The following is a 72,089-nucleotide window of genomic DNA, read 5'->3' on the forward strand; positions in this document are numbered from 1 at the left end:
GAAGCAGAGACCCCGAAAAGGAGACCAGACCAGGAGCATTCATCCTCAAACCTCAGTATGGGGTACATTGAATTGCTTATGAGCTTTGCAGGTACCCAAGCCTTGCCCCTGTGGTTCAGATTCATTGTCAAAACCACCCTAGGAGCTCATACATAGATGGTTGAGGCCCATCTTTGGGGAATCACTGACTAAAATGAGCTCAGAGGATGAGGACACACCACAACTTGGGAGTCCTGGGTTGTAGGAAGAAAGTCTGGAGGGATTTCTTGGTGTGGTACCCAAGCCAAGTGAATCCTAAAGAACGAGGAGGAGGAGAGGGTGATGGAAGTGGAGAACGGGCAGGATGTTCCAGGCTAAGTGCCACAGGAGCGAGGGAACTGTGGTGTAAACACCCCATGGGGCAGGGCTTGCCTCATGGGCAGGTGACCCGAACATAGTAAGTCCCCGACACTCAAAGGAGTTTTTTTTCTGAGAACACGTTTGTAAGTACAGTATGTTCGTAAGTCCAACAACATTAGCCTAGGTACCCAACTAACATAATCGGCTGTATATAGTATACTGTATATGTACTATAGCACAATATTGTAATAGATTTATAGTACTTTTCACACGAAGACACTGTACCAGTCTACCCTACACAGTACTGTACAGTGAAGTACACAAAAGCATGACCGCTTGTAAAGGCTGCACTCCCATGGCAATGTAAGTCAGACACGTGAACTAACGTATGCGATTGGACGTGCGAACACTTGTTCGCATCTTTGAAAGTTCACAACTTCAAGGTTCGTAGATGATTTACTGTGGTCACACAGGCCCTGTGCTTGGAGTTTAAGGCCCTGCTGACAGCATTTTAAAAATCCTCAGTTTTAAAAAATGGCTTATTTCTGTATTTATTTTTGGCTGCGCTGGGTCTTAGTTGCTGTGCACAGGCTTTTCTCTAGCTGCGGTGAGCGGGGGCCACTCTCTGGTTGCAGTGTGTGGTTTTCTCGTTGCGGAGGCTTCTCTTGTGCACATGGGCTCTAGGCACACAGGCACGGGGAGTTGCACTGCACGGGCTTAGTTGCTCTGTGGCATATGGGATCGTCCCAGACCTGCACTGGCAGGCAGATTCTTAACCACTGGACGAGACCAGGGAAGTCCTAAAATCCTCAATTTCATCTTTGAGTTTGTGGTTTGAAGGAAGGACTCTTGCCCTGCGGGGGTCGGGAAATGGCAGGAAGCCCAGGTTTGAACTGGGAGGAGTAGAGGTGGCTAAAGAGAGAAGGCCCCCAAATGCCAGGTCAAAGAGCTCGGATTTTGACCCAGAAGGAGCAAATTTTAAGAGGGAATGAAGTAGTTAGGTTTGCATGCCGTGATGACCACTCTGGGACCTGGGTGAGTCTACCCACAGGTCCAAGGGCCTCAAGAAGGCCACCAGGACAGGGCCAGGATGCCAGTGGCAGCTGGAGAAGGGGTGGTTGGGAGAAACAATAGGTGGGGGTTTGGAATTGGAGAAGCGGGTACAAGAGAGAAAATAATTCCCAGAGGATAATTCCCAGATTTCTAGCTGAGCCACTGAATGACTTGGTTTTGTTCAGTCACTCAGTCATGCCAGACTCTTTGTGACCCCATGGACTGCAGCATGCCAGGCTTCCCTATCCTTCACCATCTCCCTGAGTTTGTTCAAACTCATGTCCATTGAGTCAGTGATGGTGTCCAACCATTACATCCTCTGACACCCCCTTCTCCTCCTGCTTGGGATGTCACTAACAGAAAGAAATGCACTGCTGTTTGCTTCCTTGTTCATTTTCTCCTCTGCAATGGTATTTATGCTAAGAAGTCAACATTGTTCACCTTTGTCAATAAGAGCTGTTTTCCAACATACAAATAACTCATCCTTAAAGAGAAAAACACAGATGAAGAAACTGTAATCTGGTCCCAAATTCACCCACTTCTAGACATCCCTAAAATTATTTGCTGGACAGAGAGCTTCAATAACAGACCTAGAATTTCATTTGTTCCCCCCCAACCCCTGTTTTCTATCCTGAATATCAGTTATTTTTTTTCTTTTGCTAGAAACCCAGCACTGACCTTGAAAATATCACTCATGTTTAAACACACTCTGGTTGTTTGACCAGACATGGAGAGCTGCTTAGATGTGACCTCAAGACACCCTTGCTCCGAAAGCAGCTGCCCAGATGGGCAAGCGTCCAGTGGATCTGAGGCTCGGGAAAAAGAAATCTAAAGTTAATGCATTTATCCAAGCCCCCTTTGATCTGGAATCAGGCTGACAATCCTGTGAGGCCAGAGTTGCCCATAAGATTTTCAGGCTTTCCTCCTATTCAGCCGTCTTCCCTCTGGTGTCTTATAACTTGAGCTTTGAATAACTTGATATATACAAATTAAAATCACACCGAACTATGAATGAAAGATTTTTAAAAGAAAAAATATTTTGTTCAAATTAGACATCCTGAAACTGAGAATCACTAGCTTCCTTTGAGCCAGTTTATTTACAGCAAGAAAATTCAGCTACAAAAAAAGCTTACGTCAACCACACTGCTCTCACAGGAGGCAGCAAGAAAACATTACTTTTAATAAATAATAATGATTCAACAGATATTTTAATAGCATTTTTCCTACTTCTGAAAGTAATACATACAGACTGTAGATATTTTGAGAATACAGAAAAATGCAGGATGAAAAACAAAATCACTCATAAACCATCACACAGAGATAATATTGTTCATGTTTCGATGTGTTTCTTCTCAGTTTTCTTCCTGTGCACACATTTATAAATTCTTTTCTAAGTCATTTTAAAACATTCTAAAGGTGGAGATCATGGATTAAATTATAACACTCATTTGAAAACCAGATTAGTTTCATAGCCGTATTTTTTTCTAATCAAAGAAATAAAGCATCATCAGAAAAGACAACTTGTAGAACAGAGAAAAATCACAAAGGAAGACAACAAAAATCACTTGGATTCCAACCGAAGACAACTATGATTAATGTTTTGCTGGGTACCTTCCAGTATTTTTTCCATGTGTGTATGTGCCTTTCTTATTTATTAAAAAATATCAAACAGTGTATCCTCTTTTACTGTTCGCATATTTCACAGAGTGACACAGAATGAATAGTTCCCATAAGAATAAATGTTTTTCTACAACGTGATGTTTAATGGCTGCCTAGATGGTGTTCCTCTTTATAGATTTATAATAATTTACCTACCCAATGTACTTTGTGGGACTAGTAAGTTGTTTGTAATTTTTATTTTTGATAGAAATGCTCTGGAATTTGATAGAAGTTGCCTCTGGAATAGTGGTACTAATTTATATTTTACTAATTCAAGCTTTTGAGAACATGAGTTTATGGTAAACATAATAATCTCTGTGTTGTCATTTGGGACAATTAAGGCAGAAACCAGTATTGTTGTGAGGGCTGCACAGAAAGTCCGTGGGCAGAATCACCTTCATCTAGATCAAGGGTATATTTTTGGATGCGCTTTATGCTTGGGCTTCCCTGGTGGCTCAGACATGAAAGAATCCGCCTGCAATGCAGGAGACCTGGGTTTGATCCCTGGGTGGGGAAGATTCCCTGGAGAAGGGAACGGCTACCCACTCCAGTGTTCTTGCCTGGAGAATTCCATGGACAGAGGAGCCTGGCGGGCTACAGTTCATGGGGTCGTAAAGAGTTGGACACAACAGAACAACTAACACTTTATGTATATTCTCACTTAATTCTCACAAAAGAGTTATTTTTAATCCTTATTTCCAGATAAAGAAAATGGGGCCCAGAAACGTCAAACCGCTGCCTTTCCCATTCATTGTATTGTGGTGTCTTCGTGACCACAGACTTCCATATCTGCACAGACAATCCAGCTGTGCTGCAGTCTGAGAATCCTAAAGTGTAACCCAGTTTTACAAATATCAAACGCATCAAACCCTTGCAGAAACCAATACTTGATTTTAAATTAGTCAATAACATAAACCCCCTCTTTTTTGATAAATGCAACACGAAAGATCCTGCCCCTGGATTTATTTTTTAGGTAAAAATAGCTCCCAGGTTATGGCCTCTTTTGGGGGGATGGCTAGGGGTAAGGGGTGTAGAGCGAGCTTGAGAAAGAGAAGAACAACGTCTTTATTTATTTATTTTTTTGAACAACGTCTTTAGACAATAAGCAAGGTGTAAGAGCTTGTCCCCTAGGTCTAGATTGGCAGACCTCCAGTCTTGACTCAGAAGGAGGGAATTTGCTTTGGTTTCCTGACTGGGTTGCCTTGTTTATCAGCCACAGGGCAAGAGACATGCCACAGCAATGAAATAAAGTTGACATGTCATACTGGGGGAAAGGGGGTTATTCAACAGGCTGAGTCACTCACTGTTGGACTGCAGGTATGGGTGAGACACCCTGCAAAGACTCAGAGCGAATGCAGACGAACTGTGAGTGAGTAACAAAGTGAAACAGGCCTGCCGATGACCTAACACTCCCAAAGTATTTTGAGATTCCTGGATTGTACAAATGAGAATGAAAAAGTTTCCAGCAGATGTATGCTCACTTTTGCTTTGTAACAACTCCTGGGCATATGTCTGGAGACTTAATAGACACAGAGGACAGACTGTGGTTGCCATGGGGATTGGGGGTGGGGGGAGGGATGGATTTGGGGTTTGGGCTTAACAGATGTAAACTATTATATACAGGATGGATAAACAATAAGGTCCTACTGTACAGCACAGGGAACTGTATTATTCAATATCTTACAATAAATCATAATGAAAAAGAATGTATATGTGTGTATATATGTAAAACTGAACCAGTTTTCTATAGAGCAGAAATTAACACAACATTCTATATCAGCTATACTTTAATAAATTTCAACATTTCCTCACTGATGTCCACATGTAGCCCATTTAATTATCACAACAGTCCTGCAAAATTAGTTTTATTATTCCCCTTTCTTGGACCACTTAGGTCTCAGGAAAGGTTGAGGCTTAGTGAGGAATTTGCGCCAATAGAACTTGCACACATGTGAAGTCAATTACCTCTTAGTGAATAAAACCATTAAATGAGATATACTTTGAAAATCAAGTTAGTAGGATATCATATTAGAATCAAGACACACTTGAAAAAGCATTTAGTCCAAACCCCTCATTTTATAGATATAGAAACTGCATTGCAAAGAGGTGAAGTAACTTGCTTGATGTTAGGCAATTGGCTGGAAAAGAGCCTGGGAACTGGCTGAAGGCAGGTAGCCTCAGATCTTCCCCAATACTCTTCCCATCATCCACTCTACCTATCCAGATCATCAGCAGATTGGCAGGTGTATAATAAGTGGCATTAGAAAATTGAGGTTAAGAGATGGATAGATGAAATACACCAGATTAACAGAAAATTTTAGATTCTACTTCAGGCCCTGGGCTAACTAGCTATATTCTCTCCAAGTGCCTGAGCCTCTGTGAATCTCAATTACATGTATAAAAGGGAGTCATAAATACCCATGGACTACTACCTGCATGTATAGAGTACAGCTGATCTCTGTATCTGCAGATGTGAGATCTGTCCTTACAGGCGGACCCACAATGGAACTTGAGCCCCCTTGATTTGGGTACCCACAAGAGGTCCTGAAGCCACTCTTTCATGGATACCAAAGGACGACTGTACTTTGTTAACTGTTATGGTTTAATGAATGTTAGGCATTCACGTCCATTCATGAAACCACACTGAAGATCGCACTGCGTTTTCATGCAGATGAGCTCCTTGAGGATGGGAAATATCACTTCCTCATTTTTGTATATCAATAGGTATTTTTAAGGTATTTTTAGGTATTTTTAAGGTAAGTGAACAAATTAATAGTATAGCTTTTATGTAAGTGCTCTTCCTTATCACCATGACCCAACTGAGCTCAGGGACTCAGTCGGTCAGTATGTTACCCACCAGGGTTCTTGGCCTTCCCCAATCAATAGAAATTGACTGCAGGCTAGACAAGAAATTCAGGCAAGGCTGTATTGGGGTCCCTGCTGCAGCAGAGGGGAGCGAGAACAAGCAACAGAATCCCTTGCTTGCTGACTCCCCGAGGAGGGACACACTTGTTCCTTATATGGGGTGAAGCTGGGGGTGTGTCCAGTGTTCAGGCAGGAGGGAAAGCTTAGGTGGTGTGCCTACGCCTTAGGTAGTGGTGTGTGCAGGGGGCATGTGCAGTACCCTGCTTTTGCTCCCAACACCCTGTTTTTGCTCCAGGCTTCTCAAAAGTGGCAGTTGGGTTTTTAGTCTCTTTGTATCTTTTGGGTTCAAAATTTGCCCCCACAGTTATTTTTAGTCCTATATAGTTTCTTTGTATTTTGTTGCTCCAGGAGAGGTGCGTCTGGTTGCGAGCTTTGCAGCAGGACAGCAAAGGGTCCCAGGTCCCAAGCCTGTCTCAAGTATAGAGGCTGAATTAAACCAAAAGGGATACATTTCAAAGGGACAGGGGAGCAGAGTAAATGCCCATGATTACCACTTGGACTGCAGGGCTTCATCTTAATAAACTCTGAGGACTAGTTGTTTCTTAACCTCCTGGAATCCAGTCCTGTTTGCTTGTTTTTTTCCTTTTTCTTAACATTCACATTTCCCATTATCTTGAAAATGTCCTCTGCTTTAGAAAAAAAAAGTAGGTATATGAAGATAAAAGACATTCGATCCTTAAGCCACACGATGCATAGAAATGAACTCTAGTTACATTTCAGATTTAATGTCAAAAGAAAACTTCAAAATTTCTGACCATAGAGCAGGGAAAGATTTTTAAAAATTAGACCAGAAAACTCTAAGTTGAAAAGATACATACACCTCAGTCTTCATAGCAGCACTATTCACAACAGCCAAGACATGGAAGGAACATATAAGTGTCTACTGAAGATAAATGGATAAGGAAGATGTAGTTGCTGCTGCTACGTCACCTCAGTCGTGTCCGACTCTGTGCGACCCCAGAGACGGCAGCCCACCAGGCTCCCCTGTCCCTGGGATTCTCCAGGCAAGAACACTGGAGTGGGTTGCCATTTCCTTCTCCAATGCATGAAGGTGAAAAGTGAAAGTGAAGTCGCTCAGTCATGTCCGACTCCTAGCGACCTCATGCACCACAAGCCCACCAGGCTCCTCCATCCATGGGATTTTCCAGGCAAGAGTACTGGAGTGGGGTGCCATTGCGTTAGTACATACATACAATGGAATAGTCCTCAGCCATAAGAAGCATTAAATAATGCCATTTGCAGCAACATGGATGGATCTAGAGATTATCACACTAACTGATACATGTCAGAAAAAGAAAGACATATACTATACAATATCACTTACATGTGGAATATTAACTATGATACAAACACAATATTTACTTTTCTACAAAACAGAAACAGACTCAGAAACACAGAAAACAAGAAGGAAAGGGCGTGGGGAAGGGCTAAATTAGGAATTTGGGATTAGCAGATATGCACTATTATATATAAAATAGATAAGCAACAAGGTCCTAGTGTATAGCACTGGGACTACATTCAATCTCCTATAATAAACCACATTAGAAAAGACAATGATACAGAAAATACATATGTATAACTGAATCATTTTGCTGTATACTAGAAACTAGATTGATAAATTAATTCATTAAACGTTCAAATTCCTGTTTATCAGAAGACCCTATTCCCCAACTCTGTTTGAATTAAGATGTTAAACATATGTTGGTGTGTGTCACACTTGGGTATCACCACCCCAGAAATGAGATGTTCAGCCAAAGTTTGCTGCCACACCCAACACGACAGTAATTCAGGAAGACATCCGCCTGGCAGGATCTTCATGTTCCCGTGAGAGCCTTATCTAGATGATTTAGGGACTGGAGGATGGAGTGTGGGAGGAGTGTGCAAATCCTTTGTTACCAATGGAAAAATAATGTAATACACATGACCAAACAGATGTCATGAACACCTTGAAGGAATGCAGCAGATCTTATATCTTCCTAGATCGAAAGACCCTGGACACTGGCACAAACACAAAGGCTCTTAATACATGGAGGTGTGGAAGACAGTATCATCCTCACTCAGATCAGATCAGATCAGATCAGTCGCTCAGTCGTGTCCGATTCTTTGCAACCCCATGAATCGCAGCACGCCAGGCCTCTCTGTCCATCACCAACTCCCGGAGTTCACTCAGACTCACGTCCATCGAGTCAGTGATGCCATCCAGCCATCTCATCCTCTGTCGTCCCCTTCTCCTCCTGCCCCCAATCCCAAAAGCTATTACTTAGATCACTATTTTCACCAGAGATTCCTCACTCTTTCATATTCATCAACCAGGGGCTGTCCTCTCCAGCCTCTATTGCCTATAACTAACATAAACAAACAAACAAACAAAAAAATCCACACACAAATAAACCCCCAAAACAACAACAAAAAAAGGTTGTCCGCAGAACAAATAAATTCCCCAGTAGTGACAACAATATTTTGTTTTGGGCTTCCCGAGTGGCACGAGTGGAATCTGCCTGCCAATGCAGGAGATGTAAGAGACGTGGGTTTGATCCCTGGATTGGGAAGATTCCTTGGAGAGGGGCATGGCAACCCACTGATATTCTTGCCTGGAGAATCCCATGGACAGAGGAGCCTGGCGGGCTACAGTCCATAGGGTCACAAACAGTTGGACACGATTGAAGCGACTTAGCATGCACACGGGCATTCTGTGTTTTACAGTTTGCAAACGACACCAAATATAATATCTCACCTGAATCTCACAACAACAAGTAAAATCAGATACTATTCATCTTGTATCATAGATGAAGAAACTGAAGGTTAGAGAGGTTGTGTGACTTTTGCAAGGCTACACAGGCAGGAGGTGGCAAAGCCAGGACTTGAAATTCCAGGTAAAGGGAACACAGTGGGAAGCCTTGGTTTGCAATTAAATGTAACTAAAGGAATAGTGTGAAATGAAGACAGTATCAACTTTCTCCCCAGAAATGTGTTTAATTTTACTCTTGGCTTTTTAATAGGGTTGGCTTGGCCATACATCTTATAGTTGAGAACACATAGAGACAAGGGGCCGTCATACAGCGTGAAGCAAGTCAGAAAGAGAAAAACAAATATCACGTATTAAGGCATATATGTGAAATACAGAAAAATGATACAGATAAACCTATTTGCAGGGCAGGAATAAAGATGCAGACATCGAGAGTAAATGCATGGATGCCAAGGAGAGAAAGGTGAGGTGGGATGAATTGGGGGGATGGTATGAACTGGGAGATTGGGATTGACGTATATACTATGTACAAAATAGCCGACTAATGAGAACCTACCGTGTAGCACAGGGAACTCTACTCAGTGCTCTGTGGTGACCTACATGGGAAGGAAGTCCAGAAAAGAGGGGATATATGTATACATATAGCTGATTCACTTTGCTGGGCAGCAGAAACGGACACAATATTGTAAAGTAACTATATTCCAAAAAGTTAATTAATAAATAAATAAAATCACTAACACCAATCTCTCCTCATAAAAAGGCAAGGGACAATACCCTCTCTTGGGTATTTGTTGAGACTTTCCATCCTTCACGAATGCATCCTTCTCACTTACATGTTTGATCCGATTTTCTTCACTCTTTGACCTCTTGCACTGGGACTCTGGCAAGCAATATTTGTCTAAGGCCTTTCTCTGAGTTTGGTGGAATTGTTAACATCAATAATGACATAAGCAGTCACCGCTAAAGAGTCCTGCTTATTACGGGCCAGCACCAAGTGCTCTGCATGCATTATCTCATTTAGCCTCCCAACAACTCAATGAGGTAAGTACTATTTTGGTCCCTATTTGACGAACACACTGAGGGGCAAAGAGATGAAGTAATGTATCCAAGGTCAAACTGCTGGTAAGTGGCAGATGAAAGACCAAGCTGTCCGACTCCAGACCCCTCACTCTTACCACTGCCTTCAACTACTTCACAGTAGTCAGGCTGGACCACTGTCTCTCTTGGGTTCAGTGACCTTGTCATCTGGTGGCCCCTCAGCTGCTGGCTTTGCACCACCTCTCAGCTTTGATGAGCTCGCAGCTCTAAGCGATAGCATTCCCTCTGCCAGCGTGTCCCCCAGGAGTCTCCAAATAGACAAGGTTAATCCCCAGGAGTAGATGCCATGGCACCCCATCCTCATTCCCCTAGCTGAAGGAAGGGCTGGCTGCGACTCCCAAGGAACTGCCCTGCCTTATGGGAGTCACTGAACAACCAGCACCCCCACCCACATCCAGTGAGTGTTGACGTGGGACACGAAGACCCAGGCGTCTAGACTCACTGGGGCCAAGTCCAAAGGGCCATCCCAGCTCCAGAGCTCCCATGGGGTTGGATGAGGCTCTGCTGCACCTGCTTCCCAGTTCAACTCCTTTCCCCAGTTCTGCTTCCTTTACTCCCCAACAGAAGATGTTCCCAAGTAGCGTGCGGTGTGTATTTAGTCGCTAAGTCACGTCCAGCTCTTTGCAACCGCAAGGACTGTAGCCTGCTAGGCTCCTCTGTCCATGGGATTTCCCAGGCAAGAATACTGAAGTGAGTTGCTATTTCCTTCTTTTTTGCCCAAGAGCATTCTTCAGTAATCGTCCTGCATGCGCACACACTGCAGCCTCAGACTTGGGTGCCCAGGAAACGCAACAAACTGACCAAACATCTCTGCCCAGGGCCTCAGCCCCCAAGTGCCAGAGCAGTCTCATGCAAGCTGAGCTCTCAAACCTGTCTGGTATTTCTGTTGTCCTGTTGCCCAGTCTTTGGCCCTGCCATGTGCATATTGACTTTTCTTCTCTTGTTCTTCAGTCCACTAGAATTTTCTGGTGTTCATTCCTTTGTTTATGAGTCCCACCTATGCCTCCAGCCAAATCAGAGCTGTGCTCTTTCTGCGACCTCTCTAACCCTTGATGATGTTGCATGTCCCAACCTGGGACCCAAGTTCGTTCTGCTGATCACGTCCACACCTTTGGGTGATAGATGTGCTTGCAATTTATGTGCATCGAACGCAAAATAAACACGTGGGCAGGAGTAGAAGGATCCTTGGGTCTTGAAGGCAGTGCAGATACCTACAAGTAGACCCAGAAATCCTTGGCTAGTGTTCTACTATTTCTCTAAGCTCAGATCCTTGCTCCTTCCAAGCCAAGATGCCATCATAATTCAGACAGGCTTCTTTATCTCCTACCTTTCAACTTTAGTCTGCTGGACACTCTGTTGTCTGATTTACTTCCTAAATGAAGCTCTCATGACTTCCCTGGCGGTCTAGTGGTTAAGACTCTGTGCTTCCAATGCAGGGGGCATGGGTCTGATCGCTGGTTGGGGAACTAGGGTCCCACATGCTGCGTGGCATGGCCAAAACAAAACTCAAAACAAAATCAAGCTAAATGAGAATCTTAATCAGTGGACCCTCCCCACTTAAAACCCTCGTGTTCCCTGATGCCCATGTGTCTCATCCAAACCACCCAACAAGGCTGAGATCAGAGTGCCCCATTCATCCTGTCCCAAGCAGCCAGCCTCTCCAGGCCTTGGTGAAGCCATTCTTTCTTTTGTTTTAAAACACTCAGAAAGAGTGATCCATATGAAGAACTGATCCATATGAAGAACTGAAGACAGTTTATCCTGTTCTTCTCTTAGAACTTAACCTGGGGCTCCCGTGATTTACAGTCATTCATATACTGGGTTCCTCTTTCTTCCTAGATGACAACCAACTCAGGAGACTATGGGCCACCAGAGCAGTATGAGACACTTGATGGCCTCTCAGGAGAGATTTGTGGAAGTGATTTGCTGTCTCCCAGCATGACCATAGATTTATTCTCCTCCACTTCTCCTTGACCCACCCCCAATATTCCTGAAATAAATATAAATATAAACGCTACCCTAAACACATCTCAGAAGAAGGATGATTTAAAACCTAAGGTAGAATGGAGGGAAAATAAGGTCACTGCTTTAATTTAGCAAGAAGAGTTAAAATCTTGAAATGATGTTTTTGGGGGCTGCACACGGTTTATGGGCTTTTCTCTAGCTTTGGGGCTGCTCTCTAGCTGTGGTGCGAGGGCTTCTTATTGTGGTGGCTTCTCTTGTTGCAGAGCACGGGCTCTAGAGTGCACGGGCTCAGCAGCTGTGGCGCACGGGCTTTGCTGCCCTGCAGCCTGTGGAATCTTCCCAGACCAGGGATCGAACCCGTGTCTCCTATATTAGCAGGCAGATTCTTAACCACTGGACAACCAGGGAAGTGCCTGAAATGATATTATATTTAAACAATGGACTAAACCCAGGGTAGAGAGGGGCCTTCTAAAACTCTAGTGTAGGCTAATTAGAAATCAAAGGTAAGCAGGTGATAAGTGTATAAACTACTTCTAAAGAAAAAGGTGAATATTTTACAGAAAGATTTTAAAGCCGAGCATGTTAGCTTTTGCTCTTTCCTAGACAAGTGGACAGCTGGCCCCTTTTCCTGGGGGTGGGTTGGGCTCAGGGCCTGGCTCTGTGGTTTTGCCCACCTTTGCCGGTCAGTTCAGCTTTCGATACTAGCCTGCCTGAGAGCCCAGAGTCCCAGCTCTGCAAACAGTGATATTATCATATCACAGCTGAGCTACAAAAATAACTGCTTCACATTCAAACACACTTCTGTCTTATTTCCTTAAAGTCATGTTCCCCCAATAAATGGCTGGAAGCTTCTGGTAGGAAGTAAAGCTCAACTGAGTTTCAGAGATAATGGAAAAAGGCATAAGATTCAAAGAGATTCTTAATGCACACAGCAGTGACTCTGAGTGGCATTTGGATCAGCTTTGGACCCTCTTTGTGTCCTGGGGCCTTCTCTCCAGATGGGCAGCTATGTTTCAGGGCAGGTTGTCCAATTCTGGAATTGGTCCTGATGGTGGGAAACAAGGGGCCTTCTCTCATCTGCTTTCTCTAACAAGCTGATGTCCAAACGGACACAGTCCAGTCTTTGAAAGTCAAGCCATCCAGGGTGGGTAAGGCATTGAGAGATTCTCTAGAATAGATTCAACGGCAACAAGGGAAGTGATGTGGATAATGGTATTTGCAAGAAGGATTTGCATACTGCAGAAAATTTATCCCAGTAAATGTTTGGCTGTAACATTGCTTTTATTTTTTATTTTTATTGCTGGTTTGCCTTTATAGATGGTCAAGAGAGGCTCTGACCCAGCCCCACAGTTTCAAGGGCTCCTCAGATATAGACACACACACACACACAAACACACACACACACACACTGAAATACACATGGTAGCCAATCCCTTGAAGTCCAGTGCTCAGGGCAGGCAGAACAACCTGTAATCCTAAACATCCACTCTGGTGACCAGCACTGCTCAAATCTACAGTTTTATATCTCTGGTAAATAAACGGCCCTGAATCTGAGTACCCAAAAGATGTGTATGCACCACTGCTGACTTCAAAAATGACCATTATTAGGAGTGTAGACAGGATTCGAGCGGCAGAAGTGCTGAGATAAGAGAAAAGACAAATTCATTACCTTGTTAAGTTCTTCCTCTCGTAGAGCAAGGATGTAATAAATTCTTGCATAATGAAGAATTATTTCCCAATAGTGCCAGGAGTCCATTTTCTTGTTTCCTTTCCCATTCCAACTCAGGGTTCTGGGTGGTGCTAAAACAAGTACATACAATGTGTGTAACAGTTGTGCATATATATTGGCCAACATTTTGCAATATTACATAACTTCTATTTTCCTTACTTTTGTATATAAATATAGTTCTAATTCTAGAACTTGGGCAAATGCCAGGAGACAGTGAGGGACAGGGAGGCCTGACATGCTGCAGTCCGTGGGGTCACAAAAAGTTGGACATGACCTAGAAGCTGAACAACAATAGCATAGTTCTAGATAGAACATATGTGACATATAAAATAAAAATGGATTTTTCTAGAGTTGCATGTAGTTTTATTTTTATACAAAAATGCATAAAAGGTAATTAAATCTTTAAAAATTGTAAACATCTCCAGAATTATTTAAATAATTTTAAATTTTGATATTTACTAATTAAAATATATTTTTGCATTTTGGTTAAAATGGGTAATTTTGAATATTTTGGAAGAAAAATAACTTTTCTGGAAACATCTAAAATAATTAAATTGGTATCTTCCTATATTAACATTAATTTACATATTGATTAAAATATATTCAGATTTTGTCTATTTTAATACAATTACATTTATTTTTAATCTGTTAGATTACTGCTATTAATGAAACACAGACTTTGGAAAATCTTGATTATGAAAATATAATTAATGATTGTGCTGAAATAAAGGCAAGAAAATGAGTGCTATTAAATAAATATATCATAGTTTATGAATTTATATGTTTTTATTCTTACTACTCATCCAAATAACATCCCAGACAGCCTTACACATGATCAGGTTCCCTTTTATTTTATTTTTAAAATATTTTGGCTTCGCTGGGTCTTCACTGAAGCGTGCAGACTTAGTAGCTCTGAGGCATGTGGGATTTTAGTTTCCCAACCAGGGATGGAACTCTTGTCTTGGGTATTGAAAGGTAGATTCTTAACCACTAAACCACTAGGGAAGTCCCTCCCCTCTCTTAAATACTTTACTCACTTTTAGTCATAGAAATACCATATAGTTCTCTATTTTTTGTGAGTGAAGGTTATTAAGATGTAAGGATAAAACTTTTCTTTGACAATCTGTTAACTTGATTCATAGCTTCAAATACTTAGACACATGGCAAATGAGCCCCAGGCCTAGCAAGTGATAGGAGTGGGCAGCTCCCCAACCTCTTAGATTGCTGATACCATAGTCTTTTCTAAATTTTATTGCATGCTCACACTGAGACAAGCACCCTACTAAGTGCTTTTGTGTATTTCATTCATCCCTCACCATAGTTTTCCAAGATAGGCATAATTTCAGATTTATTTATTTTTTAAATATTTATTTATTTATTTGGCTATTTTGGTCTTAGTTGTGGCACAATGGCTCTCTAGTTGTGGCATATGGGCTCCGTAGGTGTGGTGCGCGGGCTCAGTAGCTGTGGTGTGCCGGCTCAGTAGCTGTGCTGCACGGGCTCAGTAGCTGTGGCGCATGGGCTCAGTAGGTGTGGGATTTTAGTTTCTTGACCAGGTATCAAACCTGAGTCCCCTGCATCACAAGGCAGATTTTTAACCACTAGCCCACCAGGGAAAACCCAGCATTCCCAGATTTAGATGAGGAGGCAGGGATGCAAGGCACTCGCTGGTGGTCAAAGGACCATGACCAGGGGAGTGGTCTCCCATCCTGGCCTCCAGAGCTCCAACTCCCTCTGTGACCAGCCCCGTTGCTTCCCCCAGAAGCTCTTCCACGGCAGAGGCTGACAGGCCAAGCCTGTTCCTTGTTTGCTTCCTAGAGACTCTTCGTTGGATGATTTTTTTGTGGTCGCACCCCTCCACTCCCATTACATACCTCTTTAAAAATCCTGGATCGATACATCTATAAAGGATTTCAAGCTCACTAGATAATCTAGATACAATATATGCCAGGTGCCAATAGACATTTGCTAAACTATTCATGTGTTTTCAGTCCTATTATATTTCTAAAACTTTCAAAACAACGGAAATGCCTAGTACATTTAATTGCACTAATAACCGACTGACTGACTGGTAAAGAATCTGCCTAACAATGCAGGAGACAAGAGACACAGATTTGATCCCTGAGTTGGGAAAATCCTCTGGAGAAGGAAATGGCAACACACTCCAGTATTCTTGCCTGGAAAATTCCATGGACAGAGAAGCCTAGTGGGTTACAGTGCATGGGGTCGAAAAAAGTCAGACACGACCGAGTGCGCATAAGCATATGAAGAGTATATATATCATCAGTTATAGCTATTCAAGGAAATGTCATGCAGGTGGTGATGAAAGCTACAATAACATGGAAAATATTTAGATACAATGTTACATTTTAAAAGTTCCATATAAAATTACATATATGTCAGAATAATATAAAAATTACCATAGTTATGAAAATGGACACATTCACAGGAAAAAAAATAGAAAACACAACTAAATGCTAATAATAGTTATGTTTAACACAGTGAATATTAATTTATTAGAGTATTAGATATTATTAGTATTAGATAACATTAACGTGTTCAGTTCAGTTCAGTTCAGTTGCTCAGTCCTGTCTGACTCTTTGCGACCCCATGAGTCGCAGCACGCCAGGCCTCCCTGTCCATCACCAACTCCCAGAGTTTACCCAAACTCATGTCCATCAAGTCGGTGATGCCATCCGGCCATCTCATCCTCTGTCATCCCCTTCTCCTCCTGCCCCCAATCCCTCCCAGCATCAGAGTCTTTTCCAATGAGTCAACTCTTCGCATCAGGTGGCCAAAGTACTGGAGTTTCAGCTTTAGCATCATTCCTTCCAAAGAACACCCAGGACTGATCTCCTTTAGAATGGACTGGTTGGATCTCCTTGCAGTCCAAGGGACTCTCAAGACTCTTCTCCAACACCACAGTTCAAAAGCATCCATTCTTCGGCACTCAGCCTTCTTCACAGTCCAACTCTCACATCCATACATGACCACTGGAAAAACCATAGCCTTGACTAGACAGACCTTTGTTGGCAAAGTAACATCTCTGCTTTTCAATATGCCGTCTAGGTTGGTCATAACTTTTCTTCCAAGGAGTAAGCGAATTTTAATTTCACGGCTGCAATCACCATCTGCAGTGATTTTGGACCCCCCAAAAATAAAGTCTGTCACTGTTTCCACTGTTTCCCCATCTATTTGCCATAGAGTGATGGGACTGGATGCCATGATCTTAGTTTTCTGAATGTTGAGCTTTAAGCCAATTCTTTCACTCTCCTCTTTCACTTTCATCAATAGACTCTTTAGCTCTTCTTCACTTTCTGCCATAAGGGTGGTGTCATCTGCATATCTGAGGTTATTGATATAATACATAATATTAATGTATTAGAGTGATTTTTTCTTTTTCTTTTTTTCTATGTTTTGTTTGATTTTTATATTTTTAACTTTATTTTTATTGAAGTATAGTTGAATTACAATGTTGTGTTAATTTTTGCTGTACAGCAAAGTGATTCAGTTATATACATATATAATTATATGTATATATAATATATATAATTATAATATTATGAGTATAACAATATATAATATATATGTATATATACATTCTTTCTTTAGTATTCTTTTCCATTATGGTTTATCATAGGATATTGAATATAGTTCCCCTATACAGTAGGACCTTGTTTTTTATCCATTCTATGTATATGTTTACATCTGCTAACTCCAACCTCCCACTTATTGAAGGATTAGGTTAATTTCATATTTTAAAATGCTGACTTAGAATGCATTTTGTCTAAAAACGATAATGAATTGGTGAACAAGGCCACCACCTCGTTACCAGCAGGGCATGCCTGTCTCCCTGGCGCTGTACCCTCTTTAAGATGAAAGCTGCCACAGCTGCAGAGGCTTGCTGTTGGCAAGATGCATTTTAGAGATCCAGCACTTTAGGCTTTGTCTTATACATGAGGAGGAGAAGAGATGAAATAAATCACGGACTTTGAGGCTTTGATACAAACTGCAAACAAAAAAGTTCTATCCCTTTCTAAGGGAAATGCTGTCCATCAAATGCTCCCCAGGGTCATGGAGCCCCACAACTTGGTCGGCGAACTTGAGATATAAGCCGCATATGATGAGAACGCTTCCTCTCTGCGCTGACCACACCTCATGGCATCATAACATCCCAGCTCCCCAGCCTTTGAGGGGACGCCGGCATTCTCCTGGTAACGTGGCAAACTGGCGGGGAGCCCTGAGGACCTTGAGACCATCTGTGAATAGCCAGATAGGAACTCTCGGGAGAGGATGGGATGAGATCTGAGATTAATTGGAGAGTTTGACATATACACATGATCATGTGTGAAATAGACAGCTAGCGGAAAGCTGCTTTATAGCACAGGGAGCTCAGCTCAGTGTTCTGTGAAGACCTAGAGGGATAGAATGGTGGTGGTGGGGCAGGGAGGGAGGGAGGGGATATATGTATACATAGACATCCTGAAATGTGAAGTCAAGTGGGCCTTAGAAAGCATCACTACGAACAAAGCTAGTGGAGGTGATAGAATTCCAGTTGAGCTATTCCAAATCCTGAAAGATGATGCTGTGAAAGTGCTGCACTCAATATGCCAGCAAATTTGGAAAACTCAGCAGTGGCCACAGGACTGGAAAAGGTCAGTTTTCATTCCAATCCCAAATAAAGTCAATACCAAAGAATGCTCAAACTACCGCACAATTGCACTCATCTCACACGCTAGTAAAGTAATGCTCAAAATTCTCCAAGCCAGGCTTCAGCAATATGTGAACCGTGAACTTCCAGATGTTCAAGCTGGTTTTAGAAAAGGCAGAGGAACCAGAGATGAAATTGCCAACATCCGCTGGATCATGGAAAAAGCAAGAGAGTCCCAGAAAAACATCTATTTCTGCTTTATTGACTATGCCAAAGCCTTTGACTCTGTGGATCACAATAAACTGTGGAAGATTCTGAAAGAGATGGGAATACCAGACCACCTGATCTGCCTCTTGAGAAATTTGTATGCAGGTCAGGAAGCAACAGTTAGAACTGGACATGGAAAAACAGACTGGTTCCAAATAGGAAAAGGAGTACGTCAAGGCTGTACATTATCACCCTGTTTATTTAACTTATATGCAGAGTACATCACGAGAAACGCTGGGCTGGAAGAAGCACAAGCTGGAATCAAGATTGCCGGGAGAAATATCAATCACCTCAGATATGCAGATGACACCACCCTTATGGCAGAAAGTGAAGAGGAACTAAAAAGCCTCTTGATGAAGGTAAAAGTGGAGAGTGAAAAAGTTGGCTTAAAGCTCAACATTCAGAAAACGAAGATCATGGCATCCGGTCCCATCACTTCATGGGAAATAGATGGGGAAACAGTGGAAACAATGTCAGACTTTATTTTTCTGGGCTCCAAAATCACTGCAGATGGTGACTGCAGCCATGAAATTAAAAGACGCTTACTCCTTGGAAGGAAAGTTATGACCAACCTAGATAGTATATTCAAAAGCAGAGACATTACTTTGCCAACTAAGGTCCGTCTAATCAAGGCTATGGTTTTTCCTGTGGTCATGTATGGATGTGAGAGTTGGACTGTGAAGAAGGCTGAGCACCGAAGAATTGATGCTTTTGAACTGTGGTGTTGGAGAAGACTCTTGAGAGTCCCTTGGACTGCAAGAAGATCCAACCAGTCCATTCTAAAGGAGATCAGCCCTGGGATTTCTTTGGAAGGACTGATGGTGAGGCTGAAACTCCAATACTTTGGCCACCTGATACGAAGAGTTGACTCATTGGAAAAGACTCTGATGCTGGGAGGGATTGGGGGCAGGAGGAGAAGGGGATGACAGAGGAGGAGATGGCTGGATGGCATCTCTGACTCGATGGACGTGAGTCTGAGTGAACTCCGGGAGTTGGTGATGGACAGGGAGGCCTGGCGTGCTGCGATTCATGGGGTCGCAAAGAGTTGGACACGACTGAGCGACTGATCTGATCTGATAGCTGATTCATATTGCGCAACAGAAACTAACACAACATTGTAAGGTAATTAGCCTCCAACTAAAAATATATTAATTTTTTTAAAAAGAGAAGAATGGAAGATTCATTAGCCTTTGCTCATATCTGCCTCACCTGAGTCTGTCTTGGTTTAATATCAAGGACACGAAAGACTCACCCAGTGTTGTCAAAAACAGGAAAGACTTACCCAGCGGGAAACTCCTAACCTCCTGTCTCTCTTCTCACCCCTCTTCTTCTTTTCCAACTGAAGACCCACCATGTGCCAGCTGTGTTGCTACACAGTGGGGACACAGTCACATCAGACAGGAATGGGCCTTCAAGGAGCCCGAGGTCTACCCCTTCCCACTGAAAGGGTGGCCGTTGGACTGCCTAGAGTCTTGTTTGAAACTCAGACTCTCGGGTCCGGAGGAAAACCCAGTCACTCAGAATGTTGATTTTGGCAGGTTCCCAGGGTGATTCGCAGGCACCGAAGGTTGAGAAGGCAACCTCTAGGAGGGTAAGCCCTGTTTTTTAGGAGTGTTATTTTAATAAGATTAAGGAGTTACAGTCACTATGGAGAATAGTATGGAGGTTCCTGAAAAAGCTAAAAATATAATTCCTATATGCTCCTGCAATTCTTCTTCTGGGCATATATCCAGAGAAAACTGTAATTTGAAAAGATACATGCATCCCAGTGTTCATAGCAGCACTATGTACAATAGCCAAGACATGGAAGCAACCTAAATGTCCATCAACAGATGAATGGATAAAGCAGATGTGGTACATATATACACAATGGAATATTACTCAGTCATAACAAGGAATGAAATAATGCCATTTGCAGCAGTATGGGTGAACATAGAGATTATCATAATAAGTGAAGTAAGCCAGAGAAAGGCAGATATCATATGATATCACTTATATGTGGAATCTACTAAAAAAAAAAACAGTTAAAATGAGCTTATTTAAAAAATAGAAACAGACCCAAAGATATATTCTAAAAAGAAACTCATGGTTATCAAAGGGGATAAAAAGGTAGGAGAGGGATAAATCAGGATTTGGGGATTAACACATATGCACTACTATATATAAAATAGGGAACCAACAAGGACCTACTGTATAGCACAGAGAATTCTACTCAATATTTTGCAATAACCTATAAAGGAAAAGACTCTGATGCTGGGAGGGATTGGGGGCAGGAGGAGAAGGGGACGACAGAGGATGAGATGGCTGGATGGCATCACTGACTCGATGGACTGAGCCTGAGTGAACTCCGGGAGTTGGTGATGGACAGGGAGGCCTGGCGTGCTGTGATTCATGGGGTCGCAAAGAGACTGAGCAACTGAACTGAACTGATAAGGGAAAAGAATCTGATAAAGAATATATATATATACATATATGTATGTGTGTGTATATATATATATAAAGGACTGAGGATTGAGTGTTGTTATTTAGCTTTCACAAACTATTTTAGCTTATTTTACCAGTATCCACTGGAAGTATATATGACTGGCAGGAGCGTCTGTCACGAGACAGTGATGGCCCGTGGGAGTGGAAAGTCCCCTCTGGGAGGCTTTGTGGAGTGGGCAGAAGGGAAGGAGAGAGGACAAGGGAGGAAGTGGATGTGGGCTTCTGCCAAGGAGCAGTCAGGAGATGAGGGGTGTGGGAATGTCCCCTGTAACAGTGGACATCCCAGGACTAAGCAAACAAGTTTGGAAGGGCTGCCTTCCTGGAGGCAGCATCTGAATGGGATATACCCTCTACTCAGGCTCAGAAAAGGGGCTTCCCGGGTGGCTTAGTGGTAAAGAATCCACCTGCCAATCCAGGAGACTAGAGTTTGGATCCCTAGGTTGGGAAAATCCCGTGGAGGAGAAAGTGGCAACCCACTCCAGTATTCTTGCCGGGAGAATCCCAGGGACAGACGAGCCTGGTGGGCTATAGTCCATGGAGTCACAAAGAGTGGGACATGACTGAGCACGCGCGCGCGCACACATGTGCGCGCGCACACACACACAGGCTCAGAAAACCAAATCGCTTCCTGTGTTTTGTCTCCTGAATCTGCAAGTATCTCACACAGCCACTCAGCAGAGGAAGGCATTCAAGAGTGCAGGAATAAGCCAGGGAGCTCCAGGAACTGGAAATCCAGGACCTCTACCACTCCCTGTAAGGAAGGATTCTTGGAGATTGCAGGGAGGTGGGTTATTATGATCATGGTTGCTGTGTTTTGAGAGGGAAGTTTTGTTTTTGCTTGGATTGGCCTTCTCTCTACCAAAGTAAATTTGAGGCAATACACCTGTTTCAGAAAGGATACTTCAGGAATAAAAAGGATTTGGGATTTCTGACCAAGGCTATATGCTTGTTAAGTGTGGCGCCACATCCTACCGGCATCAAGAAGTAGCAGGATTATCTAAACTGGGAGTTAGAGATTAAGGTATATAGTCTCACTTGAGTCTCTAGTATCTCCAAGGCACAGCCCTGAGCATATCTCATCACACAGGTGTTATACAGATACCTGTAATCTTTCCTACTTTTGAGCCCTCTGACTTTCTGTTGCATTGGCTGGAAACCATCTCTTAGCATTCGACATCATCAGGTGGGAGAGGCTTGGATGAAGATTTACGTCTTCCCTTCGGCGGAAATCACAAGTACCGGCAGCCTATTTTGTAGGTCACAGCCATACCTTGCTATCCCTGGGAAATTGGTTCCAGCATCTGAGGCAGATTCCGGCTTCTGCGAATGTTCCAGTCCCGTAGCCAGTCCTCCATAGGCGAGGGTTCAACCAGTTATTGCTCAGTATCTGCTTCTGGTTGAGTCCTCGGATGAGGAACCCACAGACACAGAGGGTGGAGCATCTAACATGCTTTATATTTGGTTTTGGCGTGTGCAGAAAGCGTTCAAGTACACTTATTCTAGATGGGTGTTAAAAATAGTTAAGTTTTTTCCCTATAATATATGAAGAAACAATTTATAAGGTATCAATCAATCTCTGGGCTTCCTGTGTGGCACTAGTGGTAAAGAACCCATCTGCCAATGCAGGAGACAGAAGAGTTCAATCGCTGGGTTGGGAAGATCCCCTGGAGGAGGGCATGGCAACCCACTCCAGTATTCTTGCCTGGAAAATCCCATGGACAGAAGGGCCTGGTAGGATACAGTCCACGGGGTCACAAAGAGTTGGACACGACTGAAGTGACTTAGCACACACACAGGCAGTTAAACATTCATTTTCTTATAAAGAAGAATCAAGTCTAAGTATTTTAAAGACCTTTTCATGGAAGGTAGCTTTGAGGGCGTGTGAATAATGCTAAGAATAGGATTTAGACTTTCCATCTCAGTTTAGTTGAGTCTCTCAGTTGCGTCCGACTCTGCAACCCCATGGACTGCAGCACACCAGGCTTCCTTATCCATCACCAACTCCTGGAGCTTGCTCAAACTCATGTCCATCAAGTCGGTGATGCCATCCAACCATCTCATCCTCTGTCATCCCCTTCTCCTCCCACCTTCAATCTTTCCCAGCATCAGGGTCTTTCCAATGAGTCAGTTCTTCGCATCAGGTGGCCAACATATTGGAATTTCAGCTTCAGCATCAGTCCTTCCAATAAATACTCAGGACTGATTTCCTTTAGGATTGACTGGTTTGATCTCCTTTCCACCTCACTCCAGTGTAAGCTCAGGAAAGTTTGTCTGATGTCTTTCTCAGCTGTTTTCACAGAGGAGTATGACCCCTGGCTCCCTAACACTCTCTCAGAATAATTTTTGAATTGAACTGAACGTCCATGACACAGCGATAACCAGCAGGCACCTAGGCTGGTTGTACATGTTTGTCTGTATGTGCATGCATGCTGGCATGTGTATATGTGTGGTCACATGTGTGCACGTGTGCGCTTGTGTGCCTGCATGTGCTTGTGTGCATGCACACGCATGTGTGTGTGTGCACATATGACCGAATGTATGCTTGCACATGTTCTCATGCCTGTGTGCATCCATGTGCTGGGACAGACTGAGCTGGAAGAGAGACCCGGAGAACAGACAGAGTGAGTTGTATTTCCAAACATGGGTGGTGTCTCAGCTCTGACGTTGGCCCAGCCCTACTGGGTTGGAGGGCATTACTGGCTCTATCTTAAGCCAGGATTCCCTTTCACCCACTGCAGACAGAGCATAAAAATATCTCCAGTGGGTAGCTTTCCCAAAGGGGGAGGCCCTTCACTTTCACGGGAAATACTGCATTTAAGGAAAAATAAATCTCCTGGCGGGGCTGAGGTGGGGTTTAGCCATCACTGAGGTTTGGTTCCCAGGGAGGAAGAGTGCCAAGCTGTCGTTGGGAAACCCGGAAAGGGAAACGTGGACGTTGCACCTCCCTCTGATGTGGGGGGAGGTGGACCAAAGGACGGTGAGGTTCTCTTCTGGCCAAGTTGCCTGCAGATTCCTCCTGTGAGGTCAGCCTTGCCCCCCGCCCCCCGCCTTCCCCGCCCCCCGCCCCAACCCTGCTCTGCTTCCTGCCGCAGCCACTGGGCACCTTGTCCTTTCCTCAAGCAGCCTGATTTTCCAGCCACCAAAAATAACAACATTTGATACCAGGCCTCTGAAAGCTTTGGCTGGGGTCATGTTTCCAAATTCTTGACTCGAGAATTGTTAAATGAGAACTCCTATTTTTTTTTTTTTTCCAGTCAGGCTATTTTTTTCCTCTTTTTTTTTTTCTTCTTCTCAAGATGTTGGGAGAACCCCAACCAAGGAATCAGTGCTTAATGGGTCACAGGGTATAAATAGCAGTGTTGAGATCGTAACACAAGGCTCTTTGTACTATCATGCAACTGAACCTTAAAAAAAAAAAGAAGAAGACGAAGAAAAAAAGCTTCCAAACAGACCAGTTAACATACCAGCCTGGGGACTGGGGGCGAGGGAGGGGGGCAGCATTGCTGAGCACAAGCTTCATTCTATATTTGTCCATGCCTGCATTCCACTACTGCCATCTATTTACAGCCTGGCCATGTACACAGGATTCCCTATTCATTAAACATGGATTAAAAAAAAAAAAAGATTCTGTATGTATTTTTGTTCTGCTGAATAGTTCACAGACATACATGAAGCCAATAAAGTCAATCTTAACTGCAAATCCTGAGTCTGGGCTCGCATCCATGGCTCCTAACTCTGTAATTGTTATTTTACTTGTTAACATGAGGCAACTTCTTCTCATCCATGAAATGGGAACAAACATAGCTTTGCTCTAAGTGACACATAGTGTTGTTCTAAAAATTAAGAGAGAAGATCTGTGGGCTTCCTGGCTTTGAGGCACTTTAAATATGAGATATTATCCTAATTAAACTAAATTTTCATCATGGGGTCAGTCCTTTAATGAAGTTAAATGGGAAGATCCATTAATTTGCTATCAGTCATTATATTTGGAGTTCCTGAGGGATCCTGAAAATTGATGAATTATGACAAGCCCAACGGTATATTTCTGGCTGATTATGGCAAGCCCTGGGTGGTATTAAAAGAGATGCCAATTTTTATGTGACAGTGAAATTCATAGTCTCTAACAGAAGTATGATTATACCAATGAAAGGGACCAGGCTGAAGGGCATGTGACTTAGCAGCTGACAAGTGCAATAATTCTCAGAATTTTGTGGCTCAAAATGTGTGCTGGCTACTAAGAACTGGGATTTTAGAAATAGAAAGTTCAGGTTACAAGCCTACTGGGCAGAAACTCGAACTCTTGGTGCTGGCAACGCGCCCCAGGCACTCAGGGGTGGGCCAAGGTTCTGCCCATTCAGTGTCCTGTGTTTAAATTCTGAGTCTGTAAGCAAAAAAAAAAAAAAACTTGTTGGAAGCATTCCATTACCTTTTGGAAACTGCAAAATAAAATCTCCTTTGGCAAAGAGTCTCTTTCTTTTGTGGGCTCTCCTACAGGGCTTCTTGGGCAGGATTTACCTCTGGGCTGCCATGACCCCAGTTCCCCAGTTGCCTGCTGTCCATCTTCCGGTGGGGATGGTGGTTGGGGGTGGGGGGGGGCAGGGGTAACACTGTTGTTCAAGTCCTTGGATTAACCAGAAAATTAGCAGGAAAACAAAACAGTAGGGGGTCAAAATGGGGTCCATACCACACGGTGAAAGTATCTCGGAGATGAAGCTGCCTGTTAATGAGGTTTAGAGTTTCAGCAGCTGATGTTTGAGTTGGGTTGCTAGGAGAGAGAAGCAAAGAAGGGTACAGGCAGCCTTGTTTACCCCTAGCATTGGCCTGGAACCCGGGTACAGGCATATTCAGATACCGAGGATCACACGTTGAGCACGTACTAGGTACAGCTACAGCAGGAAGCATTTTAAATAGATCATTTCATTCAATATCCACAAACGTCCTATGAGACCAGTGCTTTCCTTATGCCCAGTCTGCATAAGAAAACAGAGCCCTAGAAAATAACTTGTCCAGACTTCATGCTGCTGCTGTTGCTAAGTCACTTAAGTCGTGTCCGACTCTGTGCGACCCCATAGATCTGGGCATGGGATTCTCAAGGCAAGAACACTAGAGTGGGTTACCATTTCCTTCTCCAATGCATGAAAGTGAAAAGTGAAAGTGAAGTTGCTCAGTCGTGTCCGACTCTTAGCGACCCCATGGACTGCAGCCTACCAGGCTCCTCCATCCATGGGATTTTCCAGGCAAGAGTACTGGAGTGGGGTGCCATTGCCTTCTCTGACTTCATAATGAGGCTGAATTTGAACCCAGACTATTGGATGTCCAAACCTAGGGGGTTACTGACTTAGCTAAACTTCCTTTTTGTATAGCTGTAGACCCAGGTTCAATCCCTGGATCAGAAAGATCCCCTTGAGAAGGGAACGGCAACCCACTCCAGTACTCTTGCCTGGAGAATCCCATGCCCAGAGGAGCCTGGCAGACTACAGTCCATGGGGTTGCTAAGAGTCCAACATGACTAACACACACACACACACGCACACACACACCCTAAGCCTAGTGCAAATGCATCAGGGCTCTCCCAGGGCCAGGCAGGGGTGGGGGTGGGAATGTCTGAGATGTTCAGGGATGAAAGGTCGCAGTGTTACAGACTGAGAACCGGCCCCAGAGGCCAGGGCTCCAGGCTCCCAACTAGTGTCCGGCAGCCCCGCTGGACCTAAATCAGGAACATCTGAATGGCAGATTTGAGCCCAAGTGTCCACCACAGCCTGTCTCTCCTCCACACACAGGGCACAGAAGAACGCTGCCTGGCCCAGAGCTGTGACTTTGGAGGGAAGATCTGAGTTTACTTCCTACTGATGCCATACACTGATGAAAAGAAAATCCGTACTTCACGACTTTGTATGCACCCAGAAAATAGCATTTAAAAGTATCCTAATCGGTAAAGATTAAAAAAAAAAAAAAAGCCTGTGTTCTTTGGCTCAGTTTGGTCCTCTGATGTGAAAAAAGCATGTTCTCTGTGTCTTAGCCTCCCGGGAGCTACACTGCTTAACTTCTCTAGGTCTCTGGAAGGACTACAGCCCTTGCCTCTTACATGTTGAGCTTTGAGACACAGATTTTTTTGTTTCTTTCTTTTTTAAAAAAATTTTGGACACACCAAGGGGCTGACAGCATACCCATGTCTTTGGGAGTGAAAGCTCAGAGCCCTAACCACTGGACACGAGTGAATTCCTGAGACACAAACTTCTAATCCTGACTAATGCCGCTCTCTGCTCCTGCAAAAAAAAAAAAAAAATCCTGAAGTCTTCGAAGGAACTCTGAAATTTTACCCTCTTTAATCCTAATTCAACACAGCATCCATGAGTTCCCTGTAATGGCTACTTCAAATGCTTTCCTCAGGCTTACTGCTCCCTTCTGTGTTTATCTGTGAGCTTCCCAGGCGACGTTAGTGGTAAAGAACCCACTTGCCAATGCAGGGGACATAAGAGAGGGAGGTTCATTCCCTGAGTTGGGAAGATCCCCTAGACAAAGGCATGGCAACCCACTCCAGTATTCTTGCCTGGAGAATCCCATGGACAGAGGAGCCTGGTGGGCTACAGTCCATGGGATCACAAAGAGTCAGACACGACTGAAGCGACTTAGCACACACACACACACATGTTTATCTGTGTCTTCCCAATAGACTGAGAGCTTCCTGAAGATCCCCCAACCCTATCTTACCCGTTTCTGCCGTGGCGCCCAGTGAGGAGCCTTGTATACATACAGAGCACACACGGAATGAGCAGGTCAGTGGAGGCAGGACTGAACACGTGATGCTTATGCAGCATACGTACAACCAACAATTCTCAGGGTAGAGGACGGAGAACACCTTCTGAGTGCCCAGAACGTCCTGGTTCAATTCTGTTCCACCACACCTCACACCTTGCCGGGAAGCCTGGCCCATTTCCTGCTGGATGTGCTTTGCATCACCTATTACCATCCTTGCCTAACCCTGGGGACTGGGGAGGGAGGGCGTGTTCTTCTTTTTGTTCTGAAGTGTGCCCAGCTTAACATCAATTCATTTTGACTCACATACCTGGGCATTTCTCCCAAGGTGAATCTTGCTCCCCTTCACACAAATGGACAATATTTGCATCTTCCACGCCCTCTTCCCATCCATGCCCTAAATCAGACTGGTCTCCAAGTCTGATCTACTTCTTTGTTGAAATGGCTCATCTACTAGCTCCTCTGTGCTGCCACACTGGTCCAGTTCCTCAGAATCTGGTGGCCTGTCAGCGGCCCTAAGTCCACATACCTGAGCTGCAGTTCCATCGTTCATGAAAACCTCTGCCCCGGTGACTTCCCACGGCACTGCTGTCATGACAGACACCCTTGGACCCCTGATGTCTTCTCATACATGAGTTTCAGGGCCTTTGGAAATTCCACCTGATGCTATAGTCAGACTTCATGTCCCATCACTCCCCAGTAATTATCTTTCAGTTAGGAGTCACAGATTCTGCTTGGTCCCCAAATATGTGACGCTTATTTTTGCTCCGTCTGATGTAGTGGTCCCCCCACCTCCAGGGTACCTCCTGGAACCCATCCTTTCCATGAATCTTTCTTTCCCTTCTGTCACCAGCTAGACTTGCTCCCTTCTTTGAATCTTGCAGCCAAAGTATGCATCAGGCCTCCCTTGACCTGCTTGAATATCATTTTAGTGGGATCCATAATTTAATGTATGTTAGTTCAAAATTTTCAAGTAGATTCTAAGTTCTCCGAGAATAGGATCTGAGTCTTGTTCTTCATAATCAGTATCTGCTGGAGGGAAGGACTTACAAAAATTGTGTCATATGCTTGTGCCTAGGACTGCCTAGGTTTTAGAAAAGGCAGAGGAACCAGAGATCAAATTGCCAACATCCGCTGGATCATGGAAAAAGCAAGAGAGTTCCAGAAAAACATTTATTTCTGCTTTATGGACTATGCCAAAGCCTTTGACTGTGTGGATCACAATAAACTGTGGAAAATTCTGAAAGAGATAGGCATACCAAACTATCTGACCTGCCTCTTGAAAAACCTATATGCAGGTCAGGAAGCAACAGTTAGAACTGGACATGGAAAAACAGACTGGTTCCAAATAGGAAAAGGAGTACGTCAAGGCTGCATATCATCACCCTGCTTATTTAACTTATATGCAGAGTACATCATGAGAAACGCTGGGCTGGAAGAAGCACAAGCTGGAATCAAGATTGCCGGGAGAAATATCAATCACCTCAGATATGCAGATGACACCATCCTTATGGCAGAAAGTGAAGAGAAACTAAAAAAGCCTCTTGATGAAGGTGAAAGAGGAGAGTGAAAAAGGTGGCTTGAAGCTCAACACCAGAAAACGAAGATCATGGCATCCGGTCCCATCACTTCATGGGAAATAGATGGGGAAACAGTGGAAACAGTGAGAGACTTTATTTTCTGGGGCTCCAAAATCTCTGCAGATGGTGATTGCAGCCATGAAATTAAAAGACGCTTACTCCTTGGAAGAAAAGTTATGACCAACCTAGACTGCGTATTAAAAAGTAGAGACATTACTTTGCCAACAAAGGTCCATCTGGTCAAGGCTATGATTTTTCCAGTGGTCATGCATGGATGTGAGAGTTGGACTGTGAAGAAAGCTGAGTGCCGAAGAATTGATGGTTTTGAACTCTGGTGTTGGAGAAGACTCTTGAGAGTCCCTTGGACTGCAAGGAGATCCAACCAGTCCATCCTAAAGGAGATCAGTCCTGGGTGTTCATTGGAAGGACTAATGGTGAAGCTGAAACTCCAATACTTTGGCCACCTGATGCGAAGAGCTGACTCATTTGTAAAGACCCTGATGCTGGGAAAGATTGAAGGCAGGAGGAGAAGGGGGCGACAGAGGATGAGATGGTTGGATGGCATCACCGACTCAATAGACATAGGTTTGGGTGGACTCCGGGAGTTGGTGATGGACAGGGAGGCCTGGCGTGCTGCGATTCATGGGGTCGCAAAGAGTTGGACGCGACTGAGCGACTGAACTGAACTGAACTGAGGACTGCCTGACTTTGCTGAGGAAAACTGGAAAGCGTTTACAGAACATTATATCTATTTTTTCTGGGAAAAATCAGGGCTTGCAATGGGGGTTTTGTTTGCATTGACTGCTGTTGCTACTTTCTTCCATTTCTGCTTTTTTTCTATTTATTAAAAAAATTTTTTTTTAAGTTTTTGGCCATATCATTTGGCCATATCATTTGGCCACTTGGCCATACCAGGTGGCATGTGGGATCTTAGTTCCCTGACCAGGGATACAACCCACACCACCTGCACTGGAAGCCCAGAGTCTTAAACCACTGGACCACCAGGAAAGTCCCCATTTCTGCTTTTTCCTCCTTTTTTTTCTCCTTTCTCTTTTTATTCATTAAATGTCTGTTATGTTTCAGTCCTTTTTCTGTAGGCTATAAGGCTGCCAGATCTTAAAAACACGATAACAATCTAAAATGCTCACGGCCTTACCATATAGGATGCATACAATGAATGTTTGTTGAATAAATTAATTAATAAAACCTCTGGTCTCTAGAATCCATCAGATCCCCATCTTATTGAAGCCAAATGCCTCCTTCTTTGTTCTGAAAGCCTAAACTCTGGCTTTTCAACGTTTTAGTCCCCTGAGCACTTCCTTCACTGCTGTTTTTCTGTTTTCTCCTCTTTCTTCCATCTCCATTCTGCCCTCCTCAATCTTCTAGTGTCCTCTTAAAAATGATTATTTAGCTTTTAAAGCATCCTCTTATGGCATAAAGTTCCATGATTATTCATTACAATTGTTGGACATTATCATATTTGCTGTAGCAAGAGGCAATCCACTGAGATTAATCAGTGTGAAATGTGCAATTTATGAAATGACCTCTGTATACCCTAAGAAAAAAATGTAACTCATTTATAAGAGATGAGGTTGTTGGTGTAGTTATTACTAGAACCTCCAAAAGTGATTGTGTATATTTTCCAAAAAAAAAAAAAAATCATCATGCCTTCTGGATTGGAGCTGCAGAATGAAGGTATGCGTGGCAGTGGTATTGTCTTAAAGTCCCTTGTGTTGACTTTGAACCCCACTCTGCATCCACCAGGGAGCTGTCAAAGGACCTTGAGTAATAATGTCACATATCAGGATACCTAGCACTTCCCCAGTGGCTCAGCCATAAAGAATCTGCTTGCAATGCAGAAGATGCAGGAGGCGTGGGTACGATCCCTGGGTGAGGAAGATCCCCTGAAGGAAGGCATGGCAATCCACTCCAGTACTCTTGCTTGGAGAATCCCATGGACAGAGAAGCCTGGTGGGCTACAGTCCATAGGGTCACAGAGTCGGGCACGACTGAAGTGACTGAGCATACACGCAGGCATACACTCACATCAGGATACCCCATGTTGTTGGATTACACTGCTACATCCACAACAGAGTTAAGGAACCTCTAAGGGTACCTCTTGAGAAAACCAAGACAGCAATCAGGATGAGAAAATAGGAAATATTCCATAGGAAACCTAACTGCAGGCATAGACAGTCTGTGTTTAAAGCTAATAATTCATGTTTTCCTTGTGATAGCAATTCTACATTTTATTTAGCATAGCAATCACCCCAATTGATTCATAAAAGCAAAATTGCCTAATCAATGGACTAGAAATACAGTCACTGTGAATATAAATTCTTTCCTCTTCTAATGATCCCAGGCTAATCGTTGCAGTTCTTCTGGCTCGTTTTCCTGATTAAACCAGGAGAATAAAGACAACAGGAACATGTGACTCCTGCATTAGTAAGCTAAGCCATGAAGCATGAGAAGAAACCAGTGAGTGAAAGGGGGATAGTGAGTCTAGTATAATCCATTCTGCGGCACACACCTTACCTAATATTTGCTATATTGATAGCCTCCCTCCAACCGCCAAAGTGTTACTCTTAAATATTGGGGGGAAAGGGGTGGGGATTTAGAGTTAGCAGATCTAAATTTAAGTAGAGGCTTCTCTTATTTACTATATACAATAAGTCCCCTGCATATGAATGAATTCCATTCCAAGAGTGTGTTCATAAATCCACTTTGTTTGCAAGTCAACAAAGTTAGCCTAGGTACCCAACTAACACAATTAGTATAGTACTGTACTGTAATAGGTTTATAATACTTTTCACACAAATAATATATAAAAAAACCAACACAAAAAGTAAAGAAAACATTTTTAATCTGACAGCACAGTACCTGGAAAAGTATAGTAGCACAGTACAGCAGCTGGTGTACAGAGGCTGGCTCTCACATTAGCATCTTTGGATTTTTGCAACTTGAAGGTCCTGGTGGCTCAGTCTGTAAAGAATCCACCTGCAATGCAGGAGACTTGAGTTCGATCCCTGGGTCAGGAAGATCCCCTGGAGGAGGGCATGGCAACCCACTCCAGCATTCTTGCCTGGAGAATCCCATGGACGGAGAAGCCTAGTGGTCTACAGTCCATGGGGCTGCAAAGAGTCAGACATGACTGAAGTGAATTAGCATACATACATTATATATATATATATATATATATATATATATATATATATATATATATACACACACACACACATAAATATATTCCTGCAGAATTTTTGTTATTTTTCCTCTTTTTGCCAAATTTTTTTTTAATAATAACAAATTCCAGATGGGAATCTCAGAGACAACCCCCTCCCCAGGGACTGCCCCCACAAGCTTCCCAGTCACCTTCCTCCTGCATTCTTTGTCCCCACCAAACCATCCCAACCAGAACAGCGTGACTCACTCCTCTTGGCGGCATCACAGCCCTACTCAACGCTGACAGTGGTAAAGTTGGCTGCTAGGAGTTCAGTCCTGAGATCACTCCCTTAGCGGCAGGGAGGCAGTTTAGAAACAAGGAAGTCTGAAGTGAGCACACAGCTGCCAGCCTGTTGGCCACCACCAACCCCTCCACGCTGGACTCACTCTGCCCTGACATACAAGGGAACACACCTCTCTTCCTGGGCAGCTGTCCTCTCTGCTGCCTATGACCCCACAGGCTGAGACCACTCAGCCCCAGTGGGCACAAGTCCCGTAGGCTGCAGCACTACCTGTGCCCTAGACTTGGGCACTGCAGCTGCAAGCTTCAGAGACTTAGCAGCAGCAGCAGCAGCTTCAAGCTTCAGAGACTGATGCAGAGATCTAAGGTTATCGTGCACATCCAGACCACCCCTTGGCCACTGTGCAGTAGCTGCTTGTTTGGCTGGGATTGATCCTACCCTTGGCTCCAGGGAAGACCCCAAACTAGACGCCAGTCAGGGAAATCTCATACCCTTGCTCTGGGATCAGTCAGGGTGTGGGCAGACCTAAGCCAATCAGAGCAGGCTATTCCCTTGGCCACATGATGTCAGGAACAAGCCAAGCAGAGACAAGCTTGGTGCTCTTTCTGCTCTGTTCTGGGAGGGATGCGACTGCTCTTTCCTCTTGGGTGTGAATAAGAAAGCATGTCAACCATCTTATAATCTTGGGGGAAGCCTGCCTGAAGATAAAATCAACACAGGGAAGGTGGAGCCAAGAGAACCAGGGAGAGATGAGGTATGAACCTGAAGTGAGTCAGACCTCAAGCTGGTCTGCTGTGGATTCTTCAGTTACAAGAGCCAATAAGTTCCCCTTAGAGTTGAATCCTGTTTGAATAGATTGTTTTTGTGACTTTGCATTTGAAAGCATCATCTCTGATAGAAGCATCACAACCTGGGGCAGCCAGAGGAGGGGAAGAAAACTCGGAAAGTGGCCATAATGATTATTTTACGTGTCAACTTGACTAGACCACGGCACCCAGTTGTTTGGTCGAGTGAAGGGTAGTTCATCCACAGGCTCACCCAGTCCTGATGTTGCTGTGAAGGTACTTTCTGGATATGATTAGCAGTGAAATCAGTAGACCATGGGTAAAGCAGATTGCTCTCCATAATGTGGGTGGGCCTCGTCCAATCAGGGGAAGGGCGTAAAAGCCAAGACTGGGGTTTCCTGAGGAGGAATTCTCAAGACAACAACAAAGATACTCCACCTGAGTTTCAGCCTGCAGAGCTCAGCCACCATGGTGACTTGTAAATACATTTATTATAGTTCAAGAAAAAGCAGCCAGGCAGCAGTTCCCATATGAATCATCCTACATGGAACTTTTAGCCCACACTGAAATAAGACAGTGTACAGGCCTCCTTCACTGCCCTTCCATGTTGTAATACCAAGGGTACTTCCAGTCTTGTGAGATCTGCCCAAAGTAGTCAGCCTCCTTAGGCATATAAACTCTGACTTCTTTATCTCTTGTGGCCTTCCAGTGGGAACCAGAGGGAAGGGAGGCTCACCCACAGACTCCCCTCTCCTATCAGCCTTGCAGGAAGGACTCTGCATTTCTCCTGGGACCTTTGACTTCTTGGCCCTGATCATGGACCCCAAGGCACACACCTGACCATGGCAGTTCTTCAAGGAAGGGTAGAAATGTGACCCAGTGACTTGTAACTGCACCAAAGCCAGGAGAACCTGTTTCTAGACAAGGCTACATCCTGAGGATGAGCTTGAAATTTAGGGGAAAGTCTTGGATAAACACTTCATAGACAGAGAAAAGTTAATCAGTGATGTTGTCCAGAAACTAGTCTCAGTCTTGATATTTTTATAAATTAAACATAAGGGGAAGTAAGTCCCTGAATTCATGACTCAGGTAAATCTTCTGTGGGTAGAGGGATCCTAAGTTAGGTAAAAGTCAGCATTTTTATGCTACTTTAGAGCTTACAGCACATGTTTGTGTACATAATTCTACATTAGTTGCTGCTGCTACTGCTAAGTCGCTTCAGTCATGTCCGACTCTGTGCGACCCCATAGACAGCAGCCCACCAGGCTCCCCCGTCCCTGGGATTCTCCAGGCAAGAACACTGGAGTAGGTTGCCATTTCCTTCTCCAATGCATGAAAGTGAAAAGTGAAAGTGAAGTAGCTTAGCTGTGTCTGACTTAGTGACCCCATGGACTGCAGCCCACCAGGCTCCTCCATCCATGGGATTTTCCAGGCGAGAGTACTGGAGTGGGGTGCCATTGCCTTCTCCGTCTACATTAGTTAATTTAGGATAAAACTGGCCTTAACCCTTGCTGCTACAGAGAAGCAGAATCAGAACTGAAGCATCTATAGATGTCTCCAAGCCACCCTCTCTCGGGCCCCTAGAATACAGTAGCCTTCCTTTCTTTTCTCCCTCAGGGCCAAGGATGGATGGGACCAGTAGAAGTCAGGCAGAGGAGGGCCCTGAAGACTTGCATCAGAAGCCTGATGGGCAGAGTTTGCAGGCACAAGAATGGACAAAATGTTGGAAATCCATATTCCCATCGAGAGTGACAGGGGAGGGGTCCATGGAGTGGGGGCTTGGATAGAAAACTCTGGAGTTTGGAAAGGTTTCAATAGCCATTTAAAGAAGGACTATCAGGGACTTCCCTGGTGGCCCAGTGGATAAAAAGTCACCTGCCAAAGCAGGGAACCTGCGTTCCAGCCCCGGTCAGGGAAGATTCCACATGCCGAGAAGCAACTAAGCCAGTGTGGCATGACTACTGAAGCCTGCACGCTCTAGGGCCCGTGAGCCTCAACTACTGAGCCTCCAAGCTACAACTACTGAAGCCCGGCGCCTGGAGCCCACGCGCCACCACAAGAGAAGCCTGCACACCGCAACTAGAGAGTAGACCCCGCACTCTGCAACGAAAAGCCTGCACTCAGCAACAAAAACCCAGCACAGCCAGAATAAAGGACAACCAGAGGGATTCCAGACATAGAGGACCAATGGGAAAGACCTGAGTGGTGAGGTCTCAGGTGTTGGCCGAAGGATGAGGGGATGAAGTGATCACTCTCCCCACCCTCTGATCCTCTCTGTTTTAGAATAATTAGACACTATGTTTATTATGTGACTATCCCAAGGAAACTTTATAAATCACTTAGCCCTCACAAGAGACTTATGAAATGGGTACTCTTTTTCTTGCCATTCTACAGATGAGGAGGCTAAGGTTTAGTGACATCTGGAAACTTGGCTATGTCTGAGGACATAGCCAAGCTGGGGTGGAGCCAGGTTTGGAATGAAGACAGTTATGTCTTTAACCACTTCGACCCATTAACCACTTCTCAGCAAAAGTATTGCTGTTGCAACTGCCGCTAACCAGCTTCTAAGACCACCTGGGCTGTTAGGTGAGTCAGACTGTCTTCCTCTCTCTTGCCCTGCCAAGAGGAGATGGAAAGCTGGAGTGAGTGCAGCCAGCCCCCACTTTTGCCTTTTTTTAATCTTTTGGCCTCGCTTCACAGCACATGGGACCTTAGCTCCCAGACCAGGGATCGAACCTGCGGCCTCTGTATTGGAAGCGCAGAGTCCTAACTGGGCTCAACAGTGTCTGTAGGATCCCTGTGCTTGCCCTTTGACCCAGTCCCTGCTGGCAGGCCCTGCTCTGTGACTGGCTCCCCTCAGCTTCCTCCTCGGTACAACCTTCCTGGGTAATTTCTCCTCATGTAGGCTAACCCTGTTTTCACTGTATCTTATAAACACATTTTTATGGTTCTTATTTTTCACCACACTTTCCTCATTAAGATTAGAGACTAAATGGATTCCTTCAACAACTATTTACTGAGAGTTCAATATGCCACTCGTCATTATGACACACTTATTACATGCCAGACATCATAGTAGGCACCTTATATACTCCTGTCAATTCGTCCCCTCAACACCTCCACGAGGGAAGTAATATCCTTAACCCATTTCACAGATAATTAAATGGAGATTGGAGGGTTAAATCCTAAAGGTTAAAAACAGTTGGAGCTGGAATTCTTGCGTAAGGAGTCTGATTCCAGAGCCCACATACTTTACCATGAAATAGATTTATGGAGAGAAAGAATAAGTGAACTGAGTGAATAAATGAATGATTCTGACTGATGCTGATTCTTCTCCTGTGATTCTTCCTCTCCAAGCTCTCATTTTTGCACACACAGTCTCTTTTCCTTTACTGCTTACAATTCAAGTTGTCCACCTAATTCCACTGAAGTCTTCAAACCCTCAGTAAACATGCAGACTGATGATCAGTGCAGTCTGGTACCAGCTGACACTCAACTCAGGCAATGTTGGTCCCAGAGACCCTGAATGAGCTCCTTCCAGGACTACAAAAAGTTCATGATTACTGAAGGCTTACTTATGGGCCTAAAGGTCCATGTGCAGAAAAGTGTAATTCCTAATACATGGACACAAAATGATTTTTTGAAATAAATCCAACAATTTTACTGAAGTCAAAGTTCAATGTAGGTGTTCTTTTATTTTTCATCATACATCATTTTTACTGATTATCTTAAAAGAATACAATAGGTTCCATCACATTCTCACTCCCTCAGGTCTCCCCTCACTCACCTGCCACCAGCCATACAAATATCATCTTTGCTTTTAAAGCCATACATAGACGGAGGGAGACCGTTCTGGTGGGTTTTAGGTAGGCTGACCCTTCAGTAAATAAATCTGAGCAGAGAACCTTTTAAGGAAAATATTAATTCCCTTTATTTGTGGTCTATAATTTTATTTCATTTTATTTTCAATAGAATGATATATCCCCCAAGGTGTTGATAACTTCACAAACCACCTGATGCTAAGCTCTACACCCAGTGGCAGTCCCAAGTACAGGACTCTTGGGATTCTGGCCTAGGAGAGAAGATGTATCTTCTATGTGACAGCAGGGGGAGCCTCTTCTTACCAGTGTTTCAAAACTGTTTGCTGTGACCCCCTTTCATGATATAACCAGAAGTCAACATTTAAAAAAAAATTTTTTTTTTGTGAACCATTTTTAAAGTCTATTGAATTCGTTATCATATTTTTTCTGTTTCATGTTTTGGTTTTTTGGCTTTGGGGCATGTGGAATCTTAGCTCCCCGACCGGGGATCAAACTTGCACCCCTTGCTTTGGAAAAGAAAATCTTAACTACTGGACACCAGGGGAGTTTCATTTTTAGTGGCACATACTCACTGCACCCAAGTACCTAACGCCTACCACACATGCCCAGTGCTTTCTCATAGCTGGCTGACATGAAAAATGCTATCATAGGGATTGTCCAGTTTAATTCCTTAATCCCTTTTCAGGTAAGTACATGGTCATTTTAAAAATTGCAAAATAGAAACACTACATTAACTGAATTACCTGAAATGACCACACGAAGCCCAAGGTATCTGGAGACTCCCTGACCTTTATTCACTGTTTTTGTGTATCTGGAATAGAACTGGACAATTCTGAGGTGTGCTTTCACAAAAACTTGAATTTGTATCTCTCAACATAGTTTCCCCTCAAAGAGCTTTGTGAAGGAGCAGAGCAGGCTGCGAGTACAGGGCTGCTGTGTCAAGACAAACAGGCTCCAGCCAGAATAACTTCCCAGGAATCAAATTTCCACTGAAAAGGCTTCCAGGTTCCTCGATAAAATATATAAGGAGTGGACTGTTTTGTATGATTTCCATCTCAAGCTTCTAAACTGGTTTTCGTGCCTGTTATCTAGAAAGAAAAATAAGGTGATGAAGGAAGTCTTTTAGTAGGGTTGTGTCTAGGTATTCATAAGCCTGGAGCAAGGATTTATTCTTTTTTTTTAGATTCCTGTCCATCTTCTGCAATCCTTTTTTAAACAATGACCGAAAATGTTATACAACTCTTAGATTACAGTGAAGTTCCTACACCCCTGCTCCAAGGCTAGTAATGAACAGTCATTTTGTTAAAAGGATGGGCTCATGCTTATTATTATTATTTTGGAAGATACTGCTACAGAGTATTAAATTCAATAATGAACAAAAATCAGAAGTTAATTAATTGGTGGCACCTCAAGCGTCCACTAGTAGAAAAATTTTTTCTAAGGTATAAGTTTTTCTATAAAAAGACAACTCCCTTTCAGCAGTCAGTTGTTACAGACTTTTATCTGACTTGGTAGTACCCACAGGTGTAGTACCCACACCGAGATCTACTTAATAAATAATTTGTATTAACATGTACCGTGCATCAGTGTTTTTTGCTAATACAGTTGCCCCTTAAGCATGAGTGCTTACTCCACCAGCATGGAACATATGCCTTATTATAGCCACAGTCTTAAAAAAAAAAGGCAGCATCATGATTTCCAAAAAGGGAGTGTGACATTTGGGGCCGCTCTTGTCATGCGCCATCTCCAACTTAAGACAAATCCACCCTGTACTGCTTGGCCCGCGCAAGGACCCTCGCAGGCGGCAGGCACGGCTGTTGCCGACGCGCGTTTGATCTTTTCTGGGCAGCCGAGGGCTCGCCACACCCCTGGGCTGGCTCCCGGGTCGCTTGCTCGGCCTCGCTCAGCAGGAGCCAGACCTTTTACTTTATTTGGTCCACCACGCGGTGACCGTCCAGGGAGCGCGCTGGCGGCGACGCACGGCCTCGCGCCCGCACATTCCTCCCAGGAACGCCGGCGGGGGGCGCGAGGTATCGGGCTCGGCAGGGCTGCGGCTCCCCTCTAATTATAGCCGCCGCAGCTGGCTCGCCCATGGGCCTGGAGCTCAGTGCGGGATGGGCCAGGGCGGCCTTACGAGGCGGGTGCGCCGCCACTGCTTCCGGGCCCGAGCCCGGCCCCGCCCCGCCATGGCCCCGCCCCCGGCCCCTGGCCCCGCCCCCGGCCCCGCCCGCCGCCGGGTCCCGCCGCGGGGTCGCGCGGATCCACGTGCGCAGATAGCGGCGCGGGGAGCAGGCGGTGTTCCCGTTTGTGCTGCCCGGGAAAAATTCTAGAATAAATAAATACGGGTGCGGCGTGAGTCAGGGTGCAGCACTGGAAACCACAGCAAGGTCTCCTCGTGGGCGAAGGCCTTTACGCAGGCGGCTGGAGAGTCCGGGAGCCTCCGCCCCTTTCCTTCCCCTCGAGTAAACAGGGCTTGGCTGAACCGGCGGTTGTTTTCTTCCTTTTAAAAAACGCCATTCTGAGCAACCATAAAAAGTGAAAAAAGATCTACAGTTTGACAGTTACGACCCAGCTCCCATATTTTCAACCGGCCTCTTGATTTGTATGAAGAAAATGGTGTCCCGTGGCCCCTTTCGTGCGTGATGGTTGCCTGCTGGACCTAATTAAAGCGCTTTGAATATAGGCTTGTGTTCCTATGTCATAATTCCACCAAAGTTCCGGATGTAAGCTCCGGAAAAGTCGGTTCTCTATAGAAGAATTTAGCTCTGACTATACTTTCCAACTCCTGGAAAGAAACCAACTCACCGTTAAATCTTGTCGGTACGTGCCCTTCATCCAGAAAACACGCACCCTACCTGCGGCATCGACTCAAAGCTCCAAGGACGGTGGGGGCTATGGCCTCTCAGCTGTTCAAAGCCTAGAATGATGTGCCTCCTTAATAGGTGTTAAATAATAACAGGGGCAGCCCATATGATGCTTGTTAAGACAATAGTATTCCAAAACTTCCCTAATGACTGTGACCCTCCTGTGAAATTCTGATTTCAATTGTATGTGGGTTACAATAAATCTTTATCTTTTATCACCGAAAAAAAGCTAATCAAATTGCTGTTTGGAGGCTGGAGTAACAACGTGGGTTAAGGCATGCAGCAGCCTCTTTCTACTTTGCAGCTCTCTCATGCTGTAGAGAACATGAAGGGCCCAAGGCCAAAGCTGTGTGTAAAGAAATGCTGATTTATTCAAGTCGTAGACAATCCTTACTCCTACGTTTCACTTCTCTGCACAACTCTCACTGGTACGGTTTAATATTTTAAAATCCTACGATAAAGGAAAATAAAGCTCAGTGATTTTGAGCTTAAAAATAATTTGAGTTAAAAATAATAAGAGTAATTTGAGTTACAAAAACTCTTTCCATACATTAAAATAAATTTAGGCCCTTCGCTCCGGGGAAATGTTTCAGGATTTTTGTTTTTCTTGGCGAGATAGCCACATTTACAGTGCAAAATATTCTGCTTGCACTGTCACAGGAAAACTGTTTTCTAAATGGCAGAGAAATACACGACCCAAATATTTGTCTCCCAACGTTGCTACCTGAGTACACAGCAAAACATGACTTGTGTTGCTCAAGATGCTGCAGTCCCCTCATGGGCATCTGAACTTCACCGGATAGTAATGATACAAAGAATGAAATAGCAGTTGCTAAGTAAAAGTGGTAAGTAATGAGATCTACAGATTATACAACACAGTTCATTTCCCCCCAAATATAAACTATATTTAGAAACATTGAAATGTGACATATTACTCTATACAGGATATATTATCTCAGTATCAAGGCCTTCTGTCGAATTGCTGGAGAAGGCTCTTTAGATTATGCGATCTAGCTTCTAAAGTCTATTCAAAGGATGAGATCAACCAGTACATTGCAATTGAAACTAGGAATCCTGTAGTCTAGTCTGCAGACCTTGTCTGACCTAGGAGAAAAATCATCTCCTAAAAGGATTTTCAAGGATGACTTTCGTGATAAATTTTACGTGCACTGAAGAGTTCCTATCCTATGGTTTTGAGTTTTAAAGGGCTATTCTGCATTTTCTTTTTAAAGCAGTGTTTAAGTTTTTATTATAGTAGAAACTGTTCATACCATTCTAATAGGATTGTTCTATTAAGGAGACTTTACTTCCATTGTTTTTCAGATTAGAAGAACAGCTTTTAGACCCAATGTCCAGATGATCTGCCTACAGTATACTTTTGCCCTGAAGTACCTTTTTTGTAACTTGCACGGATTGGTGAGGCTCAGCCCCACAGAGAAGTGCACAATATCCTGTGACAAAGACCAGTGAAATCTACATCTGTAGATTTCATATTCTGTAATTAAAAAAATAAGTTATACCTCAAATTAAATCAAGCACTGTAAGTTGTATTGACATGGGGAAGGAACAAGTAACACTGATGAGTTAAAACAAACTGCACCATTAAATTGAGTATAAATGATTCTGTTAATGGTAAATTGGGATAGTGTGGCTATCCCTAATTATGGTCTTATCTGAGGATTAATAAGAGAAATCCACAGATAATCCATAAATCCAGTCATTGTCTATCTTCCAACTTCTTAAGTAATTTACCAATTGATTTTTTGTGTATTTTTGTGCCTTTTAAATGCCTGTGTGGGGTTCCTAACATTTGAGGAAAATGCAGGCTATTAACAGAAACTGCAGCAAAAGATCTAGACAGTTGACAATCTGAGAAGTTACACCCGTTTTTATTGAATTGTAACCAGTTGTAATCAGTACTATTGCTGTCAGAGGCCTAAGCAGTGGCACTGAAGGAGTTAAACAACGTCCCCACTCCCACCTCACCACCCCCCACCCCCATTTCTAGAACCCCAGATGATGAAGTAGGCAAATCTGTATTCCATTCATTGTGCCTCTGCCCTTGGTCTGTGACAGAGGAAAGGCGTGTCCTCACTGTTCCCTATGAAGAAAAGGCAAGCAAATAAGGGTGACTCAGTACTTCCAGTGGCCTACACACGACTGAACATTTTTCTGAATGATTCCACGTATACACTTTGGAATCAGGAAGAGAAACATTCTAGTCTTCACTAACCAAATAAAACCATCTATAAATCATACGTAAAACAAGTTTGAGTAACGGGGGGACTTAAAAAGTCTAGGAATTAAAAGGAGCTCCATGTTTTCCCTTCAATTTTTTCCCAGCTTTGGGGAATAAACAAAGACATCTGCCACATCAAGGGATCAGATTGGTGTTTTTTTAAAAAAACTGGAAACAATGCAATCATCAGTTTACTTTGGGAGGCGCTTTTCAAATTACAAAAATGACTTCTGCAAGCTGCACTATTTTCAGTTTCACTGAAAATAAAATTTAGCACCTTTAAGAAGACTAATAGTTTAGCAGTTCTTTTACGCTTATTAAATGGAACATCACAGTGTGTATTATAATCTAGAAATAACTTATTAAGGATACTGTTTCTTAAAAATGCCCTTAAATAGGCTAATTAAAAATTCATTAAAATGCATGGACTCCTGAAGTTACTGGGCCACCTCTAACTATGCATTAACTGTTGCTGTTTAATTTAAAACATATAGTAAGTCTATGTGTACCTGATCTTAAACACTGTAGTAAGTTTCACAAGTTCCTTTTGTAGAGAAGTCTGCCAAGCCATTAATCAATACGAGTAAAAGCTGCAAACATCTAGGAAATTTCTTACTATGTGATAGTAGACAGGAGTTTGTTAAAAATATCTTTATCTCGGTGCTTTCCACCTTTTATCTCCATTTATAAATTTAAGTTTCAGAGCATCACACATGGCTTTGGCTCGTGACTTTATTCTAAAGCTTTCCAAAAGGTAGGCTTTTTTCTTTCTCTTTTGTCTGCAGTGAATTTTCTCTGGCCCAACATCGCTGTTTTCTTCCACTGCTTTCCAGTGAGCAACTCCGTGTCTTGACAGTCTTTTCAATGTCATCACTATCTTCTCTTTCCAATCTACTATTGCAGAATGGCAGGCTGAACTGCAAGTTGAAAAGTAAATAAGTGCTCTTCTGGCTGTACTTTGTTCAGCTCTTCTCTTTATCTGCTTCCCTATCCAGTTGCCCTTTCCCCAGTCCCTAGCACTTTCTTCCGCCTTCCATCAGTTGCCTTTTTGTTCCATGTCTTTTATCTCCTCCCTTTCTCCTGCTGGTTCAGTCAAACCCCAACCCCAAACCCACACATCCTCTGGTCACATTGCCACTGGTGATTAAAACAAGAGCCACTCTAAGCTTAAACAATTAAAAAAGGCCTCAGAAAATGTTCAGTGCTCCCAATTTTATTTTTATTTAATGCTAAAAGTTAAAGAAAAAAAAAAGTACTGTAAATCTGACAAATGACAGAATGCAGGTGATATTTCCATAGCGTGATTTTAAAATAATGTTGATATCTGAGATTACACTCACTTTAGTTGACATGAGTTTCATCATATATAGAAAAAGTATCACCTTCAACTTAAAAAAAAAAGTAAAGGTTAAAAGGTGGCACACTTTTAAAATACTTGGTGGCCAAGGAAAGGTATCTAGTAATAAAGTTGTAAACCATGTGTACGTTCTTATAACTTTTAATGTGAGGCCACATGAAAGACAGTACATCTGTTAAATTCTATAAATTGTTAAAGCAAAAAAGGGGAAAGCTTCAACACCCCATCCCCTAATATTCTGAGTATTAAAAGCACAGCTGAAATATTAGGATTTGAAATCTGATACTGCCCATGTACAGTAAGTAGCTTTCTGACATCTTTATCCAGCTGTGGAGAATCTCTGCACTGTCCTCAGTACAACAAAGAATCAAACCCATGTCCCAGTGCTAACTTTTTAACTTCAGAAAATGCCAGAGAAATAACCCAGACCAACACTTTTCCAGCTGCAAGCCTTCTATAAGGCCACCCAAGGGCCAGTCGGACTCTTATTTTTTAATAGGAGTAAACTCAACATGCAGCCCTTTAAAGCTGTTTAAATTCTCCCTCTTGAACACCAGCACAGAGAAACCATAGGTTGTCTTTTCCACAGCTGGAGAGACTTATTCAAAACAGCAGGATGGTTCTTTATTAATCTTTTGGAAAGCTTATCTGTATAAAGATTGCAAAACATACAGATAGCTACCACAAATTAGGTCAAATGACTGATCAACTTGTAACGTCTATGAGGTCAAACTCCAGTTTATAGTAAAGTGCCTAGATACACATTTATACAACAGACCATAATAAATTGAATTCTTTACAAATGTCTTTATGGGCATGTAAAATCGACTGTGTTTCTGCATGTGTGCATTTACATAAGAGAAACCAGTCTGATCTGAGTCATAAGATATTCCAATTTTTAAAAAAAAGTGTAACAACAAACTGGCTAATCATGCAAGTCTGTTTGTAATATAACAATGACCGGTAACATGAATTTGCACAGCATTAATAATAGGTGCACTCATTAAAAACACCATGAAAAAAATACTGTATTTGGTGCAGTATCTGATTTTCAAGTGTTAATAACTCGACCATTTAAAAAATATTTGAGCAATTTAAAAAAGAAAGACAAAAACACAACTGAAAAAGTTAATCCAAAGTGGGTAACAATCTGTATTTTCAAAGTAAAAGCTCGGTTGTGAACCATACACACAAGTTGTAGACCTCGAAGCCATGATTCAGCCTAATGATAGGGCCAAGTTACAAACACCTGAACATAAAAGGATTTAAAGTAGTGTAGTGTTCCTGTCAATGTTAAATCATAACAGCACAAAAGAAAAACCAGTATCACTGTGAGACAACTATTTCTAATAACTGATGATTTATTGGTTTAAAAAAATCATTTTACTGATGCAAAATAGTGATCAAAAGAAATTAGTTTACAAAAGGCTTCTAAAAATAGTTTGAGAGGTGGGGCCTGTCTATCATGTAAAACTGTTTCTTTAATTTTCGCTAGTTTATCATTTTTGTCCAGAAGAACAGTATTATTCACTTGGTATTTCAAACGCACGTGAGAAAGAAATGACAGGTTTCCTCCACCACATCTGGGCTGTCACCGATGTGCCCACGGGCGGTCCTGGCAGCACCTCCGCTGTTACTGTCATTGTGCCATCCTGTATTTAGCACTCACTAGGGACAGGGTGTAGGTGATCACATCAACAGCAACAGCGCTACGGGTAAACGATAAAACAACAAAACACCAAACGGAAACGAGACCAATCCCACAATCTCCAGTTCACCTGGACTGTAACTTCTTTTCAATTCTTTTCAAAGGAAACGACCACAGCAACGACAGACAGAGCTCCAGGGGGTTTCAAAAGATCAAGTGGCGCTGCAGAGCCAGGCTCCATGCAAAGATGGCAGTGCCATCTTGTCCCCACCAACAACCGTTATCACTGTCTTGAGTCACTGGATTGTGTATTATGTAACCAACTAGCATGCAGCATTGTCATCTTACAACTGATCACATGGGCAGTGAACAGTGGTCAACTCTGCCTTAAAAAAAAAAATCACCCCCCCCCAAAGTAAACCCCCCCCACAGTCCTGAAAATCTCTCAGCAGCAACTCTCAGGCAGTCATCAATAACCTAACAACTGAACTTTAAGAACAAAATCGAGAAAGATTCACAATCGATTTCCTGTTACTCTAAAAGGGCAATGTTTGGGGGGAACTTGGTGACATTTCTCAGTGGCATGCCCACTTCACAACACTGCCCCTTTCCTCATTTCCTTTCCTTCTCCACCAGTTGGCCTCCAGCCTGAGAAAGGGGCCAGCAGTAAAGAATAACAGACAGTAAGGCAATCTTACAATGTCAGAAAATGTATTTGGCTTTTTTTTTTCTTTTTAAAATAAGTGCATACAAATACAGCTAGAAGCGTTTCTGCTTTGCCAAGTGCTCTAAAAAAGCAGCGCAAGTCACAGCCTACATTGAACGGTAACTGTCACCAGAATAAAGCACAAAGATATGCTAATAACGTTAACAAAAGAAGAAAATGCTTTTATAAGTACATACCTTTTGTCGTCAAAAAAAAAAATAGAAACACATGTATTCAAAAAAATCAAAATTATACAGCCATGTTTATGAAGTCTACATTTCCCTTGTCTTGGATATATATATATGTGGAGATATATATACAATTCAAGCAGTTTTAGTTAAGATTAATCATTGGGTTTTTCTGAAACCGGAAAGTCACGAGTCTCTCTCTTTTTTCACTTTCACATCTCCAGCAAGGATGGTTGCAATCTCCCCTTGCATGAAGGCCCAGGGGACATTGGAGCCCACAAGAGGGCATTTTTCCCCACTGGGACAATAGACCTCTCCACTAGCTCCCTGCTGTTTGATGCTTTGTCTGGAGCAGGGGAAGCAGAACTTGTGCGAAGGAACAGAAGGGCACTGCACAAAGTGGGTGTCCTCCAGCCGCTCATGGCAGAGGGTGCAGCACAGTGGGGCGCTGGCGGCCAGAGAGGAGTCCGGGAGGCTGGCGGGGTGCACTGGCTCCAGTCCTCCGGCACTGCCTGCCCCCTGGCCCCCCACCTCTCGGGGGCCCAGCCTTCTTTGGTTCATAGAGGACGGAGAGGGTGGACTGCTGCTGTTCCGTCTGGTGGTGGAGTGCACCTGGTTGGCATCTTTCGAGGCATGACTGCCCCCTGCATTGTCTGCTACTAAAATCAGGGCTGCCATGGGGGACTGGCCGTTCTGGGCCGCTTCAGGCGGTGTGGTCCGGTTGGAATGAGGTGAGGCAGTGGGTGGTGGTGGCGACACAAAAGAGGATGTAGGAGTAATGGGGATCTTGAGCCCTTCTGTGGATGTAGACAGCCACGGCTGGGCCTCTCCATTGATCTTAGGAGGCCCAACTTCACCTTCTGGCTCAGGAGAAGGCTTCCTTTTCCTTGCTGTTCTTGCAACTGGAAGAACAAAGACAGAAAAGGGGAAAAAAAGAAATAAATGAACGTGCACTAAAAAGGATCTTTCTTTCACTAACACACAACACAACCCTCTGAAGAATTTCTATTCTCCAAAAGCTCGTACAGAAAAACCAAGTTTCAAGAGCACGTGCAACTTAAACCACTTAAGACTGAGAAGGCTCTGAGGCAGTCTAGCAGTTAAAAAAAAAAACAAAAACGCACGGAAAAAGGCACGGACAGCACTGCCTGTTTTTCCACACGCCTGCAAGTACCCAGGCTGCCCTGTGCACATGAGTTAACGCCCCCCACCCCCCACCCCCCTCAGGTTAAAAGGTGATTGGTGCCCTCATGCTCGCATCCAGGAATGTGCTGGGAAAGGAAAGCCCTGTGTTGCTGCCTATCGGTCCATCTGACTCATCTCTGTTATGCTGCTTCAGCAGAGGAACACGTTGCCACTAAGCACTGGTTCCGCCTAGAGCAGATCAGGAAGTTGGATGTTTGCTATTTCTGGGCCGGGGGAGAACGGCCAATAGGAAGAGCACCCCCTCCTCGGCTCTCAGGCCCCGCTTCGCCCCTAGACCCCCTCACTCCACAGCCGCCCCTACCTGCTTTAGACCCGTTGGCCCCGTTGGCCTCGAAACCCAACAACCTGCCTGCAGTCAGGGCCGGCTCCTTCTTAAACTTGCTCTCGAAGGGCGCCGAGTGGCCGTGCTGGTGCAGCGCCAGCAGCGTGTCTCGCACGGTCTTGGGCCGGTTGACCCAGTCCTGCTCGCCCGGCCCGCGGCCTTTGCCTGCGCCCTCGCTGCCCAGCTCGGCCGCCCCGGCCGCGGTGGACAAGCTGTCGGCCGGGCCGCGATGCGAGGCCGCCGGCGGCTGCTTCTCCTTGGCCGCCGCCTCGCGCTGCTCGTGCTCCGCGGCCGCGCTACTCGACACGGACGCCGGCCGCTTGTGGGCGCCCATCTCGGCGGGCTGCGCCGAGCCCAGGCCGGCGGCCGCGGCCCCGGACACGGCGGCCAGCGAGGCGGCCGCACGGCCGCCCAGGCCGAGCGCGGCGGGCAGCGGTGTGGCCGAGCCGTTCATGAGCGGCACCAGGGTGGGCGGCACGGCGTGGCCGCGCCGCGGGTTCGGGCTCTGGCGGTTCAGCTCCGGCGGCTCCTCCAGCTTGGAGAAACCGTTGGGCACCAGGATGCCGTTCACAGGCGGCGGCTGCGGTGTCGGCGGCTGGGCCAGGGCGGCGGCCGGGCGGCTGCCGCCGAAGTCGGAGCCCAGGCGCGGGGGCCGCTCGGCTGCGGCGGCCGCCAGAGGGTAGCGCTCCAAGGCCTGAGGAGCGCGCGGGGCGGCCTCGGGGCCGCCGTGGCCGAGCTGCTGCTGCTGCTGCTGCAGGAGAAGGTCCTTGGCCGAGAGCGGCGGCGGCTTAGCGGCGGCCGGGGCCGCGGCGCCGGGCGGGGAGCGGCCCTCCGGGAAGCAGCCGTGCGCCCGCTTGAGCTGCCGCGCCGTCTCGATGACGAACTCGACGCGGTCGGCGCCCTCGTAGTTGACGCAGCCGCGGCACACGGGCTCGGTGAAGTCCCAGATCATGGCCCAGGGCATGCGGGGCAGGTCACACAGGTAGCATGACTGCCGCCTGGACGCGGCGGCCACCGCCACAGCCGCGGCCATGTCCGAGGAGCCCGCGGCGCCGGAGGAGGAGGAGGAGGCGGAGGAGGAGGGGGCGCCGCCGCTACCCGCCGGCACCACGCGCGCCCTCCTCCCCCCCCAACCCCGCGTCTCCCCCACCAGCGGCGGCGGCGGCCGCAGAGGCGGCGGCGGCGGCGGCGGCAAAGTCCGCGAAGGCTCGGCGCCCGCGCAGCGCCCCCGGTGCACGAGGGGCGGCGGGCGCGGGGCGAGGGGCTGCAGCCGCGGCAGCACGTCCCCCCGGCCGGCGCGGGCTCGGGCGGACGGCGGGGCGGCGCGGCGCGGCGGGCGCGGCGGCGGCGGCGGGGTCTCGGCTGGAGCCGCGGCTGGCCTCCAGACCGGGGCGAAGACGGGCCGCGCGGACGCGGAGGAGCGCAGCAGGTCGCGGCGGCAGCTGGCGCGGAGTGCGGGGCGGGGGGCGGGGAGGTTGGGGGGGCGGGGGGCGGGGGGCGGCCGCCGGGGCAGGCTCAGCCCGAGCGGCGGGGCATGCCGCGCCGGGGCGGCGGCGGCGGCGGCGGCCGGGCGGCGCGGAGCTCGGACGCGGCGCGGACCCCGGGTCGCTCCGCTGCTCTCTCACAGCTCCTGGCGTCGCCGCTCTCCAGCGCCCGCGTCAGCGCCCAGCCCGCCTCAGCTCCGCCGCCGCCGTCGCTGCTGCTGCTGCCGCCGCGGCCGCTCCACTTCTACAGACTTGATTCTTCGACAGCCTCGCAAGGCGCCTGCGCGGGCCCCCTCCCCTTGCGCGCGCGCCCGCCCTCCCCCGCGCCCTCCCTCTCCCCCCTCCGCAGAACGGGCGCTGCTGGGAGAGCCGGCTCCTCTGCTCCCGCCCTCCCGTCCGCGCCGCGGCCTGTGTCCCCGACGTGAACGCGTGGCTGGCGCAGCTTGTTTCCCTCCACCCGCTCCGCTACCTCGACCACTCGGGCCGAGTTTCCTCCCCTTCAGGTCCGTTTAGACCAAACCGTGTAAAACTCGTGTTTTGAAAAGCAAGGCTACTTTGTAACTTGGTTCTGTCCGTTTTTAAACATCTTTTAAGGAGCTTTATTTGAACTCTTCGGCAAGTGCTTTTACACTCGCATGTGTTTTGGGGAGGACACAGGCGCCGCCGGTCCCCTGAAGTTTTACTAAAAAGGGCGTGCTCTCAGGCCTAGGATCGAGTCCACCCGCCGCTTCCCGGACCCCTTCCGGGAGGGAGCAGCAGCGCCGCGCGATGCACGCCGCTCTGCCTCCCGGCCGGCCCGCGCTACCGCGCGCGGGTCCCGGCCGCCTGGCGCAGGTTCGCGCGGCAGCCGCGTGACGTGGGCGCGGGGCCGCGGGCCGCGTGCGCCGCCGCCGCCGAGTGCGCACGCTCCGCGCAGACGTGACTCGGCGCCGCTGGCACTGGCGGCTCCATTGAACGAATGCACATTCCAGGGATCCGGGGTCAGCGGCCAGAGAGGCCGCGTCACCGCGCAGGCTCCGCCCCCCCCGCCGGCGACTCTAGGCCTCCAAGCCCTGTCCACCGGGCCAAACTTGGACTCCAGGTGGCGCGGAGCACGGGCATGAGCGGCGGCGGGGTCCGCGCGCGCTTGGGGGTGAGCGGCTGGCTGGCTCGCGGGTCGCATGGACCCGGCAGATCTCGGCTATTCCCGGCCCCGCGGTGCGGGCAGGGGCGACCTCGAGCCCACCACACGGCCCAGGCTGGGCTTAAGTGGGTGCAAACCCGCCTGGCGCGAAGGCGACATGTGGGTGCAGAGCCAGCCAGTCTCGCCGCGTTCTGCCACCGTTGGCAGCCACAGGCTGTGCCCAGACTGAATTGAGCACTTGAGTTTCACACTTTTATCGGGAGGAGGAGCTGGCGTGTGTTATGGTAAATCACTTTTGGCTGGTCGTTAGTCTTTCTGACTAATAGACGCGGGCTTAGTCACTCTCAGTTGGGACCTTTACACTTCAGCTCTGGAAGGGCGGCCTCCCGTGCTTCCTTTGTTGGAAAACAGGCCCACCTCTCTCCCTGAGACTGGAATGAGCTGGTTAAGTGTGGGAAGAACAGGGTACTAATTATATTATCTTCCCTACAACTGGATTGGTAGGTGGAGAGAGAAAAAAATCCTGCTGACGTTTCTCTCTAGTTGTTGCTATTGAAAATGCCAGGTTGCCTCAAAGGATTAACCACAGGGAAGAGGAAAAACACCCTTAGAGAAACAGTGGAGGGAGCTGCTTAAAGCACATGAGAAAACCTGTTCAAAAATGGCACAAAAAATGTAATGCCAGACCTAAATGTTTTGTGCAGGCAAAGCCTGAAATGTCTTGTGGGGATTTCCAGAGAAGGCGCGCCTCCCTAAAGGTCTCCCCATCTGCTCCCGGATCTTGCCCTGCAAATACAATCCTGCTCACCCTTTCTTAGCTGGGAGAATAGGACCCCAATCCCCAGCAACTGGTGCCAGTGGGTTTGGCCACACCTGGTCCCTGCTATCATGCACCGCTTTCAGGACCTGTCATTCTCCTAGGAGACCCAGAGCCTCTCCTAGCATGTAACTTAAGCCACTAGGCCACTAACCAAAGGGAATGAGACCCAGGCTCTGTGCTGTAGAGAGATGAGCCATCTCAGTACCCCCAAGAAGTGGCCTCAGTAAGCTGGGATGGAAATATTAAAACAACTCGGGGTTACAGCCACGGCCTAATTTTACTCATTTACCTGCGAGCAGGCAGGCACTGTAATATCCTCGTGGGACAGCCTGTCGCTCTATCCCAAAATAGAAACACTGAGCTCCAAATTCTGCCTTGAGGGGTACTAAGTCCGGGTTTTTATGGAACAGAGCTTTTCTTCTCCAAATGAAGAGCATTTCCTTTTTATTTTACACTACCAGTTTAGTGTTGAAACTTCAAGTTGTTGTAACTTCCCTAACGAAATGCCCAGTGGAAGATGGAAAGGTTTGTTTTAGTTCTGGTTTCTCTTGCCATAAAAGGATCTGGAATCAAGGGGGTTAAGGCTGGCCGTGGGTCCAGAGCAGCAATTCCTTATATTGTATCAAAAGTCTTTCATGCTGCCTGGCCTTTCATGTCTCTCCGAAGCAGCTTTATCGATGTATGCTAAGTAAACAGAGCTTTGTTTTCGTCTTCCACCGACCGCCCTCCCTCCCGGCACAGACTGGAGTTGGAACCCTTCCAAAGCGGCTGCTGCAGCAGTTAGAGCCGCCTCCTCCACACACAGGAGCAGGGTTTCTAGGGTGAGGCAATGCGTCTGCAATTCGCAGAGACAAGGCAGGAATTGTAATTGTAGTTCATCATGTGATGACTTATGAAAGAGGAAGTTGGTATGTTTTAGTCACGTAGACTCTGCCCTCTTGCTTAAAAGGCTCCAGATCTTCTCAAAAGAGAACTCTGATCATCTCTGCCACTCCAAGTCAAGGTTACCAGGTTGGCTGTGGTGTCCTACACATTCCTGTGTGGCCAGACAGGCTGATGCCGGGTGAAGTGTTGGTGGGGCAGTGGGTTGAAGCTGGCTTTTTAGCAGAATGCTGAAATGCTGCAATTTGTATTAAGAACTAAAGGAATATTCTATGGGGAACACTTCTACTGAGACAAGATGGAGCAACAGTCTTCCAGCTCTAATTTCTAACATTAAAAAAAAAAGAAAAAGAAAATTGCAGTTTAGAAACAAAAGGATAGCCATTCAGTATGCTACTCTCCAAAAATGGCATAAGGAAAGTGATTGAAAGGTAAACCAGACAGAGCAGTTCTAAGCAGTAGCTCAGTGGGTAGAACAAATCCAGCCCCTGAGTGAGCATTAAACATCTAAAATCTGAATCTGAACCCGGGAGCTCACTCCAGTTGAGATGCTCCCTGTACTGGCAGGTGACAGGGCATTGTAAAGAAATGATTCTCACCAGATGACCCTGATGGAACTCTGCCTGGAGGACACATAGCTGTGGGAGAGCGATGACCCCCTGCCCCCAGCAATGTGTGGGTGCTGTCCAGGAGGTGGTATTTCTAGGGATTGCTGAGTTCCTTCATGTCACCCTATATCCACACATGGAATCACAGCCTTCATTCTTTAGAGTGCAGCTTCTATTAATAACATGATGTTTCAACCATACTAAAGCTTCTTAAACTCTGACCCTGGCATATTTGAAGGTTAAAAAAAAAAATGCAGCCATATGGCATCTGAATATTTGTGGCTATCATCCTAGGCTCCTTGTACTTGGCCAGAAGTATCCTAAGACTGGAAGAGCATGTGTGATATTCAAGACTTTCCACTTTGAAAAAGTTATAAATACATATTTGAGCATATTTGTTTATATGACACATCCACACATACTATGGAGAGTCATGACATAAAAGAGCCTTCTGTAATAGATATGAGCACCTTCCTTCTAAGCAGTAGCATTTTATGAGACAATCCTACTGGTTTTCGAATTGCAAATATGCTATTTTAGAAATACTTTCCCTCTGTTTGACCTCTCCCTATAGCCTACCTCCCCTGTGTGCAGAAAACATTCAGATACTAAAGAGACTTCTGCATGTGGAGGAGATAAACTCTCTGTGGAAGGTCTAGGAAATCACCGAAGCTCTCAATCATCCACATATACACACAGAAGCTGTTAGTCACTAGCCTGTGTGTAAACAGGTACAGTCCCCACATACAGTAAAATTTGGAGACTTGATGTAAATTAACTACTGACTATGTCAGAATTTAAAGAGCCAAGTGAAAAATACAGATAAAGGAGAGATTGAGGTCACACACTCGCTCAGTCTGCAAGGAAATTTGGAGGAGAACTGGAAGGCATTCAACAGCCATTTGATGCCAGAACCCTCCTATTGACTTTTTGGAAAGAGCATGATGAAATGCACTTTTCTGGAATAATATCTGGATGCGGGTTTAACCTCTATTTAAGACACTCACTGAAATCCTTTAAAAGATACCAGGGGGAAGACACTGACAAAAGAGCAAATCAACCTCAAAGATAATGTTTGAAAATAATAATACACTTTCTCTCATTTAGCTTGCCTACTTAAAAGGTAACTTTCCTACATACACATTAAGGAATAAGGGGACGGAAAAAAACAGAAGATGTTACAATTCTGAAAGGTTAAGCATGATGTGATAGCTTTATGTTTATTATTGCTTTCATATGGGCATTCAGAAAAATTATTTTGAGTATAAATTTTATTCATGTCCTTTTTCAGAAGCTGAAAACCTAAGATAGTGAAAAATTAAGTGATTTTCTTGCAGTAACATTAAAGATGAGTGCCAGAATTGAAATACAGGTATGAGTATTTTTGTCTAACCATATAGTCTAGAATGGGTGACTCAGACGGTAAAGAATCTGCCTGCACTGCAGGAAATCTGGGTTCAATCCCTGGGTTGGGAAGATGGCTACCTACTCCAGTATTCTTGCCTGGAGAATTCCATGGACCAAGGAGCCTGGCAGGCTACAGTACATGGGGTCACAAAGAGTCAGGTATGACTGAGTGACTAATACACACTCTCATAGTTTAGAACATACTATATACGTTTTGCATTTAAAATAAAATGTATGCACAGTTTAGAGGCCTAGAAGAAGAATGTTAACATTTGTGAGTGTTAGCAAAAAGACTGTTAAAATTTGCCTATCTATACCCGTATTTATAGGAAACAAGATTCTAGTATAGTTCATAGGACAGGCGATCCAAAGAAAAGTCAACAGTCACAACAGATAGAGATATATGGTAGAGGTGAGTCAGTTTGCCACCATGCCATGCCCAGTATGGAACTCCTTAAATGGTAGACCGTTTTATACTGGTGAAACTTAGAATTTATAAACTATAGATAAAAATTGATGTTGGTGTTTGGATACAAAATTCATTTCTAGGATTTAGTTGAGCGAGGAAATGGTTTGGTTACTCACCAAATTGGAATACTGCACCTCTAACTCTTTATGACCTATTTCCCTAAAAACAAAAAGGGAAGTCTCATGAAATCATTTAATTCCTCGTATAGGACACCAATTCTGGCTACTCTGCATGCAGACAGGTAAATACAATAGGGCTACAAGGCACTGAAGAGAAAAAACCATGAAGTCAGATGTTTCATGGAATTTCATCAAATAAAGTTTCATTTTTATTGCTTGTATTTCTTATGAAATGGAAGGGAGCCAGTATGAGCTAGATTAACTTTCTCTTGAGAAGATGCAAATATACTTCACAAAAGAATGCCAATCAACAGGACAATTTGGCCTCTACCAATGGGGGTTTCTATAATCTGTTCTGGTGACTGACTTGCCCTGGTCTAATGTGTTTAGCAAACACACACAAAGTAATTTTATTTAAAGCAATTATATATGTAGGTGATAGCCCAATGATATCCAGAGATGCAAATATTAACCGTAAGCGTTTGAAAACTTTAACTTTTTTTTTTTGGTCAATTTTGGGCATAAAGGAGACAGAGAACTGACTCCATGTAGAAGGAGAAAAGAAAGGAAAGTTTAAAAGCCTAATTGTGGGCTGTAATTTGTTAATTGGAGTGAATGCCAATCTGCGTTGACACCACATCTATTCCTGGGCCCACATGGTGGTGATACCTCTTTGGCAAGGGGAGTGCAAAACCATGGAGAGAATTCAGATTCACAGTCAGAACTGAAGTTCATACCAGGAAAGTGAAAGTGAAGTCGCTCAGTCGTGTCTGACTCTTTGGGACCCTGTAGACTGTAGCCTGGAGAAGGCAATGGCACCCCACTCCAGTACTTTTGCCTGGAAAATCCCATGGATGGAGGAGCCTGGTAGGCTGCAGTCCATGGGGTCACGAAGAGTTGGACACTTACTGAGTGACTTCACTTTCACTTTTCACTTTCATTCATTGGAGAAGGAAATGGCAACCCACTCCAGTGTTCTTGCCTGGAGAATCCCAGAGACGGGGCAGCCTGGTGGGCTGCCATCTATGGGGTCACACAGAGTTGGACACTACTGAAGCGACTTAGCAGCAGCAGAATATAGCCTACAGGCTCCTCCGTCCGTGGGATTCTCCAGGCAAGAGTACTGGAGTGGGTTGCCATTTCCTTCTCCAGGGGATCTTCCTGACCCAGGGATTGAACCCAGGTCTCCCACATTGTAGGTAGACGCTTTACAGTCTGAGCCACCAGGAAAGTCCTAAAAATCGCCAAGGGAGCCATGGGAGCAGATAGCCTGAGTTTGAGCCCTAGCAAAAGACCACTGGTGGACAGAAAGAGAGAAATAGATTTCCTTAAAGCAACTGACTAAATATAACATGTTTACTAAAAAGCTGGCCACAGACAGCTAAAATGCAAATACAAATGAACTTTGATGGGCTAGTTGGCAAGCCTCCTCAGCCCTTTAAGCAAATTCCTGAGTGATAAAGTTTGTTCTGAAACATACCTGGGAGCTAGCACTTATGAACTTCCTAGGGGCTCTTATCTTATAGGATTTAAGAAGTAGCTAGATTGTGAACGTTTTTCAGACTGCTTTTATTCTTTCTTTCCATTTATCTATCTACTTACCTACCTATCTATGTTTGCGTTAGCAGACCAATTCGTTATCCTTAATGATGACTAAGACATCAGCTTCTGTTTACTGATTTGGTGAACTGAGGTACCAGCACAGTAAGGAACTTGCCTTGAGATGAAGGAATATACAGTCGAACAACAGCTAGAATTCGGGTTTCCCAAACTGCAGTTCTTTCTTTAGCCCACTGGTGGGCTGCCTCCTATTTCTATTTCTTTCACAGGTTCTTTTTTACATACATGTACATATCTGCATAGGAGATGTCTTTGGGACCATCGGTTCTCTTCACGCAGCTGGCCTGGAATCTGAGACAGATCACTGGAACACTCTGGGTCTGTGTTTTTCTTGATTGGAAGAGGGAATTTTGAACTTGACACCATTTCTGCTCTGACCCTTCATATGGTGGGTGAGAATAATGGAAACAAGGAGAATGTGGCAAACCCAAGCCCAACATTCTTCTGACTCATATGGAATCACAAAACAATGCAGAAAAATAGCTGTAAGTGCCTGTCCACTATCTGGGGGCTTTGTGCCATCGGATAAAATTGTGAGGTTAAATGGCTACCAAATCATCATATCATCTGAGAATATGTCTGCTTGGTTTGGGCTCAGATCCCAGGCTAGGAGTGTCTAAACCACAGTCTATACTTAGTTTAAGTTAGCCAGTGGAAAAGCATCTGTATCAGCATTAATATGCCCGACTAAAGTGTCTCAAAGCTTATAGAAAATATTTCTTTCCACAAGAGACTGATATATATGTATATATGTGGTGGGCAAAACTCAGTATACTAACCACAGGCCTTTCAGATTACTCAAGAGGGCCACAGTTGAAGAAAAAGAGAAGGAAAAAACAAAACAAAACCTGACAACAATTCCATACACTGCAGCATTTGGCTGAATAGGTCAGCAGGATGTGGAAACTTGTTTTGAGGTTATTTAGTATTCTCACCCAGGATCCCACTGCTTAATAGCTGTGTGGTTCTTTGCTGGCTATATACTGAATTTATGAAGGATGTTGTGAGGGTAAGTTCTAGGAATTCTGATATTTTGAAATTTGTTGTGCTTTTGTTAACCACAGTGAAATGTTACATTTGTGGCTTTCTATACAACTTTCATTTATTTGGTTCTGGTTATGAAAAAACTTAATGAAGCTTCATCAGTTCTGTGTATTTCAGAAATCGTGGTGGGGACTTCCCTGGTGGTATAGTGGATAGGAATTCACCTGCCAATGCAGAGACCAAGGGCTTGATTCCTGATCTGGGAAGATCCCACACGCCACGGAGCGACTAAGCCCATGTCCCGCAACTACTGAGCCCTGCACACCTAGAGCCTGTGCTCCACAAAAGAGAAGCCACCTCCACGAGAAGCCTGTGCACTGCAACTAGAGGAAGCTGGAGAAAGCAACGAAGACCCAGTGCAGCAACAACAAAAAAGATTTTTTTTTAATGTGATGGCGGGAAGCATTTACATGTGGTTATTGTTTCATTTCAACTATTCTTCAAAAACGGGGGCGAGAAAAGCCAAGTTCTCTAGTTTTCATATAAAGATGACTCAATTTATTTGAAAATGAGTGTTCCAGAATCAGACTTCCAGATTCCATGAATTCAGAGTGTGGAAAAGGACACGCAGCTCCCTTTAGCTGTAACAGGAGACAGTCTTTTAAAAGCCTGGAATGCTGAAGCTCTCTTACACTGAAAACATGTTAGGACATGCCTTCTTGGGATGCTACCAAGTGGTTTAGGCTCTGAATTCTACATTCTGTACTTTTGAAATTGTTTTCTGTTGGCAGACAACCTCTTGATTATTCTCATGTGATGAGTGTTCAGGCCAACCTCTCCCGTTCCAAGTAATTAAAAGACAGCAACAAACTCATACTCTGTGAAGTATCTACACTTTAGCATAAAGTTGTGGGTTGTGTGAGTGCTGGGCTTATAGTGATCAATTCTATGAGCTTTGTAAGTTGTGGGTTGTGTGAGTGCTGGGCTTATAGTGATCAATTCTATGAGCTTTGTCATTTGTTCAGTCAGTAAGTTGTGTCCAACTCTTTGCAAACCCATGGACTACAGCACTCCAGGCTTCCCTGTCTTTCAATATCTCCCCGAGTTTGCTCAAACTCGTGTCCATCGAATCGGTGATACTATCCAACCATCTCATCCTCTGTCATCCCCTTCTCTTGCCTTCAGTCTTTCCCAGCATCAGTTAAAAATCATACACACACTACCTGCTGCTGCGGCTGCTAAGTCACTCAGTCCTGTCCAACTCTGTGCGACCCCATGGACTGCAGCCCACCAGGCTCCTCCGTCCATGGGATTTTCCAGGCAAGAGTACTGGAGTGGGGTGCCATTGCCTTCTCTGACACACTACCTAGAATGCTTTATTCTCTAAAGCTTACTCCTGCTGTTTGAAAGTGTCACCATGTTAAGGAATGAAAAATTATAGCGACTGGGGAAAAGTTTTCACCTTTTTTCATTTCCCTAGTAAAATTAAGCAATAATTTTCATTCCCCTCAGCTCCTTTTGGAACCAAGGCTAGCAGTGGATTAAAGGACAAATAAATGAATGAACAAGTCTATGGTGTTTCTTTCTTCTGCCTCAGAAAGATGCAGTTTCTCCTGCCAGCAGGAGAAACAGGTTAGATGCAAGGCAGTTCCCCCATTCCAGAGAGCCTCTATTTTTAGGCAGTTCTGATTCATGAATTGGAGAATTGCACTAAATTAGTGTACTGTACAGCATGGGCCTGGTTAAGTTAAAGTAGACACTCTGACCCCTTCCACCCCTCACTCTGACCACCAAGAGTTCATTTCCCAGGGGCATCTGTGGGTCCCAAACAAAGGGGACCACTGAAAACCCTGTCCACATTTACCCTATCATAGGCCATGTGGTAACAGAAGTTTTCATATTTCTTGAACACCAGCAGGATTCTTAACATGCCCCAGAACAGAGACGCATGGTCTTGGGTGATGATTTTTAAAAAAAGATGTCATCTCATTTCATTCTGTGGGAATTATTCTTTAATCATCTGTTTTATTGGGAAATTTCCCAGAGATAATGCACTGAGAAACTAGCCTGGAAGCAGACAGACAAGACAGGCACAACAGAGTTCTTTTTAAAATACTTCATTTTGGAGACCAAGAATACAACTTGTAAATCTTTTTTATGCTTTTATTATGGTATATAAATTATGACATTTTAGGAGAAGCCCATAAAGCTAGCAGAAGCAAGAAAGTCAAGTTTCTTTTTTTGAGCTTTCCATAGGTAGTATAATTTAAATAATTCTATGGTAGAATTTCAACACCTCTGATAGAGCATGGTTGTTTACGAAGTAAGAACAGTAATCCTCATGTTAAAAGGTGGCATTGCTACCCTAGGCAGCAGATGGTGTTATTAAATACACAGGCAAAGTCTAAGGTCATAAGGAACTAACAATTAACCAGAAATACGATCTGCCACAGTCGTTTAATGGGTAACCTACCAGATATATGCCACTTGTATTATTGCGAGTGTTGGGAGGTGTATTGTCAAGCTTCAGAGCAGTCGCACAATCCATTTAGAAATATTGTAATTATATTCTTATTTAAGCATTTTGTGAAACCAAAAAACCAGAAAGAAAGTGAAAATCAGTGTGATTTCCTCATAATATTGCTCTCTCTTGCCTGCTCTGAAAAATACTGATTCAGATTGCACAATTTCATAGCCATCCCTCAATTTAATTGGTCTCCCCAAACTAACACTATCAGGATTTTGGGTTTTATACTGCTAGTGGGCGGTGTTCTAAGACCTCTTTATGTTATCCGAGACATCATTTTTGCTCCTGCACATTTTGTAGTGTGAAGGTGATGCGAAAAGATTCAAACCCACACACGTGCCAACAAGGGGATGGCTTGGAAAAAAACAGCTGTGCAGAGGAGGGGCAATGGATGGTGGGGAGGCAGTGGGAAGTGTAGTCAGAGACTAACCAGCAAGCAATGAGGACACTTATTAAAGTAAAGAAGTGGGCTTAGTTTCTATTGTAAATTAAATATAAATATGTCAATAAAAGTAAGAGCTTTATACATAACAGCTCAATTCCCTGTGGGTTTTTTCAAGGAGTTTTCCACAGGGAATGTGGGATTGATTTTCTTTCCAGTTAGGGCTTTTGAGGATGAGGAACTGAATCCTAAATTCACTCCAAGGAAAAATAACCAAGAGGGCAGCAACCAAGTCTGAATAGCAAAGACCCAGTGACTTGGTTAGAATTAGGAAAAGTGAATCTTGGCCTTTTGGCCAGAACTCCAAAGGGTATCAGAGAGTTTAACTCCAACCATCGTATCAACCAATCTGAAAAACAGCATCTGGAAAAGCAAAAACAACCCCAGTTCCCCAGGTAAATAGAAGACGAACAATGGAAAACAGGGTCCAGAGGTCACTGGCTAATCAGGGTAAATAAGTGGGTGGACAAAAGCTGTTCTTTCATTTTCCCACTGTTGGGTTTGATGAGGAAGTCTCAATCACGGAAGGAAAAAAAAAGCATGCTAATAAGAATGTTTTTCACATATTTTGATGTGTTTATTTACTTTTCTCCAAGTTTAAATTGAGTAAGGAAAGCACAGCATCTGAAGACACAGACTGCCGAGTTGAGAGCTTTGTCTCCAAGCTCAGGTAGCTTGATTTTTCCCTATGGCCAGGACTCCTGCTGACACTTCCAGTCGTCCTCAGAAAAGCCATTGAGCTACCCTTGGGTTGAATGAATGAGAAACTTTCTGGAGAGCGGAAGACTGGTGGAGGTCCAGCTGGAAAAACATATGGCCGCAGAGGCAGAAAGAGCGCTTCTTCAGGATTGTGAGTGGTATAAAAAACGTCTGCAGGCTCAAGGCAGCCGTTACAACCTAAGATCTTACTAAGCATGATGGATGTTCTTATTTCTAGGACTGCCTCCAATGTACCTGGACCGAAGCCAGTGCTGCATCCTCAGGCGCCCCTAGGGATTGTGCGTGCAGGACGGCACCACCTCACAGCCCCGCTCTGAGGTCAGGATTCCACGCCCACTACCCGCCGCCTCCCACTCTCCCACTCCCCTACCCTCACTGGGGCCAGGAGATGGCGGCCCATTGTGCCTTCTGAAAGAAAACAAAGTTTGCAAATCACTGTAGACTGTCTTATAATAGGTAGGTCAGGAGGGAAAATGACTATGGTAAATTCTCGTCTTAACCACACATGACCTCAGCACATTTTTGAGCTGCACAGTGACACAGAATGAACTGAAGGAGAAAAACCAGGCAGTCTGGGTTCCAGACCAGGACACCACGAGGAGCTGACTTTTACAGGTAAAGGCACAGCCGTGAGGTTTAATAGCAGTGCCTCCCTGCCCAATATGATTTCCAAAACAGCGGGAGGCAATATGTGATTCTCCATGTTGATTCTCCACAGTAATTATCTTTTATTGCTAATAACCATTCATGCCTGTTACTGAGCTTTAAAAACGTTTTGTATGGAATGCTATATCCCTTACAAAAGATAAATTAGGAGGCGATCATTCAAATTATTTAGAAAAAAAACTGTCTGAAGTTTGAAATTTGACTCTTCAACCCCATGGACTGTAGCCCACCAGGCTCTTCCGTCTATGGAATTCTCCAGGCAAGAATACTGGAGTGGGTTGCCATTCTCTTCTCCAGGGGAATCTTCCCAACCCAGGGATTGATTGCAGACAGATTCTCTACCATCTGAACCACCAGGGAAGCCAAAAAAAAAAAAAAGTAAGTTCCTCTAGAATACTTACATAGTATTAGGTCTTCAACAATTTAACCAGTACATATTTTAATTTTTTTGCCACACCACACAGTATCAGTGGGACCTGTTTCCCAACCAGGGATTGAACCTAGCCCCCTGCAGTGGAAGCATGAGTCTTAACCACTGGACCACAACATGACTCCCAACACATCCCTTTTAAAGATGCACAACACAGATGCCACTGGGAAGGTAGACAAGTATACCCCTTTATCCTCAACTGTGGCCTTCCTAGCGTAGCCAAAGCTGATACCACAATTTTTCTTCAACAGACGATAAGGTCTCCTCTCAACTTCTCAGTGGATGTTTCACCACCATTTTCCTTATGATGTGACAGTTGTAGAAGCAGCAGTGACCATAGTCACAAAAATCAGGGCCTGATTTTATTACCCCATCATTATGACAATTATCCTTCCAGTTTTCTCTTTGCTCATGTACACACATTTTCAAAGCACATATTTTCATTACTGGACAGAGAAAGGCCAATAGGTCAGTCACACACACTCTAAGATGATAAAGCAATGTCATTAACTTAGGATAAAAAGAAGCAAATTACAGCCCTTTATGCTTAGGCTGTGTTTTTCCTTTTAAGAACTCAAAGCTAAACCCAAGATGACCAATGCATTTGCGTGGGTGTATGTATATATCTGTGTATGTATATATGTAATATACATGCATACATTATTAGTATAATACTGTATTATTATATATAATTATTATATATTATTTGCTTTGCTGCGTCGCTTCAGTCGTGTCTGACTCTGTGCGACCCCACGGACTGCAGCCCACCAGGCTTCTCCGTCCATGGGATTCTCCAGGCAAGAACACTGGAGTGGGCTGCCATTTCCTTCTCCAATGCATGAAAGTGGAAAGTGAAAGTGAAGTCTCTCAGTCGTGTCTGACTCTTAGCGACCCCATGGACTGCAGCCTACCAGGCTCTTCGGTCCATGGGATTTTCCAGGCAAGAGTACTGGAGTGGGTTGCCATTGCCTTCTTCCATTATTATATATAATTATTATATATTATTAGTATATTATTAAAATATATATTAAAGATAATGTTAGGTAGTATGTTACTAGTTTCAAATGAACTTTCCATCCATCTGGGTCTGGGGAAAGGCTTTGAAGCCCCAGCATTTTCTAAATATCCAAAGAGTGAAAACAAAGTCATTTCTTCTCAAATATTGCCTTCCTTTTTGGGGGTCATCAGGAATGCAGAGGTGGTATGGGCTGGAGACTCGCTAAATGATTGTTGTTGGTTTTTGTTTTTTTTTTTTTTAACTGTGCTGCATGGCATGTGGGATCTTAGTTCCTCAACCAGAGATCAAACCCTCACACCCTGCAGTAGAAGCAGAGTCTTAACCACTAGATCACCAGGGAAGTCCATAAAAGTTTGCTCTTTCTAATGGATGCACAATCCCTGGATCATCTTGGCTGTCTAGCTGTGTTTCACACAGTGCTAAAAGCTCGAAATCCCTGTGTCCAGCCACTTTAAGTCCTGTGAGAGTAACTCATTCTCTGATGGGTGCCTCTCCTGCCATCTTTCTGTGTGAACACAGGCAAATTGCTCTCCTGTACTTCACTTGCTTCTGTAAGTTGACATGAAAACAACAGCAAGACCAAGTGACAAATGAATTGAGATTTACTGATATGTCCAGAGACATATCAGTGTGGGTACATATCACCCAGCACTTAAGAGTACAGGACCTGGAGGAAGAGAACCAGGGCTCTCATTCCTGTTCTGCACTTTACCAGCTGTGTGATAGGCGAGTCACTTAAACGTTCTGTGCCTCAATTTCCTTACCTGTGAAATGGGTATAAAAAACAGTACTTACTGCAGAGGTTGGTAGAGGGAGTCAGTGACATGAAAAGTGTAAAACATACAGCCTGTCCCCATTAACACTGGCTTTTGTCATCTGAGGTATTTCCAGACTAGGCTGAAGCAGGTGCTTGTTCTAAAACCAACCAGTTCTTGTACCTCCTGTAGCCAGACTTCAAGATCTTACTTGAGGAACCACCCCTGCTACTCAGCACCCCTCCACACCCACCACTCCAGGAAGTAGTTATCACTCAAGCTGCCAATGACCTCATTCTGACCATCTCTGTGAGACTCTTATCTTGAATCCTTTCTGACTCATCCACCACTATCACTCCTTGAATTTTTTTTTTCTCACTTTGGCTCATAAAGTAATATCCTGGACCTGCTGAACTTAAAGAACTTAAGAAGTCCCTATGCATGTGTCTTATCTGTTCTCTGCTCACACCACACTTTTCTCCAGGCTGGAGGTTTTAGTACTCAGCACACAGAAGGTGCTCAGCAAACATAAAACTGCCTTGAACTGTGACGTTCAAGGACTTCCTCATCGCTGTCCTTTCATGTTGTTTTCCAGATATGGGAGCTGTTGCTGCTCTTCCTGGAATCTCTGCTGCTGCTGCTGCTGCTGCTGCTGCTAACTCGCTTCAGTCGTGTCTGACTCTGTGCGACCCCATGGACTGCAGCCACCCAAGCTCCTCCGTCCATGGAATCTCTGCTACAGGGACATAAACTCTTTAAGATTGCCTGACTTATCATCCATCCTTTTCTTCATTTGAGACTTGAAATTCGAACTGTGGTGCTGGAGAAGACTCTTGAGAGTCCCTGGGACAGCAAGATCAAACCAGTCAGTCCTAAAGGAAATCAACCCTGAATATTCATTGGAAGGACTGATGTTGAAGCTGAAGCTCCAGTACATTGGCCATTGAAAAAGACCCTGATGCTGGGCAAGATTGAAGGCAGGAGGAGAAGTGGGTAACAGAGGATGAAATGATTGGATGACATCATTGACTCAACAGACATGAGTTTGAGCAAACTCCGGAAGATAGTGAAGGACAGGAAAGCTTGGTGTGCTGCAGTTCATTGGGTCACAAAGAGTCAGATACGACTGAGTGACTGAACAATAACAATAGTTAAACTGAATCTCCCAAATAAATAAATAAATAGAACCTGTTTCAGGTTTCCAACTTGTGTGTGTGTGGCATTTTTAAAGTCTGAATTTCACTTTATTTGGAAAATAGACTTAAGAATTAAGTCCCCCAAGTATCAAAACCACACACGATTTATCTGAAAACAATTGCTCTTGGGATGTGTAAGATGCCTTTTCACAAGTGAATCATATTATCTGAGAGGTAGAACCCCAGAAGATGTATTTAAAAAATAAAGTTTCTGTCTCAAACACAGCAAAGTATAATAACTATTGGTTCAACCTCACCCTGAGTCCCCACAGCTGTGCAGGGCTACCTCAGCGTGGGGATTAAAACAAAACAAAAAAAGGCTTTATACCTAGGAGTGGGTGTGTGCTAAGTCACCAGTCGTGTCTGACTCTTTGTGACCCTATGGACTATAGCCTGCCAAGCTCCTCTATCCATGGGATTCTCCTGGCAAGAATACCGGAGTGGGTTGCCATACCATCCTCCAGGGGATCTTCCCAACTCAGGCATCTAACCCGAGTCTCTTATGTCTCCTGCATTGGCAGGTGGGTTCTTTACCACTAGCGCTACCTGGGAAACCCGCACCTAGGAGAATCAAGGTTAGTTGAAATAATAGCTGATAACTTAAAAAGAGAGGTCAACTTCCCATTAAATACACATCCACACATTTTCTGAAGTTAACTGCATGATTTTTTTTTAAAGAATTACCCATTACTTTGGATTATCCACACCATTAGGTATGGTTGTGAACATACCATTTTTATAACATTATACCTAGACTTAAATTCAAGTTTAGCTGCTTAGCAACTATGGAAATTTCACCAAGTCACTCAATTTCTCTGAGTTTCAGTTTCCCCACCAGTAAAAAAAGGACAATAATATCAACCTCACAGAGGTAAGTGTGTACAAAGTGCCTACTTAGCGCAGTAAGTGTCTGGGTCAGAGAACAGAAAGCACTGAAATATAGTGATTACCCTGGAGGAGGGCATGGCAACCCAATCCAGTATTCTTGCCTGGAGAATCCCATGGACAGAGGAGCCTGGCAGGCTACAGTCCATGGGGTCGCAGAGAGTCAGACTAGACTGAGGGGACTTAGCACAGCACAGGAATTAATAATTAGTGGGTCAGCACCCAAGCCCAGCCTTGCATTTGATGTCAGGTGTGGGTTGAGTTTTGCTTTCACAAAACTCAAGACAAATAGCACACACAACTTAATCAGGAAATCCCCTGCCACACACATAACTAAGAGCTAAATTATGGGACTTGTCTACAAGCTCCCTGGGGGTTCAGAGGAAAGAGACCAGTGATCATGTGTGGACCTGGGGCAAAGTGGATAGGAACCTGGCCTGACCTTTGAGAGCTGTATAGGGCTGGGACAGGAGGTGAGGGACATCTAAGGTGGCCGTGGCTGGGACAGGGTTGTCGTCCCCCCAGCCCCCAAACTACTGAATGAATGGAAGTGTGTGAACAAAAGGCAAAGACTGCAAACCCGGGACATCCCTGAAGATCCAGTGGTTAAGACTCTGTGCTTCCAATGCAGGGGGTGCGGGTTCAATCCCTGGTCAGGGAACTAAGAGTTCACATGCTGTGATGCCAAATCAACCAACCAACCAACCAACAGAAACAACAACAACCAAAATGAAGGACCACAAACCAGTTTGTGGGAGGGTGAGAGGAGTCTTCCATTTTTGCCTTTGATGGGTGTTGATGTCAGAATGGAGAAGTCCCCCTGAGCAGGAGCTTAAAAACTAGGGAAGGAGTTTGGGCTGAAGTGGTAGGTTACAGAGCAGGGGAGAAGACAGTGAAAACAGTGGTAAGATCAATTCAGGTAGGTTAGGAATCATTTAGTAGGAGGAAGCTGGGCTGCAGAGAAGTTGGCCAAGTGTCTGTGCCAGGAACTCTGATGAGAGGCCAGGAAAGCTGGGTTGGAGGCGTGGGCAGCCAGGCTCAAGCAGAGACAGCAGTGGGCATGGGACTTATGGCTCCACAAGATCTTTGGAGAATGGTGTGAAAGAAGAGACGATCCCAAGGCTGGCTCCTAAATGTCTGCAAACTGGTAGTAACTCTACTACACAGGAAAACAGAGAGCGAGCGAGCTGATGAGCAGGGAGGATGAGCTCAGGGGAAAATGTGTTGGTTAGTTTCCAGTTGGTGATGATATCCACAAGCAGAAAGGTCCAATGAGCATTTGGACAGTCAAAGGTTCTGAAGTCATTTCAGTGAACAAAAGCAATGAAATGGATGAGGCCTGTGAGGGATCAGTGCAAATAGAAAAAACTAGAAAAGTAAAGACTGTCTTGGGTAATGTATAAATTTAAAATATGAAAATACTCCAGGAATACCTATTATGAATACATGAACCTAAACAAAATCAGTTGTCATATCCAGGGCTGCATTTGACTTTCATGGCTCCAGAAGTGCTGTGGGTATTTTTGCCTTTGTGGTCTCCTTCCTCCAATTAAAAAAAAAAAAAATTAAATCCTGCAACTGTAATGGTATAAAGACAAATATAATCTAGATTGAATTATTTTATAGCTACTGTTGCATTATTTTTTTCTCTCTTCTGATTTTTTTTTTTTCTCTTCTGATTTTAAAAGAAACTAAGATTATAGCACAGGGAACTCTGTTCAATATTCTGTAATAACCTACATGGGGAAAGAATCTGAAAAAGAATGGATATATGTATATGTAAAACTGAATCACTTTGCTGTACACGTGAAACTAACACAATACTGTAAATCAACTAGTCTCTGACTTAAAATTAAAAAAAGAAATCAAGATTAAAATGTTTTCATGGGTCCCTAAAAGTGTCATGAACATAAGGTTACATTAACACTACTTTTGGTTGATCTGTAAAGATCAAAATCTACTCATTCTTTTCCTAGCGTAAATTACATTTTTCTTTCTCCCTTTACATTTGTAAAGATTCTTTCAGCTCTCTACATCTGCGTCAGAACCACTAAACCCTTCTAGAATCTCACTGTAAATGTCCACCAGGGATTGGTTATTTGGTGACGTATATATAATACGTATAAGCGTTGAGCTCACGTGTGGATTTGCTCATCTTTTTCTGTCTTGCAAAGCAGTATATTCTATAAATGGAATAAAACTCAATATTAAAGACAAAGAAATCAATAAATGTATAATGAAAACAAAAATTTGGAACACAAAACTAGGATCTCAAAATGAACACATTGTATGTTCACAACCAGGAATTCTTCAGTTGGGTTTGCAGTAATATTTAGTCATTGATAATATATTTCTCTGTTGTTGTCTATACACCCCAACCTGGTTGAGTTTCTGAAAAGCCTTAACATCAGATTATGGAGCATGTGTAGATCATTAAAAAGCCTTCTATAATATTAAGAAGATAAAGTAATAAAATTAAAATGCTTAATTCCAAAATAGTAAGTTTATTTATTTATTAATATTTATTTTTTATTTGGCTGTGCTGGGTCTTAGTTGCAGTATGTGGGATATAGTTCCCTGACCAGGGATTGAACCTGGGCCCCCTGCATTGGGAGCACAGAATCTTAGCCACCGGACCACCAGAGAAGTCCCCCAAACAGTAGGTTTATTTGAAGAACATTTTGGGAGCTGAAAACTTCTTGAGATGTTTGTGGTGAGGCATCCTGAAACGAAATCTGTGGTACGACTGTGTCAGCTTGGAGTTCTAGAGTATGCATCTCATTGCTGGAAGATGATTGGTATTTGCTTACTAGCCCTTCAATGCAACTGGTGTCCTGGGCCCTACTCTTGCGTGCAATGACAGAAACTGTTCCCTGCTCCCCAATGACCATCCTCCTTTCTTTCTTGGTAAGAGAGGCCTCATTTTCAGCTGGGCTCCTTGCCTTAGTCACTGATCACCAACCCATACCTTCTTCTTGGGCACCATGTTCCAGTCTCCCTGCCAGTTATTTATAAAGCCATATGCTCGAGTTCTGGTCATTGGGAGTAGAAATGGTATGTGTCACTTATGGTTCTGACCTTCATAAGCTTCCCTTGCCAGTTCTCCATGCTCTTCCCTGCTTCTAGAGCTTGATGAAAACAAGTAAGAAGAACTTGGAAGGTAAGTGTTGAAGATGGCAGAGGCACAAGCCAGAAGGAACTTGGGTCCCTCAATCACTGCCTGGAGGAGAACCACTTGCTAACAAGAGTATCATTTTGGACTTTCTTCTTTCTGAATGTTTGAGCCTTTCATCATTCTGGGGTTGCAATAGTAATCTACAAGTACCTTACTGAAACAGACATCAGAAGCAGGAGACCCTATTTCCTAGCTCCACATGCTGAGTATAGCCAGGTAACTAAGTTCTGACCAATGAGATGTAAGCTGAATGACTTTTGTATGACTTTGCAGGAGGCACTTAAAGGAAGCTGATTTTAATGGGAAGGGGAACATTTTATCTTCCTTTGTTTTCCTTCTGTTGCTGTCTAAAACTCAGACATAACGGCAGGAATTCCATTGGCCATCTTATCACCTTGCAGACAGAAATCATTCACCAAGAAAATGGAGCAGAGCGATTAGATTCCTGATGGAATTGGAGCTGCTCAGCCAGTTGCGGACCCCAACCCCTCTCACAACACTTTCATGTTAGAGAAATCTCTTTCTTGTTTAAACTACTCTTTTATTTGAGGTCCAATGTATTAAGTTTTTTTTTTTTTTTTTTTAATGGACCGTGCTTTTGGTGTCAAATCTTTGCCTAACTTTAGTCCTCAAAATATTTTTCTATAAGTTTTAAGATTTATGTTATATATTTGTTCATGATCCTTTTTGAGTCCATTTTTGTCTAAGGTGTTGAGGTTAAGGTTGAGGTTCATTTCTTTTTTGGAACAATTTTTTTTCTCAGTTGCTCCAGGACAATTTGTTTTAAAGTCTATTGTCCCTTCATTGAATTGTTTTACACCTTGTTGAAAATCATTTGGACATAGGTGTGTGGGTCCTCTCTGCTGGTTTACAGACCTAAGTGTCTATCTCTCCATTAATTCCGCACTGATAAAGTAGACATCAGGTAAAGTGATGTTTCACCATTTATTCTTCTTTTTCAAGATTGTTTTAGGTATTCATGGTCCTGTGCCTTTCTGTAAAAATTTAAGAATAAGCTTGTGCATGTCTACAAAAAACCTTACTGCAATTTTGATAGAAACTGAATTAACCCTATAGATCAATTTAGGGAGAATTGAGGTCATTACTATGTTGAGTCTTTCAAACCATGAGCACAATATGTCTAAGTCTTCCTTGACTTACTCATCCCTTTTTGTAATCTTCAGCATACAGGTTCTGTACATATTTTGTTAAATTTATACCTAAGTATTTAATTTTTTTTGGAATTATTGTAAAGATGTGTTATATTCTAATTTTAATTTCCAAATGTTTATTGTTAATATGTAGAAATGTGATTGATTTTTGTATCCTGCAAGTTTATGAAATTAACTTATTAGTTCTAGGAGTTTTATTGAATATTTCTTGGGATTTTCTACATCAACATTCATATCAACTTCAAATAACAGTTTGATCTCTTCCTTTTCGATCTGCTCTCTATTCAAAAATAACTCAGCCAAATAGACTTTTTCTGCTGAAACTATGATGTGAAAATAGAAAACTTTCACTATAAAACTTCTTGTTTTGTTTATTTTTAATCTACACCTGTTTCTCACCTTTATCCCTGAAAGAAGGATTCAGGAGTTATAGGAACTGTTCCTGGACAACTTTGTTTCATTTATTGCTAAGTTGGTTACTAGTGGCAAAGCACTCAGAAATTCTACAAAAGAAACTGCAAGGTGAACTCTTAAAGTTACTTTAAAAGCAGAGGTTAATTTTGTAGTTCTTTAGTCAGAATTTCACAGCAGTTTACATTATTTTCATTTAGTGTCATGGGTATCTGTTGCTTTTGCCTGCTCGACATCCATTTCTTCCTGCGATAGGAGAACCCAAGTATTCTTTTCGGAAACAACCTCCCTGACTCTCAGTCCTTGGTGGGGCTTATTCCCCTTCAGCCACAAGATGGGTGTGTGCTCCAAGTCTGATGAGAATGTTAACCAGGGTTTGCTTCAGGAATGAGGGTGTGTTGTAAGCTAAGCCTATGGAAGCCAAGCCTGCTGGCCCCTGGAGCTGTACTAGAAGGGTTGGGAAAGAGAAACTCTCTTCTTGGGTAGTTAAATCAAGATAAGTTTAGCCTAGAGCTTCTGGTGAGAAAGATGGGAATGTGAATGAAAGCAGAGAGAGGAAGGCAAAGTTGAAGCCCCAAGACATATTCCTGAAGACTTTATGTGAAGGTCTAGGACTAGTTACACCTGAAAGTCTACTCCTGCATTTTTCTGTGGACATGAACTCTGCCCTTTATTTGAGTTGTATTCCAGTCACTTGCGACTGACAGTCTTGTCTGTAGACTGAATTTCTTACTAAATTACTGGGATATAGAGTTTTTGTCTTGTTTTTGGCCACACAGTTGTGAGATCCCAGGTTTCTGACCGGGGGTTGAACCAGGGCCATGGCAGTAAAAACACCTAATCCTAACCACTGGACCTCAAGGAAACTCCCAGTATATAGAGATTTTTAAAAATTCCTTCATGAAACTTTTTCTAGTTGGTAGGAAGATGGCTATTCCTCCCCAAAGGCTCTCTTATGACCTGTATTTGTTTGCTTTCACCTGTATACAACCTAAAAAATTTTAAATGTACTTCTTGGGACTTCCCTGCTGGTTCGGTGGCTGACTCCAAGCTTGCAATGCAGAGGGTTTGATCCCTGGTTGGGGGAACTAGATTCACATGCCACAGCTAAAGTTCTCATGCTGCAATTAGAGATCTTGCAGCGGCTTAACTAAGATCCAGTGTAGCCAAATAAATAAATAAAAATAAATAGTAAAAAAAAATTAAATTTACTTCTTGAGTTGCCAGAAAGTTCTTACACACTTGTCCTTGCAACTCATATTAAGTAGTAGGGACTGTGATGAACATGTTTTTATAACACCCAGCAAAGTGTCACTTGCTGTAA

General features: G+C 44.3%; 1 protein-coding gene across 2 annotated transcripts; it reads right to left on the bottom strand.

Moving 5' to 3' along the window:
- Window positions 1–43,622: 43,622 nt before the first annotated feature.
- On the bottom strand, window positions 43,623–49,587 carry IRF2BP2 (interferon regulatory factor 2 binding protein 2). 2 transcript variants are annotated; one of them, XM_061404858.1, is made up of 2 exons: window positions 47,880–49,587; window positions 43,623–47,226 (listed from the first exon to the last, which is right to left on the bottom strand). In XM_061404858.1, the coding sequence occupies exons 1-2, from the start codon at window positions 48,883–48,885 to the stop codon at window positions 46,511–46,513; spliced, it is 1,722 nt and encodes a 573-aa protein (XP_061260842.1). In that variant the 5' UTR covers window positions 48,886–49,587; the 3' UTR covers window positions 43,623–46,510. The 2 variants fall into 2 exon arrangements, with proteins under 2 accessions (XP_061260842.1, XP_061260841.1); XM_061404857.1 differs by having other exon boundaries at window positions 47,832–49,587.
- Between the last annotated feature and the right edge of the window lie 22,502 nt (window positions 49,588–72,089).

The sequence above is a fragment of the Bos javanicus genome, chromosome 28 (assembly GCF_032452875.1).
Source record: "Bos javanicus breed banteng chromosome 28, ARS-OSU_banteng_1.0, whole genome shotgun sequence".
Lineage (NCBI taxonomy): Eukaryota > Metazoa > Chordata > Mammalia > Artiodactyla > Bovidae > Bos > Bos javanicus.

What these genes read in the sequence shown, in the direction of transcription:
- IRF2BP2 (XM_061404857.1), bottom strand. Translation starts at nt 48,885, where the DNA reads ATGGCCGCGGCTGTGGCGGTGGCCGCCGCGTCCAGGCGGCAGTCATGC. An exon ending in GGCCAACGGGTCTAAAGCAG is followed by an intron (nt 47,227 to 47,831) that starts GTAGGGGCGGCT and finishes TTGTTCTTCCAG; the next exon opens with TTGCAAGAACAGCAAGGAAA.